General features: G+C 44.2%; 1 protein-coding gene across 1 annotated transcript; it reads right to left on the minus strand.

Annotated features, from left to right (window-relative positions):
• Nucleotides 1–10,726: 10,726 nt before the first annotated feature.
• On the minus strand, nucleotides 10,727–31,680 carry TGIF2 (TGFB induced factor homeobox 2). The gene is made up of 3 exons (XM_085619179.1): nucleotides 30,971–31,680; nucleotides 19,048–19,298; nucleotides 10,727–16,755 (listed from the first exon to the last, which is right to left on the minus strand). The coding sequence occupies exons 1-3, from the start codon at nucleotides 31,518–31,520 to the stop codon at nucleotides 16,144–16,146; spliced, it is 1,413 nt and encodes a 470-aa protein (XP_085475305.1). The 5' UTR covers nucleotides 31,521–31,680; the 3' UTR covers nucleotides 10,727–16,143.
• Between the last annotated feature and the right edge of the window lie 40,409 nt (nucleotides 31,681–72,089).

Raw genomic sequence — 72,089 nt, forward strand, 5'->3', positions numbered from 1 at the left:
CAACCGGCCACAAGCACCCAGAGCCACTCCACACCAGCTAATCTAGTGGGTCAGGTGAGTAATCTCCAATCTGCGTGGCTCCCGGAAGCGCTGGTATGCAGGCCTGTCCATGTCCCCTTAAGGCCCTCTTATGATCAAGTTGTCCCCAAACCAGGCTGCTGATCCACTGCAACTCGGATGAAGTCCTCGTGTTCTTTGCCTCTGCGACCGCGTGCACGGCGCTGTGCTCCTTGCTGCTTGTATCCTAAAACACACCAAAAAACAGATAAAGTTTAGCCACCAGGTGAGGCTGGGGAGCTGAGCTGCGTGACTCCGTAGAACCAGGAAGCTGCCCAACACTGCCCTTGTGGCTGCAATAATCGGGAGAAACACTGACCCTGGCCCCTTAAACACGTGGCTCCAATCGCGCTGGGACCCTGCCCAAAAACGCTGCCCCACCGCACATGACTTACCTTGGCCCACAGTCCGTCTCTTAAATGATGCGCAAGACTGTCACACTGCCCCCGATCGCGCAGTTTCTGCTCTGGCACCGTACCACAAGACTGCCTCTTACTCTGTGCCCGGTAAAAATCCTCCCAGCAGGCAGCCCCCAACACACGGCGCTCCCGCAACAACAACCGACCCCCAGCTCTGCATAAAGCGCTTCAACAATGCCCCAGCTTATGGCCCCCAACACGCGGCGCTCCCGCAACAACTGACCCCCAGCTCTGCATCAAGCACTTTAACAATGCCCCAGCTTTTCCCTCAATACCGTATGCACAAAAACAGGCCCGACTGTGTAATACTTTTCCTTCTGGCAACAGCTGTTCACCGTACTTCCTCGGTAGCCTCGATGCGTTCCGGCTGCTCCGGTCGCACTCCTATCCTCGCCGAGTCGCGGGGCTCAAAAGCCACTCACAGCCCCTACGTTGCTCCGGAGAAAGTCTGCAAGACAAAACCAAAACAGGGTGTTGTAAAGCCTCAACGCGAGGCCGCCGGACTCCAACCGCCGCCTCCGTAGATAACACGGCGTCGATCAATCCCCCGAACCAAGCTCCAAAACCTGAAAAAGAAAACAGAAATTAAAATTACAGCCTCCTAGCGAGGCTGGTGTGTCCTGCTGCAAGCTGTGGGAGCGGCAAACAAATAGGCAGACTCTGCCGCTCCCCAGCCTTTTATCACCCCACAGACAACCCAGGCCATGTTGGTTCTAACCGGCCAGACGTTTGTGCGACACGCGCCCCGGAAGCGATTACAATCACTTCCGGGGCGGGGTGGGTCTCTCGGAGGGGCGTGACCAATGTAAATAAGGGCGTGGCTTAAAAACAATTAATCTAAAAATCTGTGCTTAGCATAGTGTGTCGCCCCACTTGTATTTTGCTGTTTGTTTCTGTCATTGCATCCAGATATATGATACAAGAAGTAACATCATACCTACAAATCACAACTATTTGCTTTGTCAATGGCTGTAAGCTGTATAAGATAAATAAGCAGCAACTATGGCTTGTATATAATATTGTAAAAGCTTCCACTTAAAGCCCTGGTGACACCAGGACAATGTTGCTGCTCCTGAGTTTCAAAAAGAAAAGGGAAATCCAGAGAGAAAATGACTCTTTAAAGGATGTCCCTTCCCCTCACCTGGCAGGACGTCATGCCATACCTTCTCCACTTGTGAGAAGTGAGCAGTGTGAGCACGCGCACATCGATGTGCCTGCTGTCAATGCAGTCAGGAAAAAAATGTACCGTCTTAGCCAGGGCACAAAACAGAGCCCGATAGAGACCCGTTTCGAGACCCCCTTTAAACAAGCATTGAAAATGCAAAATGCAATAGGTCTCGCCTGTGATTAAGTTAAAGCCATTTGCTTTGTATAGCAAAGCAAATGGCTTTAACTTAATAAAAGGCGAGACATATTGAATTTTCAATGCTTGTTTTTACACAGCTGTCCTCGGTCTAAACGTGCGATTTATACGTCCAGATATCTGCAGCTCTATACAGGAAATAGAAATGTAGCAGACATGTAACAATGCAGTGACTTAATTTGGGTACCCTGATAAAATAGGGATGCAGGAAGTTCAAATGCTGTGCACATTAATAGTATCATTACTAGAAGCGACTGTAATGTAAATGGAGTTCGCGAATATAAAAAAAGATTAATTTGCAATGCAATCGGTCTAGCCTTTGGCACCTTGTAAGTGTTTAGTATTCCTTTCATTAGAAGGGCACTGGCTCCAAGGAACTGCAGGTACTGAGGAATAGTCTCTTTCGTTCCCTTGCGTCCACTAGGCAGTTGAATAACTCTGCGTCTAAAAGTAAGCAAACTTAGTACTTACAGAAGGTAATCACAAGACACTAGGCTAAACTGGGCATACGTGCCGTGCCATAATTATGCTAGACGGTGCTCATAATGTCAACAAACACGTCTGATGATGCCATGGACGCATTGCCACGTGTCTATACAGTGACTTCACTGCTAGCCTGATAGCCAAGAAGACAAAGCCCAAAGGAGGTATATGGCAGCTGATTCACCATGAAGCATTGCCTCTCTGTGAAAAACCGTGTGTTATGGGCCAAATGTGCTGCGCTAAACAGGGCCATGAAACACGTCCCGTGCCCTTTAGAAAGAAGACTGTCAGGTTATTGCCAATGAGTATTGCAAAACCACTCTGCTGCACTGCCCTCCGAGTCGCTGCCAGCATCTACTGAATTTGTAGGTGGGCATCTGCGCCCTAAGAAGCCCTACCTACAGTTGTTAAGCTAGAAAAACAGCAGCTTAAACAGGAGGCAAGGGAATAGCTAATTAAACAATATTCTGTACCTCACTGGCAATACTAAAAATATCTGCTAGATTGCTTTGTTGTTAGCGCGAAACCACAATTATCTAAATTGAAAAGACGAACACTCAGCAGTCACACTAAATGCGCTATTATCTTCTAATGTAGAAGTCATTAAACTGTTATATCACAAGACACTAGGCTAAACAGGGCATACGTGCAGTGCCATAATTATGCTAGACGGTGCTCATAATGCCAACAAACACGTCTGATGATGCCAAGGACGCATTGCCACGTGTCTGCACAGTGACTTCACTGCTAGCCTGATAGCCAAGAAGACAAGGCCCAAAGGAGGTATATGGCAGCTGATTCACCATGAAGCATTGCCGCTCTGTGAAAAACCACGTGTTATGGGCCAAATGTGCTGCGCTAAACAGGGCCATGGAACACGTCCTGTGCCCTTTAGAATGAAGACTGTCAGTTTAGTGCCAATGAGCATTGCAAACACTCTGCTGCACCGCCCTCCGAGTCGCTGCCAGTATCTACTGAATTTGTAGGTGGGCATCTGCGCTGTAAGAAGCCCTACCTACAGTTGTTAAGCTAGCAAAAAACGGCAGCTTAAACAGGAGGCAAGGGAATAACTAAACAATATTCTGTATCTCACTGGCAATACTAAAAATATCTGCTAGATTGCTTTGTCGTTCGCGCGAAACCACAATTATCTAAATTGAAAAGACGAACACTCAGCAGTGACACTAAATGCGCTATTATCTTCTAATGTAGAAGTCGTTAAACTGTTATTGAATTGAAATGGTCTGTGTGCAGTTTGCGCAGAGGGAAAAGGCAGCTTACCAGCCTAAAAGCACGAGCGGCTTTTTCTTCCTGAATGTTCCCTGCCGTCCATTAGCCTCAATGTGCCCCATCCGGACTTCCTATCTGAGAGAGAGAGCGTAAGCACGGAGAGCGAATGAAATATGGGTGTAAGTGAAACAAGCAGCATGCTCTGCCCACCCCTCGCGCACACCGGCTCCTTGTGCATGCGCCGCTGCCATGTTTAGGTCAGGCAGCGATGCACAAGACAAACAAAAAGTCCAAACAGTGCGGACTAAAACTGTTGTTGGTGGCCACTGCTTCCGGACTACACGGAAGTCAGTTGAGCCACTGAAAACAAAGTAAGAAACACTAAGCAAATGGCAAGCAGCAGGAGAAACTACTGGCTGCTTGCCAACATATAGAGATTACTTTAGGGCTCGCTGAGACGGCGCATGCAGCGCATGCGCTGCCAAGGCGAGACCTAAAAACTGCCGGTGCTCAGACCCAGTGAGACCCGGCACACACAATAATGTCCACAAACCCAGTTTCAATATTCTTTCTTTATTCTTGGTTAAAGATAAAACAAAAACAGCCAACGCATTTGGTTTCTTCTGACTGTGGAACTTTTTCAGGGTGTGAGAACGTTTTTATTCATCACATTGAACTGCTGATGCACTAATTCCTTGTCATTATGTGTTTTTACAAGCAGTCACATGGCAATCAAGCCACATGTGCTCCACACATTCGGCGAGGTTGTCACGAACATCTAATACCGGTTTTCATGGACAATTTGGTTGCAATGGGCACCTCTGAAATGGCACCACTGCACCTGCTGCCCCAGCGATAGTTACGTCCCTTTTCCTCTCACAAAGACAGACAGTACCTGAGCTCTCTTGTGAAAACCCTTTTCTGCACAGTATATACACAGTGACGCTGCTCTCAGACCCCTAAACCGAACATTGGGACCTCCCTCGAGCACTTACAACCACTGTACTCTGCACACAGACAACTATGCACAATTCTTGCAGTCAGAGAGACAGTAGTTCGGATGCACTCTTCTGCTGTCTCTGTGCTCATACCCGAGAGTCTCTCACTCCCACCGTTTTTTCACGACACACAACTTAATCATATTTTATTAAATAGCATGGAAGCCCATGGGTGGGTGGCCCATTGTGTGGCCATTCACCAGTGCATGTGAAATAACAGTAGATGTAGCACCCAGGATAATGTGCTGTGTGGCTAAATACTTTCAAGATCCACATGACGCGACCTATTGGCTATGCCATAGCTTGCTTTTCGTAAACATTGACCATTTGGGTTTAAATCCCTCCTTATGTGACATCAGATGTATGCCCCAGAAATCCCTCAAAGCAGTCACCATCTTGAGATTCTTTTTTCTTTCCTTTTTTGTGCTAGTCAGTGTTCTTTTTAATTGAGTTTGAAAATTAACCTTTATTGGTGGAGGTGGGTAGGTCGTATGTGAAGCCACAAAATTCAAGTCCAAAACTATTCCTACCAGTAAGTAACCATTTTGTTTTGCAGTGTGAATCTTGCACATGCGGTGCATTGATTACAAAGCATTTTTCTTCTCTTGTGGTTAGGCTGGGACCTTTAATGTGTGTGTTTACAAACAAATATTTCTGCCTCCCTGTTAATCTGAATGTCCACTCAGCAACGTTTACTGAAGGTATATACCTATGATCATGTAGCAGCTGTGCAAATGTCTTCTAATGCTACTCTGCCTAGGAAAGCAAGGGTGGCACCTTTTTTTGTTGAATGCACTTTTGTTATTTCTGAAAGGGTTACTCCCCAGTCTTGTGGCAATATTGTATTGTCTGCACTATCCATTTCACAAGGATTCCTTTGGTGACCCGGAGCCTTCTTGCGTGTGCGAAAAGCACAAATGTTTTTTCTTTCCGGATGAATTTTGTCCTCTCCAGGTAGTACATAATTGCCCTTTGAACATCTAGGGTGTGCATTGCTCCCTTTGCTTGTGTTTTGGGCTGTTGAAGGAAACATTTATGGTGTGTGGATAGCTTGGCTAACGTGGCACTTCAACACCTGCTTTAGTATGAACCTTGGGTTTGTCCTCATTACTACTTGGTCTGTGTATCCGTAGATAAGGCTCCTTAGCGATGAGAGCTTCTATTCACTGACCCTCCTTAGAGAGATGGCAGCAATGAGGAATGTGGTTTTGAAGGTTAGGTACCCAAGTTGTGCATTCTGCACTAGTTCAAAGGGTGATGCCATTTGTAACGCGAGTCCTACATTCAGGTTCCATGTAGGCATTGACACACTTTTTGGGGGTGCTACATTCTTCGCTCCTTCTAGGAAGAGCTTCACTGCTGGTGTGGTAAGGACTTCTCCCTAGTATGCTACAATGGCTGCTAGGTGGACTTTGATAGAGGCACAAGAGAGATGCTTGTCCAGTAGATGCGTCACTGTGGCATACGGTGTCCAGTCTGTTTCCCAGGCATTCAAACCATGGTTGAAACTTCTTCCACTTCCTGCCGTAGCATTTCTTTGTTGTTTGTCGCAGTGCTTCCGTCATCACTCTCCTTGGCAACCTGAGGTGGCCAAACTGTGTCCTCAGGAGTCATGCTGCCAGACTGTTTGGTTCCTGATGCCATACCGGTCTCTCCTCTTTTTTTAACAGTTCTAGGTGTTTGGGAGTGCGATGCATTGTCCTTGGGATATCTACATGAAGTCTGAGCACCAGGTCTGTCGAGCCCATTGTGAGGCTTTCACGATTAGGTTGACTTGTTCCTACCTTCACTTTTGGATCAGTGGAAATGAGTAAGCAAATCTCTCTGGCAGATTTATCACTAGGGCTTTCCCTAGTGACTCTGGATGGTAGAACCTAGATGTAAGCTTTGGCGTTTCGCATTCTTGTGTGTTGAGAATAGGTCTACATGTGGTGTCCCCTAGACCTGGAAGATCTGCTTTAGTATTTCTTATTTTAGCTCCCATTCATATGTAGTGCTCACTTTTCTGCATAGCTTGTTCACTACTGCTTTCTTTTCCTGGTAGGTGTATTGCCACTACTTATACCCTTTTCTTTACTGCCCATCTCCAAATCTCCTGGACTAAGCTTGATAGCACTGCACTTCCACTTACATGTTTCTGGAAGGCCTTCAGCACCAGAAACAGTCTTCAGCTCCCGTACATATATGTATTGCACTGCTTTCTTGGAGCTCCAGAGGCCTCTGATAAATAGCTTGTCCATGTGAGCCCCCATTCTGTGTGGGATGCATCAGTCATGATGGTCAATGAGGGAGTTGGTGCTTAAATGGTTTCCCCACTGTTAGGTTTTGGAGGTTCCACCATTGCATTTCTCTCTGAACCTTAACCACTAGATCATCCCAACTCCCGGCTGATTGGGACCTTTGTGGTTGGACCCATTCCCATATTGGTCTTGTTTGTAGCATCAGAGGTCTTCACACTGGGGGGCACTGGCTGCATTTCCAGGGGGACACGAATGAGTCTTCAACTATTTGTAAATGAAAATGGCCTTCAATCACAATTTTGTTTAATTGACGCATTTACAGGCTGTCTTCCTTTATATTAAGTGTGTGAACTGCAATCCTGAGTGCCATGGGCCAGTGTCAATGAGTGGGCAACAGGGTCAAAGAAGTGGCTTAAAAGGCCAACAAATTCTGTATTATTTTTTTCCACTTTTCCTTGTAGCACATGTAAAACAGGCACATGTCAAATGAAAAATAAATGCAAGTTTGACTATTGTGTAGAAATGTACTATTTTAGGCTGTGAGCTCTCAATTGGATAATGTGCTCTCTACAGAGTACCTGTGTGTGAAGAGGCAGTCACAAAAGTAATTCTAGTTGTACTGCAGGAAGCAGTGGCTGTCTTTATAGTTCTACGAAATTCCAGACTTACATAAAGCATTGTGAATGTTAGTCATTATATATATATATATATATATATATATATAGTAACACTTTACCTCAGCACATTTTTATAATTGTTCATTTAAAGGACACATTGCAGAACTCATCTGGTAACATTACCTCTCAAGAATAAATATTTTTCTCTGTGGAGTTCCAAGTAACTCCATCAGTTAAAGTCTATACTGGTTCCCAAGCGCATTCTTTATATTTGGTGATTAACTAATTGCACACATTCACCTTTCAGGTAGCAGAGATGGGATTTTTAGGTTTTATACAAATGGGCAGCAAGCCTGCTTTGTCTCTCGGGCTTATGAGTGATGGCCCAGTGGAGTGGGCAGAGCAGGCAGGCTGCTTTGCAGTTGTAGGTATTGTTGGTGTGGCTGATGCTTGATGCTGTGGCACCAGGGGCTAGCTAAACCCCATGTCTGTTTTACTCTTCTTACTAATTTGCATTAGGGCCCAGTAGCCACTTGTTTTGGCAGGGTTGCTTTGGGCCTCTGAGTAATGATCCAGGGGTGGGGGAAATTGTAGCAGAGGAGACACCTTACTGTGGGCATCAGAGAGATGACGGTGACTGGGATGGGAGCTCATGTTTTTAACAAAGGGCAGGGAAGACATCCCACTTGGCGAGGCAGTACCTATCATTGATGAAGTAGGTGCAGCAGGACTGGGGTCCAGAGGTCTAAGGGGCCCACTGTATTACAATTATGTTTTTTAAAGAAAGAAAAAAAAATGGTTATGTGGGCCCATTTTCCTCGCTAGCAAAAAAGGGGGGTAACACATGGGAGCACATGTTTTTCTGAAAGGGTAAAAAAATGTGGCTTTATTGTGAGATGTTGAATTTGGAACAGGGAAACTAGGTTCCAATCTCAGCATTTGCTTAACAGCCTGTGATTCTTGGCTAATCACTTAATTTTTCTGAGCTTTACAAAAATCTCACTTTTGGATATTTCTTGTTACTTAGGGCCACAGTTATCATTGCAACAGCAGGTGCATTGGGGCAGTGGAGTGTGGGGAGAGGAGTTTTTTGGTTAATTGATGTTTTTGTTTGATGAATTTGCTTTTTTTTTTTAAGTCTCACATTTATTATGAAAAATACAGCGTAGAAAACATCTCCCAGAAATAATCTCATAAAGCCACCATCTGTGCTCAGCCCTGCACCTCCCGCAATCCTTGCCATAAAGGTTTGGAGGGAGCCCTGGATTGAAAATATTTTATTTGGGGGCTTAGAACAAATACGTTTGAAGACCTCTGCTCTATGGAGAGTTTTGATGAAAAACTGCTTTTCCTTTTGCAATTTCTTCTTCTTCCTCGACTCCGGAACCCTCATTTAGGCTTCCAGACACTATAGCGGAAAAAAAGTATCTGGACTTGGAGACTGCGTTGAGGGATTACTGAGGCATATGTCTGACATTCCATAAGAAGGGGCTTAAATCCAAATGGTCGGTGATGCCCATGAGACAAAAAAAAAAAAAAAAAACAGACTTCAAGGCAACGATTCCTGGACCCGACCACTAGATGGCAGAATAAAGCACAGAATGTGAATCCAGAAAAGATTCACGCTGCAAATCTATATTCAACAAGCTCATCCTACACTCGGAATCCGCTGCCAAGATAATGATGAACTGATACTTAACCCCACAAAAATTAGACAAGATGGAAAGCAGGTGGGACAACCCCGCTATATTTGGTCCCTATCCACAGATGGGGGATTTGTCTTTTCCCTTCTACCGATTAGAAGGAAGTACTGGTGGCAATAAAACTAAATGTTTGGTTTTCTGATAATGAATGACCCTGCAGTGCTCATCTTGGGGCTCAAACATGAAGGATGAGAAAGAGGGAGGATAAAAGGTCTCTAATTATTCAGGGGTCAGTGGCAGCTAATATAATTGAGATTATGTAAATAGAAAATTCTCCACAACGTGAATCCCGATACAAGAAAGTATGCAACACCATGGCAGTGGAGAGACTCAATAGGCACCATGATCAAGGACAGGGATGAAATCCTGTCCGCAAGACCACCATTACTAGATTATATGGAGACGTCATTTTGAGAAGTCATACACCTTCCAAGATGGAGCACAACAGCTCTTCGAGGGAGCTTGAACTGCCACCTGCAGCTGAAAACCAAAAGAATGGGTGGTTTCTGGATAACCTGTCACTCCATAAGAAGTCACTCTGGGTCTGGTGAAGGGAAACTTAACGGGAAGAATTTACACCTGAAGTTTAAAACGGTTGACATGCAAGGAGAAAGGCCCACCATTGTTCCGTGAAATAATACAGTTTCTACTGCCATAACAACTTAGTAGTGGACAGCATTGGTTGAACTTGAGGCACTGATCTGTTCCACTGATACGATTCAGTAAATGGATTTCACCGACTTTTGCAATGCTACTAGAAGCTAAAACTAGGTTATTAGTTTACTAAACAATGACAAAAAAAATTATTGAACACAACACCCATAGATTTGCCATTATTATATTAATTTTGACCTGATTTTATGAATGAACTAATTGGCCCCATTCTTGAGCAGATGGATATGTAAAGCGAAAACTTGCCAGTTAAAGTCTTCACAAAAATCCAGAAGGAATGTTTCCATTTCAAATTATATAACCCTCTAGCGGTGAAAAGATGACGTGAGGAAAAAAAAAGTAATTAAACTGTGTTTAAAATACGTGGCTCGTACCCTTCGGGATCTCCCTCCAAGGAACTCACTCAAGTTGACGACATCACTGCAGATTTATCTGCCCAAACAGAAGAGACATGCAACGCCTCTCTTTTTCGCTTTTTTTAATATGATGTAATGGGGGAATTCGCAGATGCCACCACCAAGGAAGTTGATTATTGCTTTAAAACCCTTTTGTGAATTTCAGGATGTATTTTCCAGAATTTTTTTGACTGTAGTTTGACAAAGCTAAATGATTTCACCACCCCACAAATCCTAACAAGGAAGCAGTTTGTATGAGACAATATCATCAGCCTTTGGCATCACTGGAGACCTTGGCTGAAAACATTAAAATCTAGATGAAACGGACACACATCACATCAATAGAAATTTAAACAATCCCAAATTGGCAATATCACAGATTTTGGGGGAGACCGCCAAATGCAGCGCATCCTCGGTCTACTCCTTCCTGGAAAAGACATCAAAGTAGGACACGCCGTTCAAGCAGTTCCATGGGGTGGTAGACGTCTTTGAAATTGCTGCATCATGCAAGGATAATAGCATACGAAAGAAAACGTGACGCCAGGGGGGTATCTTATAAAAGGCTTTATTTAACAAAAGCAGGTTTCAGAGTTATTTACAGTAGTTTTTTTGCTTAATAAAGTTACAGACGAAGGGCAACCTTCGTTTTCTAAACTGTTCGCTGCATTACATCTCCAAGCAAAGGAGATGGAATGTGCCAGCATAATGCCCCAGTCATGACACGCCAGGCGGCATCTGCACCCATCACACGACCCATGAGACACACCCAGTGTGCCCGCATCCCAAAGTTGTGTGCGCCTGGAAAAGGAAGGGAGCAACCCTGTCCCAAAGCATGATGGGAAATGTCAGTCTAGAACTACAGTTGTAATACTTGCATGCTTTGCAGATGCCAGCCACTCGTGGTGCCGAGTCGGTTAGTCTGTCCCGTGTAACACACAACCTAATACAAGTGCACTAAGGAGTTCAGTCGACAGGTGGAGGGGCAAGGGCGGGTTTGTTTGATCTTGGGCACATTAAAAATCTATGGTGCGCTTTTTCACTGATAAATACGTCCTAGAGCAGGTATTTTGCTGACTTGTAAAATGGAGGAGCCTCTCATTGCGCTTAAATATTTCTGCTTAAAAAAAAAAAAAAAATCAAATTTGCAAGATACTGTAGGCAATGAATACTGTTTTTGATTAAAAGTTGGTCTTTGTCAAACCGCACCATCATTTCTTTGATGGGCTTCCTTGAGAATCCATGCATTAAAAACACACGAAGCATCCCAAACAGCTCTCTACGACGAAGCTGACCAGCCACACCTCACATCTACTGGGGACCTCGGGGATTCCCCTCGCTGTTCTGGAAGGTTCTAAGCAACCAAGCAGTTGTCAAACTCTGTTATAAAGTGGTGGGTGAAGACCACCTCATGGGATGCAGACGTCAAAGGAGGCTCCCTGCCCACAAATGGATTGGGGGTATAAAAGTCTAATAAAAACAAAAATCTAATATCTGCACCAAATGTAGGGGAGAAATCCTAGCATTTGGGTAAGGCGCTGCATCACTCTGTTTAGCAGATGTGATGAGCCCATAAACAGTACAGAAGTGGTCCTATCTTGAAGGAATATGAAAATATGACATCCCTTTCTCGTGCAACTGGCAGAGAAAGGACGACATGGTGTCACAGTCTCAAAACAAATACCTTGTGTTTTACACAATCGCACTAGTTTGCATGGGGAGGTGACTCACCGCCCTCCAACAGAATGAAAGCCTATGGGTCCATTAGAAAGGATTCCACAGTACCAGATCATCAGACCACCCCCCACCCTAACATGGAACTAGCGGGCTGCTTTAACTATTTATTTTTAACCAATTGATGCCACAATCACCCTGGCGTTTTTCTAGCAAAGCTTTCCAAGGTCATTTATAAAAGTCGAAGTGTGAAGGAAGGACACTGAAGTCACTCCCACAAGCCCCATCGGAATTTGCGGTCAAAAACCACAGCTGGATTCACCACCTACTGGCCCCTCCTCCTTATTTTTGAGCACTTGCAGAGAATAAAGTGATTTTATGCAACGGTAAGTAAAATTATTAAATCTAACACAAATAATTCTGTACAACAAAAAACAAACGAAAAAAGGCCTCTAGAGTATCTGAAACTATCAGCACAACACCAGGTGGGTTCAAAAGGGTGCAATGTGATAGTCTGTGCACGCTTCACAATACAGGAATAGCTGCACTAAACAAAGTTTAACGAAAGGGGTGGAGTCTTGAAGTACGAGTCTTTAAAATCTGTTGGATAGACTTTCACTTTGTATAGATTGTTAGGTTTGCGGTTTTCTGGTCAGCCGCTGTGCAACAGAATGCCCAACCAAAATGTGTCAATCACTCCCCACCGAGACATCTCTGGAGAGGAGCCTGTTCCTACAGGAGAACTAAACACATAGGCCAGGGTCTTGTGAAAATTCACATTTATTTTAACAATGAGCACCAGAATCCTTTCCTGGTTGCCATTTCCACTCTTTCTAGAACGGAACAGAAGTCAGTTAACCTAAATGACAACTTTAGACGCAGACAACTAGTCGCCAACCTCTTGGCACTCCGTTTGTGCCCAAACACGCAAAAATGGAAACGTCTGGAGAATTACCAGCTAGATGAGGTCTTTAAAAGGTGAAAAGGCTGCCTCGTGTGGGAGTGGCCGGGTGGACCCTTCATCCCTTCTGGTTCTTCAGAGACACCAGCTTAGCACATTTCACAAATCCACACACTGCACTGTTTCCTAGTGCGCAAGCTGTAGGCTCCTGCCTGAAATATCCAAGCAGTGGACCCGTAGAGTATCAAATGGAAGAATAACATAAGAGTAGTTTTCCTTCTTTTCAGATTACCAATGGATGCAAGTCAATAGGGACTGCACTGGGCGAAGTGGAAAACTTAACAACCCTGTCCTCCAATCATGGCAAGTTCGTGACTGCCAAGGGCACCCTATCCATGGTAGACCATCGATGGAAATGTAAACGCTAATGCCGTAGACCACGGACGACAGGAAAGTGCATCCCAGGTAATTCAAACCTCAAATCGTTATCTTTAACCAGGTTGAGTTATACAAGATGGACTCATCCCTTACAACAGCCAAGTACTAGCCACGGTTTGTACACCCTACACCAGTCTTTCTTTGGCAATCCTTATCTTGTAATCAATCATATCTTTAGCTTCCATCAGAACGCAAAACTAGTTAATGGTCTGAAGTCAGCATATGGGCTGTAAACAAAATGGCGCTGTAAAACAGGAGTATGCAACTGACAAAAACACAGGTATATTCAGAGATTGGGGATCGGGAGCAGTTGTAATAAACTCACACTTGTACCTTCCAAATTTCCTGTTCACACACGGGCAATCTAACCTTTCGGACCACACCTGAACTAGGCAAACCTAGTGGGGAAAAAATACCACCCTTACTACAACACTTTCATGACATTAAGCGGTCAGCGAGCCGATGCCATCAGCTGCTGTTTTCGTTGCTCCGGCTGTACCCATGCACAGTGACCAATAAAGTGAAGAAACACCAATTCCACAGGGACCTGCAACACTGCACACAAGCAAGCACTAGGTGCGCCCCATCTCTTCAGCATCTGCCAGACTAAAGACGGAAGGAACACCAGGTAGAACTCGGAACTGCTAACTTCTCGGGTATTTCAGTACCAGAGACTTGAAGGAGAAGTTTCCCCAAGAAGGGTTCAGAGAGGACATAAGCTACTGCTCACTGAAAATTCTGGACAAGGGGAAATCAGAAACTGGAAGGAAGGAAACTGATACATGCAGCAGTTAAGAGGCATTTCCAATAGAAGCACACTGCACAATGCCCTGCAGAATTTATCATGGGAATGACATCGAAGATAGAGACAGAGGCTGTGGGCGTGAGATGCGCACTCACACTAGGAAACCCCAATACGCCTGCCTCGTGTCCTCCATTTTGAGAGAAGCTTTTCATAGAGCAGCAGCAGGGTCAACATGTGATCTATCTTCGGAAACAAGATTTTGTAAACCCTCTCAGTCAGGGGAAAAAGGAAGCTTCTAAAAGTCTCAGGTAGCACTGGAGTGTCGAAAATAGCGTAGTTAGTGTATTCTTGGTAACGTAGGAGGGTCGTACACCCTTTGGACCACCAATCTGAGCCTTGCAGAATGGTGGTTAAATGTAATATTTATAACAGTCATGCAGTTCAAACAGCGCTCTATTCAAAGTACCAAAAACACAAATTGTTTTTATCCGAAATAAGCTCCCACGAACTGGTCTCATCAAACCCCAAGCACAGCTACAACTCTCTCAAACAGTTAGTGTGCGCCCCAATGTTTCCGTTTATTTACTTTTGAGAATTTTTATTGTAAGAGGTTTTCCCAAATGTCCCTTCTTTGGAATACAAAAAAATTCTAAGAAATTTATATCAATAAAAAAAAAAAAAAAGTAATTATAAAAAGCCCAACTGGGAACAGTAAAGGAACTTCCCTCTAGCCCTTGGATCCAGAGAGCTAGAGATGCTGCCTGCAGCCACCTCAAAGCACATGCTGGAGTGGGGCGTTTCAATTCTTCCTACTTTTTGGTTAAGGGAATTGCGACCGGAACACAATGCGGGTCGACATCTCACTTGATGATCAGTTAAGTAACAGTAGATGTTTGCCAAAGTAAACACCGAAGTGTCAGTTATCAGAGATTCCCACCTAGTCATCATGGTGGTGCTAGAATAGATGCCCATGGCTACCTTGTTACAGGGCAGTATAACTTATCTATATTTGGAGGGGCACTCGAGAAACAAACTAGTTATAGTAAAGGTATTGACGGTTAGTCCATAGCTCATCCTATCTAGATGTATACACAAGTCTTCATCTAGGGTGCCTACATAAAAAGAATACCCTCAAAACAAATTTTTCTGTACAAATGTCCCACGGCGAGTGTACGACTTTCAAAGAAATGTGTGTGCCAAGTTAAAATGGCTCCATCTTCTGGGCGCAAGGTAGCAGACCAGCATACCCGTTTGTAACAGACTGACCATTTACGTGTAGTGCACTGTGCAAGTTTTACAATGAAATACTAATGAGGTAATCAGAGTGGAGTATCAAGAATATATTGACCACAGCACGAACACCCCATTTCTTACACCCTGCCTCACACCCGGTTTATCTGATGTGATTACAAGCAGTCATCCTAAAATCCACCTACTAGAGGGAGGCTATGCCAATCTAGACAGGATGGATGAGGAGGCAACAACCTGGGCTGGGAGTATCAGTGAATTCTGGGCGTGTCAAAAACGGTGATACAATAGAGATGTGTAAGACAGAACTGAGAGTATTCTGTAAATCAAAGTGTGTGCAGGGTGGTAAAGGTCTCATGCGAAAGCCTGGGCTCCCGCAACCACATCAAGTCCAACTATTCGATTAGGACAGCTGCAGACCGATTCCGGCTTGTTTATGTTCCTTTTGGGTCATCACCAAGGCACAGACCAGCACCCCCCTCCGTTGCCGGCATCTGTGCCCTAAAACCCACCAGTACACATGAGGTCAGGTAGGGAAGCTGTGTACACCCTACCCAACAAGTCCTGATAAGGTAAGTCTACTACAGCAACCGTGTTCGGAGTATCCCTTATGATGGGAGACAGGAGGTAGAGGAGTGACGACATCTTACACATTAGGGTCCACTTGAAACTTGTATAAAAAGAGGAAATACAAAAAAAAAAAAAAGTGAACTCTTGGTCCAAAATTGCCAGTTTACCCCGACTGACAAATGAAGGCACAGGGTGGTTTGTTGTCCGTCATGAGTCTGCACCCCTCACCCCCATTCATCAGCAACATGTTGTGCTGCCTCCACAGCACAACCTGGAAGCAGTAAACATAATGCCACATGGAAACTGACTGGACTAGCACCCACTCCCAAATGTCAAGTTAAAGGAGTAGAGGTGAAAGTGAGATCCAACAACTTCCCCAAACGGTGCAAGATGTTAATTGGAGTTGCCAGCACTCAGCGGCATTTCTCGGTGTAACGATGGCGGAATCTGTGCGCTCTGCCGCTGGGACTCCATCTCTGCTGCCTTTTGTAGAGCCACTTCCACCAGAAGCTGAAAGCCACTGAAGTCCTCTCCAAAAAGCTCCGGAGGTGTGGGAGGCGGTGTGTTGAAGAGTCCGTTCGTGGGGCTGGATGCCTCCGTCCGCGTCAACAGCGTCATTGTGGTGCCGGAGCCAAAGTGCAGTTTGCTGGATTCTGGCTCCGTCTTGCGGAATGTTGGTGCTGGAGGTGGCAGGAGTAGCTTTTCTCCCCGATCGATACTGTGGTCACCTAGTACTGGGTGCTGACTGGGTGTAGACCGAGGGCTTGGTTGGCAGAGAACCTGTGGGCAGATAGACATAGCCAGGAGACTCGAGGTGGGGACAGGAGGCGTGGTCACTGGAGCCCCTACTATGATGCCCGAGGCAGGAGAGGTACTGCGAGGTAAAACAGAGTCGGACGTCTTTGCTCCTCGGCGAGAGATCGTAAATTGGTTAGGATCCTTCCCATCTTTGCGCAGCATATCTGGCAGTAGTCGGCGTCTTGCATTGATAAACCAATTGCAGATCTGAAAACAAAAAGACACAATCATCAGTTACCAACATTGGGCAGACCGAATACATGGCTGCAGACAAAAAGATTATACCAGGGGCAAATCCCATACTGGTCTGTGTAACGGCTCCCAATCAACTGGGCAGACTGGAAACCATCCGATGAGGAAACCAATATGCCCACACCTGCACATATAGTGCACTGTATTACTTATGGGGATGACCTAGAGTAGGAAGACAGCTGCAGATCCTGCAATCCAGGTTTACAAAAAGCCACAGTAGTAGTGTGGCATCCCTAGATTCTATGGAGATATGATGTAGAAATTTCTACCGGCACTCTTGGTGTCATATTAAACAGATTTCACCTTTGTCCACCCTTCCCACAAAGTTAAGTAGTAAAAAGCAAAAAGTTGTGCCTGGTCTAGAAACCCAGGATGTACCGAACCCGAACCATGGTAATGGTATGCCTCGATTACTACTCCAATGAAGCTTACTGACTGCCTTTGAAAAGACCAAGACTCATTTTTGCAGCACCTTTGGCTTTACTCTGAGGAAAAAGACTGCTTCAAAAGCACTCCTTTGGCTCTCTGTGGCCGAGCAGAAAATGTAATTCAGGACTTTGTTTACCAGTCACAAAGCCTTTTGGGGAAAAGACCCGGGGCACCAACAAAACCTCCCCCCCGCGCAATCTCAAAGCAGCGAACACCAACCTGATCCGAAAAAGTGGAGTCAGCCCATTAAGAATGGATTTTCTATGGAAGTATTTGGACCCAAACTATGCCTTATGGTTAACGCAACAGGAGGTTTGAGGATGAAGGGAGCTCATTGGGGGCGCATAGAAGGGTTTTATTCCCATAATATTCTGGAAAGACCCTGGTGATGATCTGACCTTTTTATGTCAATCATTCCTCGTGTATGACCTTAATTTTGCTTTGGTAGAGATCAAATAATTTAGAAATTATTCCAATAAAACAATTTATTCAAGTGGCATGGTTACAATAAAACGTAAGGAAATGTGAAAATCATTGATCAACATTGTTTTACTATCAACTGTGATTGGCAACTGGGCAGAGGAATGCTTATGGATCTGCTTCATTGCCCGAAAAACATTTTCGTGGGATAAGAAGGTTCAGGGGAAGACTCCCATGCATGGGTTTGGGCGAGCTTTTGGCACACTTTCCCTGAACGCAATGAGAGTAAATTACAAAAATTGGGAAGATAATGCGTATAATAGTAAGCTTGCAGATACGAGTGAAACAGACAGATATGCACATGTTTGGGATGGAGTGTACATGGTACACTATTCAATGTAAAAACTAAAAAAGTGGACCACTGAGCTCTTAGGGAAGGATGCTTTTTTTTTTCTTTAAAGCTGTAGTTTTAGAAATGGGTCTATTGCACAAAAATGTGGTTACTGGCTACACATCCTCTTTTGGTCACTAATTGCTCCTCAGTAGTCAGTGAGAAAACAGTGATGTGCAGTGCTCAAAGAAGTGTGCTGAAAACTCAGTACTGTGGCTTGCCCAACACCAGGTCGCAGAATTGTGGATAGGTAATATAGTCCAATATTAAGAAGCAATGGGAAGCCAAAAGGTCTGCCAGTAACGTTCTAATGTATGCAAACAAAGCATGCATGAATGCTGTTTAGTGGCCAGACCTACAGGCTGTACTAATCCTTAGGGGAAAGGTTAGCAGAAAAGAAAAGCTTTTCTGTACAGAATGTACACGAGATAAAAATTGAATGCTAGTATGTGGAGCACTTTACAGATATCAAATAGCTTTCCATGCATCCCTACGAAATGAGTTCCTAAAAAGAAGAAGGCTACATCATATAGCCAATCCCATGAGGTGAAAGAGTTGGAGATTCCTCTTGGTGGAGCACTATGTAAATGTGAAAAAAATGAGAGTAGGTTGTGCTATCAATCTAGATCTAAAGATGCATCTTTCAGAAGAATGGTTAGTTGCTGAATAGGGTAAATATTTCACCCAAGCACAATAATTAATATTTCTAACTAATACACTGGGAGCTAGGAGTTACTTCGGATTCCCTAATTTTCTTGCCTGGCTAGTATTACAATAGTTAGACTTCCCTTGGAAACCTTCATGGGGTGGAACCACCAAAAATGTAAATCTATGGTTACCTTGAATAAGGTGGGTATTTGAAAAGCACCGAAGGTAATATAACTTTAGGTCATATACAATGTGGGATGATTCTATATTGAGGATGTCACAACTACACAGGTTTCAGTAAGAGGCACATTCAGCCCTTGCTATAGTGTCTACTGGATAGCTGGTGTTCCGCAACTCACCTGCAACACCGACAAGCTGGTCTGTCCGGAAAGGCTGAGCTTCTCTTGCTCGGAGGGGTAGGCGTTGAAACGATGCTCAAAGAGCCAGTCCCGCAGAATCTTTACTGAGTCCTTAGGCAGGTTCCCTCTGCGCTTCCTCTTGTTGGGGTTACCATGGTCAATGGAAAGGTCCATGGTGAAGCTGCCTTCCTCGTCAGCGAGGTCACTGTCCGACATGGCAGAAAAATCCATGGGCTTGTCTGGACCAAACACTGAATGGGAGAAAACAAAATACAGTGTTCACGTGAAATCTGGACAAGTAGCACTAAAGCTAACATTATTTGTAAACAGAGTTAAATGGACATTCAAATCCTTCATTTGTACTAGTACAACAAAACCGATTTGTAAGCCTTGCCCTATAAGACATTAAGAATTCTCCTGTATACTCGGAAAACGTCTAAATGCAGGTTGTGGAAAAATTCCCACGAGTCACTAAACGTAAGCAACTTGGATAGGTAGAAGATTTCTGGAGTCCAAGGAACAGACTAACTTTGTCTCCACAAAAGAGAGGGGGCCCCACTACTCCAAGAGGCAGAGTTCCATATACAATTTGATTGTCAGCAACAAATAATCCCTTGGAGAAATCACTTCATTCTATTCAAACATTCCACTTTTCATCGTATTCAAAATCATGTATACATCTACACCCGTCCTAAAAAGGGACCAAAAGGCAACCTTTCTCCAATACATTTTTAATGTAACAGTCCAAGTAAATAAGTTTATGCAATTTATAAAAATGCATATTTTTTATTTATAAAAACAATTAAAAACCTAATAGTAGAAAATATTGCATAATGTATCATAAAACGTTACAGCAGGTGAGACAACACTTAAGACACAAACAATTGTCATTTCAGAAATGTTATTTGAATAGAATCAAGAAATCAAATTCCGAGCCTTTTTTTTCCTGTGTAGCTCATCGTTCCTCAAATCTTACAGAAAACAAATAGACGACGCGTTTCGGTGGGTTGGTAAAATGGAACCACCTTCTTCTGGACAACAATAAATATTTTTTCCCTATATATGAATATGCAGTAACACCAACTGTTTCCTTAGCTGAAATACACTGTGGACCAAATCTAGTCTCAGTCAATTGGGCTCTGATGGTTAATACCCAGCTATATTATTATAGTATATAGCTCCCATATATTTGGTGGTGCATATAATTGAAGAAGCAGCTGTTGACGAACTCTGCAATGTTATTAAATAGAAGCTTTCCTCTTTGAAGCAGTCATAGAGAATTCTTTTTCGTTGAATCAAAGAATGGCAGTGATTGCTGGACTAACTTTGGACACAGAATGATGCGCTTGCTGGTGAACTCGTATTCAAACAAGAATCCAGGACTCAGGTCGCAAAATGTTCAAAGGACTCGCCTAAAATAGCCACAATGCTGAAGCCACCCTTTTAACACATACAATGTTTCCTCTTTTTTTCCCCTTTTAATCACATCCCACACAAAGCTTTGCAAAAGCTCTAAAAAAAAATTACGGGAGTATAGATCTATACCAAACACACCGGGCAAGTCTAAAACAGGTGTTTCAAGAACCACGGCCAAATTGGCAATAAGTGAGAGATGGATCAATAGAACATGTTGGCATCACACTGTTGAAGGAACAAACAAAAAACACAAGAGGACATACAAGTGGAAAGGGGCTTAAGGATCGGTGTTTCTGACCTCAGTATAGCACTGGCCAGGATCACAGATACCCACCTGATTTCTCCCAGCACCCCCTGAGGTAAAGTGATGGGCAACAGCGTGTCCTCCACCTGGCAGCCATTTTGCTAGAGGATCCATGCCACACCTCAGACTGTGGTGAACAGGAGAGTGTAAAGGCCAGAAAATGAATACGAATTTTCGCCCCGAGTATCCAATGATGATTTCGGCCCTCGTGTCCAGTGCAACGTGTATAAAAAAAAGTTCCATTGCGATCTTAAAGCAGTATACATCTCACGTTTGTCAAGGAGTCAAAGGATGGAGCCCAAGAAAACATTCTAAGCATTACCGCTTTGGCATTACTGCTGAAGACTAGAGATAGGTTTAATGTATATGGTAACCTGGCTACTGCACATTTAATTAAAAGAAGGCACATACAATATATACACGTTTTAATCTGGAAGGGGTCCCAGCGAGGATAAAAAGGTAAGCTGCCACGCAGAGAAGAGCAGGGACTCTACTTAGATTAGCCATATAATGCTGGGTCTCCCTCGAGGTACCAGCAGCCACGGCCTGGCTGTATCTTCCTGTACAGCAGTGTAAAAAGCATTTAGTAGTCTAGACACCGACGCGCGGGGGAGTCGCGTGCAACTGGCCATGTTCTCCACTCGCATCCCAGCAGCAGGAAGTGCCCCCACGTGCGGATGTGCCGCGCTGCACAGTGGGCGTTTCTCACTTCGACGGCTACAGGAGTAGATGGGGGTCACAGTGAATGTGACATGATTAGGGAACACAAAAGGAGCAGAGGGGGCAAAAGTGAAAAAACCCCTGCTGCCTGCCCCCCCCCCCGTGTGTGTGGGGGGGGGGGCACCACTCACTTAACGCAGGTGCATGGGGAAATTGTTTCAAATGGCATCAAGTCTCAACAACAAGCCGCAAAATGTTCAAAACTTGACCCCATTAAATGTATGTATAGCTCCACTCCGTGGGCAAATGCATCCACGGCAGAGTGGTGTGTTCCCAAGAGGCCAAAAGCTGGGATACCTGAAAGCGCATTTGGCATTTTTTCCCCACACCCCAGGGCCCGTGCGGCGGGCGAAGGCCTGCTGTGTAAGCGCCGAAGTGAGGACCGAGATTCCAAAGACTGCAAACCTATTGCCACAGGCTGACCCATAATGTTGCCAGACATTTTCGGGGAAAAAAGGGGAGGGGAGATATCCACGCCATAAAACTATTTCCTAAAATGTATTCCAATGGGGAACATAGATCTACTTGTCAAAATTATGAGCAAAACGATCTATTTATTTAAAGCCACCGAAAAGCATTATAGCATCACCGGAAATGACATCCCAGGAGTTTTCAACCAATGATGACATCACAGGAAGCCACATGCCTTTGGATCTAGGTTAGAGGGAGTGACTGTGGCTTTTTAGACGAAGAAGCCATCAAGAGAAATAAAGCAAGACATACATGAGTAATCGGACCTTTGTGCCATGCCAAACCACACCCTCGCACCTGAATGTGGTACAGAGAGGTCAGTCAGTATTTCCAACGGCTGCTTCGGGGCATGCTTTTCAGAGCACTATGCAGGTGAAGGGCATGCTGGCGGCTCTTAGTGAGCACGGAGCTGGGTTTTACCACTTTCAATCCGCAGCATCGCCAAGAGCTGTAGGCTCCATTACTGCTACAGGCGTGTGGAAAATGGTAGCCCGCCTCTTAAATCGGGATACAAGGCAAATATGTATTGGCTAGGTTAACTAACGAAACCCAGCCATATCACGCAGGAAATTTACTGCGAGTAGCAGTACCTCCAGTCCCCCGAGCCGGGAGGGGGAGCGGGGTTTGGCAGAAGATATCGGTGTGCGACAGTGAATCAAGGAAGGGCCGGCGTGTCTCCACAGGAAACTCCGAGGAGAGGGGAACCCGCACAGCTGTACAAGAGAACACGTCTCTGCAGCCACGGAACACTGCTCAAGTGAAGACACAGCAACAGAATGGCACAGTCAACGCCAAGTCAGAGTCTGGCCTTCACATGGGCAGCGCAGTACTCACATGCAAGTACTCACAAATCAAGGCCCGGTAAAACATGCCAAAGGAGCAGTAGCTGTCGTTCCCAGGAAGTACAGAGCTACAGAGGACCGGTAACTGAATGCTAAACCCCTAGTAACATAAGTTGCACATTGGTGCTGCGGGTCGACAAGTAAACACCCCTGTAGCACGAGGATATGGTTTGAGCAGCCCGTCAAATAGGCATTCATTTGAAATTGCAGAACCTGAGAGGGGTCATTTATGACGAGACAGAAAAGGCCTCATTTCAACTGCAAAAACCAAATAGGGTTCTGGCTCGATTGGCAGCAAGGCCAAACCAAATATTATCAAAAAACAGAACAAAAGCCAATGCTGCATTTAACTCACCTGCACTTTAGATGGTGAACTGAATGAAACAGTAACACTAAACCACTTTTTCCGTTGGATTTAATCCAGAAAATGTTTTGCATTTTACATTAACTGCATTTTCAGTTATTAAAACATGTTCATTACAAAAACAGACAAAATAAACAACATTACCACAACAATATTGACATTTTGACTAAATTTTATGCAATTTGACACCAATACAAATAGACTACACTCAACCATATAAACGTCTCAGTCATACTAATCATCCATCCTCACTAGACAATATACACGTTAGAACAATAATACACAATCAATAAACAAAAAGGGCATCAGTAGACAAAACTTGGCATAGTTATAAATCACTACACTGTATTATTTAGAAAAGATTGGCCAAAGGCGGAAAGGTCTACGCGTTTCGAATCCCTTTATGTACGGGGATTCTCATAAGGACCAACATTTTGCTTGTACTAAAGTAAGCCGAAGTTTTCAAAGTTGTTACTACTTCAATCCGTAACTTGTAAGGCTGTGGTATGCAATAGAGCAGAACCCAAGAAAGTCTTCTCTCCTCATTTGTGTTTCATACAGCGGCAAGCGCTTAGTAAGTAACCGGTCTTGTTTCCATTGAAAACAAATCTCGACGTTCACGTATTCTCAACAAGTGTAAAGATATCCTTTCTTCGCTGTGCTTAACAAAACAACGGTTGCTCCAAAGGGGCGACCAAATTGGACTCTGGCTGACGTAGAGAGTAAATATCGGCGTACATTCAATCTGAAGGAGCGTGAATGCTCAAGTCTCTCTGCTTAGGTGGCTAGCCTCCATGTTGGTCCTGATGAGAATCCCCGTACATAAAGGGATTCAAAACGTGTAGACCTTTCCGCCTTTGGCCAATCTTTTCTAAATAATACAGTGTAGTGATTTATAACTATGCCAAGTTTTGTCTACTGATGGCCTTTTTGTTTATTGTGTATTATTGTTCTAACGTGTATATTGTCTAGTGAGGATGGATGATTAGTATGACTGAGACGTTTATATGGTTGAGTGTAGTCTATTTGTATTGGTGTCAAATTGCATAAAATTTAGTCAAAATGTCGATATTGTTGTGGTAATGTTGTTTATTTTGTCTGTTTTTGTAATGAACATGTTTTAATAACTGAAAATGCAGTTAATGTAAAATGCAAAATATTTTCTGGATTAAATCCAACGGAAAAAGTGGTTGTTAGCGTTACTGTTTCATTCAGTTCACCATCTAAAGTGCAGGTGAGTTAAATGCAGCATTGGCTTTTGTTCTGTTTTTTGATCATTTCAACTGCAGCGTGTCAGAAAAAAAAAACCTAACACCATGCATGCACCCACTCCACCTATTGCCCATCTGCTGCGCTTCTTTTGTTGAAATCGTGACTAGCATCAGACTGAAGCCTCATTATTATGTGAATTAATGCACAGACAAGAGTATGGCAGTACTGGGTAAATTATGTAAAGGATGAGAAATCTGAACAATCTCTTGCCCTGAAGTAGTTTCGTATTGACAAAAAAAGACCGAAACGTGTTAGCTTAGCAGTTATGTCTTGATGAAGATTTAAGAGAATTTTTAATTGCAATTTGGAATCTTAGTCAATCTAATACATTTTGCAGTGTTCCCGTTCCCAATTGGATGCAAGAACTACTGTGCAAGCACTGGTCCTCTCATCTGAAGAGAGACACACCACTGCTTACATGTCTAAACATAATCAGACTCCCCGTATTCCTACCTCACAATACACTTTCCATGCTGCGAGAAATCGGCCTCCACAAGTTTCAAAATGGCATGAATTACCCATAAAACATACACCTTAAGCTACCAACCTACTTGAAAATTAAACTCCACATCACAGGAGGTAAACAAAAATACCAGAAACAAACCCTTACTTCTGGCAATCTTGACAGGGAGGCAAAAAAAGTGCCACTTGAAACACAACTTTTCACGTCATGTCATGGCTGTGGAACCCAAAGGAAGGATTACAGGCTCTACCCCAACCTGCCACCCCACTCCCAGAAAAACTTGAACTCTTCTCTGTAGATTACGCCTAGTCCCGCCCTTCACGAACAGTCTACTTTAACACTTTCTTTACCACTGTACATCTTGTAGTTAACTTGCTACATTCTTGGTTGGTGTACTTTCTGGTGAAAACTAGCCCTAGCCATGTGACTATGTTTTCACTACATAAATACCAGTGTCTAATGGTCATCAGTTCGAAAGTCGATGGCCTACTGATCCATGTATTTCCTATTTAAGCAGTTAATTTAAGAAATGGACTAGTTTTGTTTTGCCCATTAGTGATGGTTATGTTAGGCATTATGCTATGCGAGGTGATTTTGGAGAGTGCATGGTTACTCTATTCGGAGTGTACCCTCGCTAGGCTTCCACAACTTATTTCAGTGCTACTACAATTGCCTAAAAAACAGTAACAGAAAAAAAGTCTCAGCTTAGGAGGGAGAGAGTTCCACAACTTTGGGGTCAAGTAGCCGAAGGCACGGCCATCCAAACGTGCTCGTTTTATCTCGGGGATCACAGTCCAAGCTGTCCCTGGGAACCTGAGGCATCTGCTTGGATGGTGCCCTTTAATCAGGAGGTAAAGGACCTTTCAGATTCAAGATTTTAGGACCGATACAGAGTGCCTTGAAGGAGACTCTTTCCCTCATTGTGTGATGGTTCTGGTGTGTGTTAGAAAAGGTTATACATATTCCAAATGCATTATAGAATACAGAGCTTGAAAAAGATGCCCAAATTAATGAGCATGGTGACTGACAGGGCAGGATTCAGCGCGACACCAAAGCTTCTGTCGATGCAATTGGACATTACTAACTGAGCAGAGCCCAGAGAGCCAACATGAGGAATGTTTACTCCTACCTGATGCTGATTTTGCATTATTGTCCTTCCATCCTTCCTAATGTAAAGCGCTCTGATATTCTTCGGGATCTTGTTCGCGCTATATAAAACTCTATAAAATAAATAAGGCCCTACCAATTAGGGGCATAATGTGTCTTACACCCGTTCGTGGATGTCACGACTGAGCATGTTCCTTGGGAGGAACCCCATGCCAGAGTATAACCTGGTGCTGTTAGCTTAAAAAGACCACTAAGGAGTTATTGCATCTATACATAAGCTGAAGACATGGGGGGGGGGGGGGGGGGACTACACAGGATTTTTAAGGACTGGAGTGGCAGGAAAGAAAAGGCCCAAGGCAAACTTGGGTCGCAATTGAGAGGAAGGACTGGAATCAGTGCATCAAAAGACTGCAAACCAGTGCACGCAGTTTATGGCCAGATGCATGGATCTAGTGTCTGGGTGGTCGGCAATGCATGCGCAGTGGATTATGGGAATGAAGGGTGATGATGTCCATCATGGCAGATCCAGTCTGTGGAGGTTTCCAGCTCGAGTTCGTGGAATGACTCTAGAAACAAACCAACAAAGGAAACTCGGATCCTGTGACTCAGGAAAGGCAGGACTCCCACCTCAAAGTAATCCAGGTTTGGGGAAACCTTGTGCGCGAGTATCCAGAGGGCAAGGAGACAAACTGGCCCAGAGGAAGTTCTAAAAGCTGATGTGCCAGAAAGCTTGTTTTTCTGGATTTTGTTTGAATAAAGCTCTAGATTTTCATAAAATCACTTGAGAGGTATGTAGAGAGAGACTGGAGGATGAGCCCCCTCGCCCCCACTCAAGAGAACAGAATACATGTTTTTGTTGCTTGTTACTCAGTTGGAGACTGTACAAGTTCTTGTTTTCAGGTGACCTTATAGGAAGTTTAATTTGCTTCTCTTCCTTTCTTCTAATCAGTTCATATTTTAAAGTAACCTACTCTGAGGTAGAATCATATTCAAACGTTGCAGGTGTTATGAGCAGTGTGCGGGTAATCCAGCCGAGGGCATTGAGAACTGGGTCTGGTAGCTCAGTGGACTAATGCATGCACTGCGGGGACCTGTGTTCAACCTCATGGTCACAGGTTCAAAGTCGATAAAATGAGTACCATGGAGTTGGGTAACAAACATCTGTTATTCAGCGCCAAGAGACCTTTGGGTGAGAGTGCGCTTTACAAATGTTATGTTAACTGGGGTGTGGGGGGTTAAAGACGGACTGACTTCTGGGTTAAAGAGGGTGGTTTTGGAGGGGACCTGTGGTATAGGTGACAGGTACGCATCACCGAGAAGGGTCAAGAAATATGTGGTCCGACAGTGTGAGTGCATGAGAAAAGGCGAAGCCCAGGAATTATAAACAAAAGCTGGGGCTCCAAGGGATGAAGTAGACAAGAATGCGGAGACCCATGGGGAGCGTGGCTCTAGCTGGTCTCCCCCTGGGTGTCTTTGGGCAACTGGAACAGGCCATAAGGCAGGTTGTAGAGTATTTTTTATTGTTGTAGTCAGGTGCTTTTGGGGGGGTGGACAGTCTGGTGTGGGATTATCCCTCCTGGAGTGGAGGTTGAGGACAGAACGCAGGGAAGCTGAAGAGCAAACAATGTGGTTTTGAACAATACTGGAGCAGATCGCTTGGGATAGTTGATGGGGGGGGGGGGGGGGGGAGGGGTGGTCTTGAGATTGGGGTATGCAAGGAAAAGGCGGTAAATGAAGGAAGCATGAGAAAAAGGTGAAGAGCATGGTGTTTTTATTGGGGAACGTTTAGACTTATGAATTAGTGATGTTGATTTTTTTTTTTTACCATGTTTTGCATTTATGGAAAGTTATGTTACACACCTGTCGTAATAAAAGTGACCATTTCTGCCTACAAAGTAATAGTGGTATGAGATTTATTGTGCAAAATAATATTGCTGCCTCATGAACATTAAATGTTAAACACGAGAAAAAAGGGTACTTGCTAGCAGATAAACTTAGCTCAGTTGCTCCAGTGTGGTGGCAGTACACTACAAAAATAAGTATTGGGTAAATACAAAGTATTTAAAAATGGGTTTACATGGTAAGTACTAACATAAAACGTTTGGGCCTTGTCCATAAAAACAACCAACAGTTACACAGTAACCGTTCCATGATGCAAGACGGACGAGTAATCGGATCAAATTCAAGTTGCAATTCATGCAGCAGGGCAGTGTCAAAAGGTCGGCAAAGGTGATGAAATCACTTGTAGGCGCCACGTAGTCACGGGTGGTGACATCATCAGAGCTACCTTTAAACACAATCGGGATGAAGTGATGGTCAACCTACAGTTTAAGAAAATAAGTATAGCGTTGGGAGACCGACACAAGTACTTTCCCCTGTTAGAGAAGTAAATCGAGTTAGCTAAAGTAAAAGAAACGAACTAAATGGCCCCACCCCGAGTATTTAACTTTCAGTGAAAGCACCCCCCTTTCCCCACCCAAAAAATATTGTATGTAACAATGTTACCCGGGAGGTAATAAATGAAATAACCAAGCAATTGAGTATATCAAAATAAGGGGAAAATGTATGGAACAAAAATATGTAATGATGTGCTGAAAGTAGTGGGTCGCGGTAGGAGGAGCCCCAGCCTCTGCTCAGCCTCCGGCACGAGGCCCGACTGTCATGGAAACCTGTTGTCAAAAATCTCGTTTCTAACCGACTTCCTTTCGCTCCTTTCACCCCACCAATCCCAAACTTTGTCTATCAAATGCCCTCGACCCCGCGTCTTAGGAACAAGTACACGTAACTGCTCCATGATAAAGTGTAACAAAGTTTGAGAAGAAGTCGCTAAACAAAGAAATGTTTACGCGCAGAAATCTTTGTTGAGATCTGAAACCCAACACCATGTGCAGATTTTGAATGGCGCACGACAGCGCCCCCATACCAATAAAAGGGATCGTTGGGATGTAAGAACTGTCACACACACACACAATTACAACCGCCTCACGACCCAAGCACAAAAAAGAGACATTAACTACATAACTTTTAAATTTTGAAAGATGCACTCTTGACTGCGGGGGGGGGGGGGGGGGGGGGGGGGGGAGCACACCTACTGTTCTCCCTTTAAAATGGATCTGTGCGATCCCATTGAAATGTAAACCTGGAAAACGGGGCGAAAATGGAAGGTCCTTCTGACTAATCAAAAAGCAAATGGCTTTGCTCAAAGGGGGAGGGGTCTTTGGAGCCGGAGTACGTGATAACTTCAGACCTGATGGGAGAGAGGCAGCCCCTGCTGTGTGCAAATGGCAGCTGGGCGCAGGCCCTCCCTCGCAGTCAGCAGAGCGCCACCCTGACAAAACAAAAGCCCACAACAAAAACACGCCACAGCGAGTGGCGTTTCGCACAATGATGCCCCCTCAGAATGGGGGCCCCCGAGTCTCCCATATCACGTCGATGTTTATTGGACTTTTTATGAATGGGGCTCCCCTGCACGATTTGGGGGCCATGAGTGATTGAGTCTCCCCCCAACACCGCAGGGGTCTGTGTGACGCTCCTGGCCACAGCGCGCAAACTACGTGCGATGACAAACGGACGGACAAGTACTCGAACTTATTTGCACGTTGTCTCCTCCTGAACGTGCAATGTAAACAACCGATGACGTCAGGAAGGCATCACACTGATGACAGCCGAAGAGGGGCAAAATTTGAAAATCAACTGTCTGTTTGCGTCCCCTCAAACGCGACACTCAGTTAACAGTAACAAAAGAGACACAGGACAAAGACGCAAACAAGTGAAATGATAAACGTCAAGGTGCTTATATACGACATATAATGGGGTAATGTCCTAAAAAAAAAAAAGAAATCTATAAAGTGTCAGTGTATATAGGATGCTGACACCGTAAGAACAGTTGTTCAGAAAATTAAGACAGCAGCCTATAAAAACACAGGTCATATGGTCCCATACGTGCAAATGAAAATCTCACGTGTCAGAAGATTGTGCAGGCACCCAGGCCATGTTTTGGGAGGGGGTGGCGGGGGAAACAGACCACTATTTACAAACGGGGAGCAATGCGCGCGCTCAAACATCCCTCCCACCCTCAACCGACCAAGGGTGCAGGTTCCCTGTCAACTTGGGAGGGGGCGTCTTTAAATCTCCTGCAGCCTCCATGTTGTCCGTTTCCAACTCACTGCTATTTTTCCCGAGTCAGAGAGAGAGGGGGCTTCATGAGGGCGGTTGAAGAAATCGCATACTAACAGGTAGCCCCCCCCCCACCCCCTTTAGGGTATCCATTGGGGACGTCCCTCACGCTCCCGTCCTGGACCGGGTTCCCATCACTCTTTGACAGATGCCAGCACAGAGTTTTCTTTGTTTCCAAAAAAGAAACAGGAACTTGCGCGGGCTCTTCCCCTCCTCCCGTTTGCACCCCCTCCATTACCTTTTTGATATCCCCACCCGTCACTTCACCCCCTCCCTCTACCGTCCCGAGTGATCTTTTTCCCGGGGAGGGCTCCCCCTTTACGCGATACTAGTTGGTGAGTGGGGGCGGGGAGAACCGTTGGCAGAGTTGCTTTTGTTAAAATTCCACCCCATGCGTTTTTAAGATACAAAAGTTGGGCAGATGCAAAACCCGATGTGGGCGATCCCACGTTGGCCCCCGCTTTCAGGGCACATTGGCACGAATTCGAGAGCACGCTCGTCCCGGCCGTTTGTTTTGCCTTCCATTGTCAGTGGAGGTTTGCAGCCTCCATGTGGACAGGCAGCGCCTCTTGTGCGTGCACAATGCGACAGCCCATCAACCCCCTCCCTCCAAACATGGAGCTCCCAGAGACAGCATGCACGCTTTCTAGCATCCAGCACCTCGATACCACACACCAGCGTTAAATCAAGTAACGCACGAGAGCCTCGGGGCCACACAGAACGTGCAGGGGGCCTCGCGCACCCGCTGCAGCCATGCACCAAAAGTTTTATGCAAGTTGCAAACTTACTTTTCTCTGGCGGCTTCGTGTCAGTCGGAGGTCCGGGGTCCTCCTGCTTCACGGCCCCCGCCTGCCTTGCTCCAGCGTCCCCCTGCCTCGGGGTTGTACGTGTGCCGGCTAGAGACATCGGGGGGCCAGCCTCCTCCTTGATGCTTCCAGGGGTGCTGGTCAGGGGCCTTGTGAAAGCAGACACCGCTTGATTCACGGCCGGGGTGTGTTCCACGGGCACCTCTTCGTGTCTTTGGGTGCTGTCGACTGACATCTGTTTTTCTGGGGTGAAGCCCCCCAGCTTCACAGGGTCTGCCTGCTTGGGAGGGGGGATAAATATTCCGGGTTTTATATACCCGGGGTACCTGACTTCTCCGGCGGTAGCGGGGCAGCTCCCAGGCTTCATGTATCCGTGGTCCCCCTGCCTGGGGGGATGCACGCCAACGGCTCTGCCCGCCTCCTCCGGCATGGGACCCAGGGGCCAGGTACGGGGGCAAGCAGCCTGCAGCACCTGGAAGGTCCCGGGAACACGCGGCGCATGGGAGTTTGAAAAGCCCAAGGTGAGATCCATAGCTGGGGGGGCTGTCCTCCAATGTGACTTTTAATACCTGCCACCGTCTGACAGCTCGGCCTCCTACCCACCTCCCCGGGGCTGACGTCAGCTCTGTTCCCCCACACTTCGGCGCAGACAGGAGGGCCCGGGAGCCCCTACTCCCCCAGAACTATCCCCGCCCTCCGCCGGGCCGAACTGGAAAGGGGGAGGAACAGGGGCGTGGCCTCCCATGTGTTTGCGGCCCGAACCTTTCAAACTTTGGGGGACGATCTGTTAAGTCAGGCCCCGCTGTCTGCACTGACATTGCCAGCGAGCGGTGCCCATTTTACCAACGATAGCGAGACTTAAATTCGTGCATGCCCACCGTAGATTAAATATGAAAAAAAAACTTTTTGAAGTAAAGTTAAAACAAATCATACATGTTGTGGGCGGTGCCCTTCAAAGCCCCGCCTCCTTGCGTTAATTTCACGTTTCTTCCCTGTGAGATCTCTCCTGTTAGCACAGGTAGTACCTGGCTGCTTCTAAAGTTCACTCTAAACGAAGCTAACACAAATTAGTCTAAAATTCTATTTTATTATATTGCATTATTCTATTCTATTATTTAAAAAATGAACCACGATTAAAAAATACCATCATAAAATAACGTATATTACTTTCACGTTTCTACCATGTTTGTATGCCACGAAAGTATGCAGTGGGTGCTTCTGAATTACGTTTTGAACGTCTCCAATAATTATAAATCTTTTACCAAAAACCTTAGGGTGTATTGCCTCACAAAGTGCGAGTTTTGCAACAATGTGAACAAAGAATGTTATTGGCACATCAGGAGAGATACATTCCCTCAAAAAAAAAAAAGACTCCATGCATAATCGCAGATTATTGCCACAAACTGAAAGCAAATGATGTGACAAGCAAAAGTGAACATCTCTAAGAGATATTAAAAAATCAATGAACATTTAATCCCCTCCTTGACATTCATCAATGTGACGTGGTTGCTTGATTCTGAGGGTAAAAATGTGCAAAAGGCCATGCATCACCCATTTGATCTCCCGAATTTGACATTTTCTCCCATGCCGACCGGCAATACAGAGCCCCTCAATTTTTGACAGAAAAAACGCAGAATTGCTGTACTTGGCTAATTACCTGAGCAGGTGACTTCTGATTATGTGTACTTTGTCTTCGTGGTAAATAACGGTATTGGAAGTGGTATAAGTTTCAGCAAAGGTGTGAAGCCATTATTATACCTCATCAGGTTGCGTGCCTGCTGCTGCCTTTAGTCCACTTAGTGAAATCCAAAATTCAGCCTTTTATCGTTATGGGACAGAATACATTTATACACACGAGTTGGATACTTTTGCACCAGCTACTATGTCAATTTGTAGCTTAACATTTAAAAACAATTGTCGTGTAAAAACTATCAAGTCGCAAGTATCCCCATTGTCATTACGCATGGGAAAATATACACCCTCCACAATTTATATTACAATTCACGGAGGATTTCTGTGACCATGTAGAGCAACAACTTCCAGTATAAGATCACAGAACTCTTGCAGGTTGTATTATTCTTTATAATACTCTATCTTGCTCCCACAATCTGCGTGTGAATTATTGTTGCAGCTCCTTCTAAACAAAAACAAATGTTCTTGGTGTTAATGCTATATGTGACATCAGTACTGTAAATATAAACAAGCCAAAATAAAGGTTGTAATTTATCAAAAATACACATGATACGTAGTTTAATGTAAGGCACTTTCAAAATGCGTGTTACCATGCAGATAAAGTCCTGCTTCCTGTAATAAACTTGAATTTATAAAGTAATTGAAAGCCCCTATGTATTATAGGACCCTATTATATTGAAATAGGTTTTCGGTCCACAATATATAATGCTGCATTACATTATGTTCTAATAGTCAGGAAAATACAATAAGCATATTATATAAGGTTTTTTCCTCATCCAGACACGTTCTGCCAACAGAGCATACCTGCAATTAGAAAATTACGTAACTACTCACTTTATACTACTCACTAATATTTTATTACAAGTGAGAAGTGATCCCACTGTCATTTAATAGTGAACATAGAAGACAGCCGCCCTGTGTGCAAATCCTGACTTCTCTCCTCTGCGTTGGGGTTCCTAGCACATAGGTGGAAAGACTTTGTTCAGTACACCATAACTGAGTGAAAAAGTCCAGTTTACCTGCAGCAACCCACTGAGCATTCCTGAGAGGGTGGTGTTTGTGTTTTCTGGGTTACTAACGGTCCCATAAAGAGTTATGGGACACAATGGTAATTCAAAACCAATTTTGTTCTTAGAATAGCGTTCTCAAGCTTAGCACTAAGAAAGGCACTGTATATTCTGAAGTGTTAATTTCGACAATCGTATTCTGTTACTTAGTACATGAATAATAGCCACACAGAGTATAAAGACAGGGGTCTAGCATTCAGAGGTGTGTTTGGGGTGTGAAACCTCAGAATAAATGTATTTTCTGATGAATAGTTGGGTACAGATGCTTTCATTGGCTATGGTGAGGTGTCTGTCGGATTTCACCGTGGATTTTTGAATACACACAGACAAAAGTGCACATACACTCTCTCCCTCTCTCTGTTTTGAAAGTCCTCAAAAGTGTTGTTTAGTTGACAAATAATTGTGTTTCTCGCAGTACTCCTACCAATCCGCATTTCTCTTCTTTCCACTGTACCGTAAGCCCCTACCATGCCCCCTGCTTGTCACATAATGTATTTTAACATTATATGCCTGCATGATTGTTGGAAAATCTGAAGGTCACACCCTCCAATTTTACTGACCAAGCTATGTCCCTGTATCAAGATTATATTCCAACCTGAAATGGAACTCAGCATTTTTTATGAAACTGAACTAATTCTTTTTTTATACAGTAAATTGTCTTTTTTCTTGAATAAATATCATTTATTTTCTGGCAATGCTGTGTTTTCTGCTGGCAATTTGCTGCTACATCTCAAATCGTGTGTGAAACATTCAACCAAATCTGACACTTTAGCCAACATGTTTATTTTAGGATTTAGGTACAGTTTTTGCACAATAATATATAGTAATCAAATACAGCTAGTTTCATATGAATTTGTTGATTCCTAGAACATTTGAAAGAAAATAGACATTTATCCAATGTACATTTTTTTTAAAGGTCACTTATCTGCCAGCCTGCAGGCCGGCCGGCCGCCTCTGCTCCGCTCTCCTTCTGGCTTCTTCTCTTGAAACAGGAAGCACCCAGGCTCCCCATAGCTAATCACAACGCTGCAATGCAGCATTGTGATTGGTCTGAGCACCGGGGTTCGGTGCTCGGCCAGGAAATGGGAGCCTGAGCATGTTCTCCACCCAGGCTGTAATGCAGCCTGGGTGGAAAACATGCAAAGTGCGTATGAATGTTTGGCCAGCCCGAGAGCGCCAGCCAAACACTCATGCACACTTACATAGTTCCCACCACTACTCGCCCCGCTCTGAGAGCAGAGCAGATCCGGCCGCCCGCCAAGACGCCGCAGCAGGAACAAAGAGAATGATAATGACATTGAGTTATTAGCATTTTATTTTTCCTTTTTTTTCACTGCGAAAAACAGTGGGGCGACGCTCCTCCGCCTTACCGGAGGAGCTGCCACTGGTCAAGGCGATATTTACTAAATATTACCTCAATGTGGCAATAGTAGACTATTTCAATCTCAAGAGCACTTTCCTACAGACCCACTTTAGCCAATATGTTCCATTTTAGGTCCTGTATTTTATTTTTTCATAAATGTTTGATGAAAAATGTATCATAAAGATGATTTTGGCTAAAAATCTATGGCTGGATAAATATGTCAAATATGACTTAAATGCTACTTGGCCATTATCATAGAACTGGAGGAAAAGAAAAGAAAGTGGGGCAGTTAACAGAAACAGAATCCCTCCACCAAGCCCGAAGAGGATACAGCAAGGTGTCCCAGAGTCCTAGAACCTTATAAATGGCATGCAGCATTGCCGAGCAGAGGGTGCCTTCACTTTTTGGAAACATTCATACAAAAGAGCCAAGTATTATAATGGAAAGGCAATGCACGTGGCTCAACAGAAACAAGACAAGTACGCAGGGCCGGACTGGCCGTAGCGGGCACCGGGCAATCCCCCGGTGCGCCGCACAGGTGGGGGACGGTTTTAGGCCCCTGGGGGGCGTTTTTGTTACAGGACCGTTTTTGCAAAATCGGCCCTGTAACAAAATCAGCTGAAAACTGGCCCTGGTAAAGAGCTCGGAGGCACCCCCTCGGAGGCGAGCACTTTGACAGGGCCGGTTGTGGTTCCCAGTCTGGCCCTGCACGTACGTATGTGTCACACAGCATTGAAGTTTGAATTGGAAGATTAGGAAGATCATCAATTAAAATCAGCACTTACGGAACACTATTGATGATGATAAGATGCTGAATAAAACATTGTTTGCCTTTGATTCGAATACACATGTGAAGGATAAGTTAGTCCATACTCAATTACCTGAAAAAAATACGTGGTTACAGATATCCATATGTAGCTGAGAAAATCCAATCAAAGGCAACTATAAGTGGGGCACATTTTACGTATTTAATGCTGCAATAGTCTGCTTCAACACCCTCCGCATGCTTTGCAAGATCTACAGATGGATCCCCACCGGAACCAGAAGAACGGTCATCCAGGCCCTTGTCACCAGCAAGCTGGACTACGGCAACGCCCTCTACGCGGGAACCACCGCCAAACTCCAGAAGAAATTCCAACGCATACAGAACGCCTCCGCACGCTTCATCCTCGACAAACCGCGCCACAGCCACATCAACGCCCACCTGAGGGACCTGCACAGGTTACCCGTCAACAAGTGGATCACCTTCAAGCTCCCCACCCACGCTCACAAGGCATTCCACAACACCAGACCAGCATACCTCAACAACCGACTCGACTTCTACACCCCGAACCGCCAACTCCGCTCCGCCAACCTCGCCCTTGCCACTGTTCCACGCATCCACAGAGCAACTACTGGCGGCAGATCATTCTCCCACCTCGCCGCCAAGACATAGAACACACTCCCCACCCACCTACGACAGACCCAGGACCTGCTGACCTTCAGGAGACTCCTCAAGACCTGGCTGTTCGATCAGTAGCTGCCCCCCCCCCCCCCCCCCCTCAGCGCCTTGAGACCCTCACAGGTGTGTAGCGCGCTTTACAAGTGTTTGATTGATTGATTGATAGCCACAGAGAAACTAGCTTGTAATGAATATAATATTATTCTTAAAAACACAACAAACTGCAGATGAGTAATGCAGTATGTCTCACTCTATGCCCAGGTAATATGGCATATGTAGTAGAAACAGGAACTGAATTCTGAGAATAGTTTGGCACACACAGATTGGCAATTAGGACACATAAAGTGAAAATGCCTTTGCTACCACCTTGTATACATAAGAAAACCAAACAGCTAGACCTGGAGTGAGTTATATTAGAAAAATCAAAAGCAATATTAGAAATAAAAAATTTGGTTCGAAATCGTAAAAAGAGAGAAGTGTACTGGATATTCTCCCTTAATACATATAAATTAGGGCTGAATGGAAAAATAACTTGTGATACCATTGGTAGATGAGACCATAAAAAATGAGTAGGCATCACAGGTAGGATGGTGAGTTTTTTCTCCTTGAGTCCTATGAAGTACAGATAACCAGAAGGATTTATGACTGACTCCCTTAATTCAAACTGCTGTGTATGAAGAGGTCCTTGCTGTTTAAACCCAACAGTGTATTCCTTCCAGATAGAAAGGCGCGGTACACGTAACAAAAGAACGGCTGACGCTTGTTTCACCCGTACGACAGGCATGCCAAGTGCTTTATCAAGGCAAAGTGTCTTGTTAGTGGTCATGTAAGACTGCACAGCAGAGACTGCTCATGTATACTTGAACAGACAGAAACCATGACAATTACATGACCACTAACAAGACGCCTTGCCTTAATAAAGCCCTTTGCCTGCCGGCTGTGTGGACGAAATACGTTGGCTGTTCTTTTGTTACCATGTTTCTGGTGTGAAATAAATACAGAATATAATGCTTTAAAAAGCACATTGGACTTGAGGATTTTTTACCCCAGCCACTACAAATATATGGATGTATCAGGCACAAACCTCTCTCAAGCGCAAAACAATTTCTTTCAATTTGGTGGCTCTTGGGTGCAGCCACTTGACAGGTACATGCTAACCACGGAATTGGGTCCTGTCCCATTTAGCGTGAACCCCGGCATCAGTCACCCACCACCAGCCGCGGTCCGTGCAGGTAACATCGGTAGGGCCTGGTAATGGGGTATTTTTTGGGGACGATGCTGAGGGAAAATTATTATTTATTTAATTTTCCCTCGGCATCGTCCCTCGAAATCCCCCCTTAAGTGGCCCCACCGCCCCACCACTGTTACCTACGCAGACCGCGGCTGCCCACCACCCCGATAATAAATCTGTATAAAGGATGGCAAGTTGATGACAATTTGCTGGTCTGCTGTTGGTGCTTGGCTCTTCAGAATGTATTTTCAATATGTTTTTCTGGCTTAGACTAAACTAGGCCTCAGTTAGGCCTCAACTCCTCTTTAAAAATAGGTCTCCAGTATCGCAACGTTCACCATGTGCTTATATATTTCACATTACGCTACACTCAGCAAAATGTGCAGTGTTCGTTTTTGTCAATGATTTGTCGTTCTCAAAGAAGTCTGGAGGAAGCCATTGCTACAGTCAAGGCTCTTCCTGCAAGCACGCTGTATTGTAAGCATTCTTTTACTTTTGGTTTAACTAGTTTGTTCTGACACCTCCAGCTGTACCTTAAAAATGTACAGACTCCCATCAGAGTAATGACCTCCATATGACTCTCAGTAGGGAAACAGCATTTACAACGCATGCTTTAGATCGCATGCCATTACAACACGGTTGTTTGTTACAACGCAAATCATTACATCGCAAGTCGTTATAACGACTTGCTGTAGGGGGCAGAAGGTGTTTGATTTACAATCCAACACATGCCCTGCTGTTGCACAAACTGGAGTAGTAATAGTAAATTATACTATTCCTAAATCCAGCGCGCCCCCTACAGCTCATTGTAACGACCGCGTTGTAATGGCATGCGTTGTAACAACATATATTTCTCTCAGTAATCTCCCTATAGCCCTCAGAGACCGCCATGTCACTGTCTATTAGACACAGCCAGCAGTTCCTTCAGCATCCCTTGGAGCGTAGGATCAGAAACCCTTGGTATCTACTTTGGCACTACCAGCAAACCTTTACAGATCCATCAGACATTTGTGTTTGTCTTTTGCAAAGCACACTTTCAATGTCACTAGAGTATCATTGAAATAGGTCTAGAAATTCAGTAACATGCACTAACATACCGAAGCTGCCTGGAAGCTGATAAAGTTAAAGAAATAACCAGGCCTTTAATAACTTTCAGAATTTATGTAAATCAGGTACTGAGCGAAGATACAGGAGAAGCACGTACCACCTGGCCTGGAAGAAAAATCTCAGTGGCCCATAGTTTTTAGGCAACATTTTGGTATCACAAGAAGACAGAGGTTTCCTAATCTTACTGTATTTGAGGGAAAGTACCATTTAAAACAGGGACGAAGAAGTGTTCTGTGAGAAGTTGACCTGGCATATGCTGGTCACTAGTTATAGTGGCCACCTTGCACCAGTCCAATTCGACTCTTAAGGTGATAGGTTAAAGACAACCTTTAAAGAAAGCTATCCTAGTGGTAGCTGTGGAGAGCAGCCTTCAGGCTAAGTCTTGAAGGAGTGTTAAGCTTATTGTTTTACCATAGATAACCTCTTGAATAACCAAATGAAAGAGTAGTCCACACAGGTGTATATATATAAAATATATGTATTTATTCTAGGAATAACCCCACTAGTCTCTTTATGAGGCTAGAGGTGAAGATACAATTCAAACAAGCATTGATAGTTACAATAAATAGCACTGGAATCACAAGGCCCCAGGGGGGGACCAAACCATATATCAAAAAAGTGGTATAAGAACCACGACAATTCTACAGACAATGCCTTGGGCATTTAGGGTCGCTGGCCCCTTGTGAAACCACCCAAGGTAGTGAGGAAGGGGACCCCCGGGGATACGCGTGCAGTGACTGAAGTTACTGTCGGGATCTCTATTATAGCCTATGGAGAATGTCGCGGTTTGATTTTACAAGATTAAAAACACTTCTAGCAGGAGTTCAAGTTCAACACTTTAGAGTTAAGCTTTTGAAGGGCCCACACCCACGAGAGTAATGAGGTACCACTGTTACCTGCCCCAGGGAAGCCGGGTGCATAGGTCGTTTTCGATGTCGGGTCGTGGGCTGATTTTCAATGGCAAAACGTGAAGAACTGCTGCTAGCCCCAAGCGTCGTCGTTGTCGTGAAGAATGAAAATGTAGATCTTGTAGAGAGGAACCTGAAAGCAGAGGGGACAGAGTCTCGGTCACGGCACAGTGACCAGGGGGCTCAAGAGAAGGAGCCCTTCAATGTCGGGTGCTTCGAAGAGGTGTAGCTTAGATCGTCAGCCACGGGGTCCAGGAGGCTTCAAGGAAGGCCAGCTTCTGGAGGGCGACTGTCCTATGAAGGATGAGGGTCGCTGCGGTGTTAGTGTGCGGATTGGATCCACTAAGCCTTGGCAACCGCAACCCACGCAAGAAACACAAAGCAGCTACTGGTGCAGACCCACGAGGTCTGAGCAAGGTCTCCAGTGAGGAGACTGAAGAGCAGGCCTGGAGCAACCAGAGGAACTCTTGGAATTGAAGATTGTCCTCCTCTAGGGCCCACAAGTCGAGAGACAAGGGACTGCGGAAGGCAGCAATTTGGAGTGCGTAAAGGTGCGCCCACGGGTAGCCGGAGCGGGCTAGGGCATCGATCTTTGGCACAGTAGCTGCAGAGAGGTTGGCTCAATAATAGGCCAAAGCACAACTTCTCAATTCGTCGGGGTCGGGTGCTATGCAAGAGGTGGCCGGTGTCCTGGGGTATTAGAGATCTCGACACCCACGGGGTCCACGGTGCAGAGCTTTGCTGTGCACACTCACTGGCCTCTGGCATGCTTGGAAACCCACCTCAAGGTGGGAAAGGGTCGTCGATGTCTGAAGGAGCAGCGAGGTTCCAACCGGGTCACTTGCAGTGTTTCAGGTGCCTGCCAAGCAGGGGGGTAACTCCTTTACCCCAAGGGAGATTTCTTCAGGTAGCTGTGTGGCAGCAAGTCGAAGGTCAAGACTGTGAAGTTCAAGAATAATCCGAGGCTCTGGGGACCCAGTATTCACCTTTATCCAAAGATTAGGGGAGTGTCCAGATCAGGGTCCACCAATGAGAGGTCAGGCGGGAAAGGGTGGCGACACCCTCTCCCCTTTGTGTGTTTCCCGCCAGGGCAGGGGACAGGATGCCTCTAAACCAGTTCCAGGCGGTGTATGCAGAATGTAGGCACTGGAGAAGCCTACGTGCAACTCTGAAAGGTATCCTATGGTGCACCCACCCAGTTCCAATCCACATAGTCTGTCTGGGGAGGTGGGAACACCTCCCTGCAACAGGATCCCTATTGTCCAGCTGCTATGGCTGGAGTTCTGCCCAGCAACAGGCAGCCAGAGTCGTGTGGGTGGCGGGTAGCAACCATTTTGTACTTCGTGTGCACTTTTAAATTGGTGTCTAAATTCTGCCGCTTTTCCCATATCGCCCCTCTAGCAGGGGGGAATCATGCCCTCAGTCCCATGGCTGGATTGGGGGTATGATTCCTACATGTTTGTCACCAAACACGATATGGTTCTGTGTAGCCATTCTCAAGTTATCACGCTATCGCGATATACTTATAATGCGATTAAGAGTATATGGTATGGCTACACTACAAACAACCCAGGAATGATTTTACGAAGGTTGCAGAGGGGCCCTACTCAGGTAGGGGTCCCCCCTCACACATATCTCAGCACCCTGCCTAGGGGTGACCTATGAGGATATATGTGTTGTATTAAGTGGGATACAGGCTACCTATATCCCTGTAAGGGGTGCAAGCACCACCTTACCCAGACTACAGTAGTGGTCTGGTGGTGTCATTTGGTATGGCTGTCCCAGGGGTGGCACAATAAGTGCTGCAGCCCCTGGTAGGCCTCTGAGGGACCCATGCCCTGGGTACCTAGGGTACCATCTACAAGGGGCTGGTAGGGTGTCCTCAGTATCCAATTGGAATGTACCTAGGGTACTCACATCAGTTGTAGGGAGGAAGCAGATAGGTTGGGGTCCTGGATGGCAGGATCCCAGCCTGACTAGTCAAAAACCATCCAAATACCAGGCAAAAAGTTGCGGGCAACCATATAGTCAGATTCCACCTTCCTACATGTTCTATCTGGAGAATTGATCACTATATGAACTGGACAGAGTGATCTAAAAAGGATATGCTCCTTCACTGGAAACCAGTCTAAATAGGAGAAATGGGACTCCTACAATACACACCACTTATTATTCTGGCTGCACAATTCTGGATCAGCTGTAATTTACAAATCAAAGAGGAAGGCAAACCCAGATAGATGGCTTTACGATACTCTAAGCATGAGGAAACAAAAGTATTCAAGATTTGAATCTTTTTAACAGGACTGAAAAGGTAAAGTATAGTCCGCAAACTACATAGGTGGAAAATACTAGATTTAGCCACCGCTGAAACATGATACGGAGGAGGGGCTAAGCCCAATGAAGGGGGGCAATAGGGAAACCATAGGTATGTAGGGGTTTAGGAGAGCACACAATCTCTGTCTTGATCTAGGATATAATGAGCTCGGAGAGGATATCCATGTCCATGGAGCACAACGAGAAAGGCTTAAAACAACGCTGGGGTCTGTGCCTCACACTTTTAGTCACTGAACTCAGAGAAATCACCTACCCCAGGTGCCGCAGGGTGTTGAGAATACTACACTGAAGGAGGAGTAGATATAAGCAAGGGTTAATACTCCAGAGATAAAGATTATTAGGTTGACCCACCATCCTGGAACTTTAGGTGAATGTGTGCAAATTCTTTAGATGATTGACTCTATAGATTGGGCCCAGGGTGCAAGTGGTGCGAGAGGGGGAAACTAAGGGAGAGGGTTTTGTTGGTATCTATTATATGGTTTTTCTTTACCCGGGCGGCTGACATAGGAGGTGTATATTTTGGCTGACATAGGAGGTGTATCATTTTATTTCGGTCAACTAGAACATTAAAAAAACGATCCATGCAGTTTTCATTAGAAACGACAGCCATGCAGTTTAGCTGCAGCAGTTGTGGAGTCACCGTCATGTTTAACAATGATTTGTGCACTATCCGTGTGAATCGAAAAAAACTGTAACCAAACAACTTGAATAAAAAGTCCAAAGATATAATATTGCAATTAAAAGCAGTGGGATGGAGCACAGGGGCACACCTAGGGGCAGAGTCTTTTTGAAGATTTGAAAGATGCCCGAGCCACCCAAAAGTATCTCTGAGGTAGAAAGATTGCAAACCAGAGTAAAGCCGAGTTCAGACAGCTGGGTTAATAGAACATTGAGACTGACCATATACAAAGCTGCTGTAAAATACTGAAGTATGAATGTTGTAGGAATACAGGCATTGGCAGCAAGAAGAACATCGTCAAAAAAGAGACAACTGTGGGTTCTGTTCTGAAACCTGCGTGGCATCTCATCTGGAAGGAGGGTAGAAGTTCATTGTTGGTCGCAAAGCTAGAAAGTTGTAGGTAATTCGCTTTCTCCAATTGCTGACTGAGGAACGGCAGTTGAGAAATGAGTCTTTAGTTAGACTATTCCTTTGGGTTTAAAGTAGTTTTCTTTAATAGGGGCATTAGAGATGCTCTTTTGAGGAAATTTGGAACTCAGCTTCATAGAGGGATCAATTAATGATAGCTATGGACCTGCTCATATCTAACACAAGGTAATTCTTATGCACAAAAGCTGGAACGAGTTACAGAGGAGAGCCAGGTTGGTTAATATGGGCCAAATCTATTGCCATCTAACAGGGATAATTCAGATAGGGTGGCAGTATTATAAAATGGAATGTAATATTTATTGATGGCTGAAGAGAGGGATCCAGAGAAAACCAAATCTTTTCAATTTTCTTTACAAAAAATCTGCAATCAAGTTACATTATGTGTAAGAGTTAATAACCACCTTGCGAGAAAATGACCCATGGAAATTATTTATAATAGAGATGATTGCTTTGGAAGAAATTGCACAGTTTACAATGGTTTTCAAATAGAAGCTTTTTTTCAGCTTTCTGAATAGTATATTTGTAAATAGGGTTCAAATTACTCCTCTCAGCTTTGGTGCTGGGTTTGTAGCCCCAACGCCAGCAGCGTTCCATAACAAGAATGGACAACTTTAGGGCTTTTCCGTGTGTTCCTACCACTGGCTGGAACCTTTTTCCTTGAAGCTGAAAGGAATCTGCTGAGGATTGCAGTAGGGCATGATAGTGATCTACCAGGTCCGAAGCTTTGTCAGTATTTGCAGGTGTGAATGACGGCATTCAATTCTGCAGCTCCTCTGCAGATACCCTTTTCCAATCCATGCATTCAGCAGTGGAAGGGGCTGATTTAGTGATCCTTTGCCTTCTAGGGAAATGGCAGGTAAAAGGTATTTCCAGGTGGTCGGTCCATGAGAAGGGGTAAGTAGAGCAAATCTGTCATCTGGAAGTAGTGGAACAATGATGTCAAGCAAGTGACTATTATATTAAGAAGTAAAGAAAGAGTTAGGATTAAATAAAAAAAGAGTAAATACATCTAAAAATGTCATCATCAAAGTGGAGGAGGGCTGGTCCCAGTGTATATTCAGGTCTCACGTGAGGACTAGGGCAGGTTGCTTGTGCTAAAGCTAGTGTGAATGAATCAAGGGCATCTGCAGGAGTTAAATGTGGGTGGTAAGCTAAAACACAGGACCAAAAGCTATCACAGGTATCTCTAAGTTTCTCTGGAAAAAAATATACACTACTTAAAGAATTTTTGATTATAAAAGGAAGACCTCAGCTTCTCTGAGCAGTGATCTTCACATAGAGAATAACCCTCAGATGTAATGGCTTTACTATCGTCACATATATAACTGGTAAATCAAGTTTTAGCGATAGCTAAGATATCCAAGTTAAAATCAATAATTAGTTCAAGAGAGGTAGCATTTCGAGCAGCCTATCGAGAATTAATTAAACTCTAGAGCATAAAGTTATGGCTAGAAGTGGAGGGGGAAAGATAGAAAAGGGAAAGGAGATGGAAGTTCATCACAAAGTTGTAAACCATTTAGGCCTGACATAACTCCTTTGTTAGGGCCATAGTAAGTGGAGTGGAGATTAAGCATGGGCGCAGACAGGCATTCCTTTGGCGTACCATCGGCAAGGAGCCAGTATGCCTGCTAAGTATGGACACACTGCGGGTTCAGTTAAATACCTGCCTCCCAAGAAAAAAATGTTGACCCATGCAAGTCAGATTGCCTCCAGATATAGTGTATCAGCCCCAATGTACCCCAAGTTTCACAATGTACAATGTGTTCGCTTCCATTTACAGTGCTCCACCAGGAAAGCAGTCTGTATTTGCAGCAATTCAACAGTGACAGTGCAAAGTGGAATTAAACATTACTAAAAGCCTGCAGACACAGTGGGGATTCCATTAAATAACCACCTTACAAGAAAAGATTAACAGCCATGCAAAATGGTGTCCGGGTAATGTCACGATCAGAAGGTAAAATTGGCAGAATCCACTGACGCAGGGCCACAGACTCTGCCCCAGCCAAAGACAGAAATAAAATCAAAGAAGCTCAAAACCAGTCACAACCAGTAAAAACCATACACATAATATGATGCAGTTCAGATAAGCTTGAGTGCGTCAGGGCTTGCTGTGTCATCCCCAATTTTACCAAATTTTCACAAATTACAATATGTTAGCCTTTACTTGCAGTTCCCCACCCAAAACCAGTTTAAAATAGCAGCAGTTAAAGAGTGAAAGTGTAATTAAAAATCGCTAAAAGAGCCATGCCCAAGAACCCCTTCTTCTGACTTCAGATCCATTAGCCAACCACTCCAACACCCCTTGCCACCCATGACTATCTGGACCAGCTCTTGATGCTTCTCCTTATGACCTCATAGGCCATTATGCTCTGCCAGATTTCCATATCTCATTTGGCCGTTGCATATTTAAGGCCAATCCTCGGTGATCATTAACAACCTGAATCTAGTTATTAGAGACCGGCAATGTCTTTCTGAAACTCTCAGCATACCTCCTGACGCTTCCAACAGACCCTCAGAAACCCTCAGTCGACATTCTGACAACACAGGCAATCAATAAATAATTCCACCCTGCCATTGCCACCTTCAACTAGTCACAGATTGCCTTTAGTGGAAACCAGGAACCCTCAGCCTCCATACAGGTTCCCACAACTGGTGTTTAAATACCACACAGACTGTTGGTCTGCCTTTAGACACCTACAGTCAGCCCTCAGATACCTTCAGCACATCATTATAAACCCTCATGTTGTCCTCAGTTACTCACAGTGATTATTCAAACTCCATGGTCCTGCCCTCAGAAGTTCTTGGTGTGCTCTCTGAAACCTCCAGCATGCCCCCGGACAACAGTAGTATGTGCTCAGAGACTCTCAGACTGCCCCCAGTCATTCACGCTTGATCTGAATGTCTCAGAGACCTTCAGATGGTCTTCAGACAGCCTCTGCTACCTAACTGCAATCCCATCGCCCACCTTCATACACAGTTATCAGGCCATCAGTCAACCACAGTGGATGCATAAACAAGTTCACTCAACCTGCAAAATGTTTCTGAGACTGGCATGCTCTCAGATACTACCAGCAGGCCCTCAGAGACCATAAGCCAGCCTAGAAAAACATTTGACCTGCTATGACAGGGGTACTCATAAACTTTCTCTCGGGGGCCAAATTTACAGTGTGGTTTGTGGCAGAGGGCCGCACCGGTGGGGGCGGGGGCAGTGGGGGAGGGGGGGGGGGGGCTAGAGCAAAAAAAAAACTGTGACCATGAGGTTGAACACAGGCCCCTGCAGCAGACGCCTTCGTCCACTGAGCCACCAGACCCGGCATTCACACATCTCTATCTATCTATCTATCTATCTATCTATCTATCTATCTATCTATCTATCTATCTATCTATCTATCTATCTATCTATCTATCTATCTATCTATCTATCTATCTATCTATCTATCTATCTATCTATCTATCTATCTATCTATCTATCTATCTATCTATCTCTGTCTCCCTCCCTCCCTCCCTCTATCACTCTCCCTCTATTACTCTCCCTCTCTCTGTCTCCCTCTCTCTCTATCTATTTCTCTCTCTCTCCCTCTGTCTCCCTTTCTCTCTCCCTCCCTCAGTCTCTGTCTCCCTCTGTCGTAATCACTCTGTCTCCCTCCCTCTCTCTGTCTCAGTCCCTCCCTCCCTCTCCCTCCCTCTTGTCTCCCTCCCTCTCTGTCTCCCTCCCTCTCTGTCTCCCTCTTGTCTCCTTCCCTCTTGTCTGTCTGTCTCCCTCCCTCTTGTCTGTCTGTCTCCCTCCCTCTTGTCTGTCTGTCTCCCTCCCTCTTGTCTCCTTCCCTCTCTCTGTCTCCCTCCCTCTCTATCTCCCTCCCTCCCTCTCTGTCTCCCTCCCTCCCTCCCTGTCTCACTCACTTTGTTTGTCTCCCTCTCTCTCTGTCTCCCTCCCTCTGTCTCCCTCTCTCCGTCTGTCTCCCTCTCTCTCCCTCCCTCTCCTGGTCTCCCTCCCTCTCCTTGTCTCCCTCCCTCTCCCTCTCTCTCTTCCTCTATCTCTCTCTCTCCCCCTCTGCCTCACTCACTGCATTTGTCTCCCTCCCTCTCTGTCTCCCTCCCTGTCTCCCTCCCTCCCCCTGTTCCTCCTTCCCTCTCTCTCTCTCCCTCCCTCTCTCTCTCCCTCCCTCTCTCTCCCTCCCTCCCTCTCTCTCCTTCCCTCTCTCTCTCCCTGTCTCCCTCCCTCTCTCTATCTCTCTCCCTCTCTCTCAATCAGTTCCTCATTCCTATCTGTGGCGCTCCCCTGTGCTCTGCAGCTCACTCATTCTCTGCAGCTCACTCATTCTCTGCAGCTCACTCCTCCTTCCTTCCACAGCCCCAGAGCAGGCCGTTGGAGGGAGCTGTCGGCGGCCCCGCGGTGAATGCCGGGAGCGGCTGGTACCTGCTGCCGGCTCGGCTCCCGCAGTCCTCCGGCTAGCTCGGGGGCGGTGGTGTCTCGGTCTCCTAGCTACGGCACACTGGCCGTCAAGCACAGACGCGAGGAAGCCAATTAGCCGGCAGTCGAGTGCCATGGCTTCCTGCTTAGCCCCAGACTCGTTAGAAGGCTCCATCGCTGTTAAATAGACGCCCTGCTCTGCCGTGAGATGCGGGCGTGTGGGGCCAGCGGAAGTGTCTCTTGTACCCGCCGACCTGTTGTGTTACTGCGTGTTATTTCACACTAGGTGTGTATATTACGTTTGAAGTCAGGAAGGGTCTGTTCTTCGGATTTGCCCCTTAACAAAGTTTGAATTCAGTTGTTGAGAAGAGGCATAAAACAACCCGCGTGTACAGCACGTTTCACAAGCCGTGCCCACGAATATGAACAGTGTTGTTGTCACCTAGGAAAGCTGGTGTGCAGTTATAAGTTGCAGGAAGGCTGCACCAGTTTGCTTTCGCTTTCCCTGGGGTTCCCTATCTAAGCAATCTAGGAGAAGTACCATATGAGGTTGGTCCTGGATGTGTGTTCTAAGAGCTGGAAAGTTCTCTTGCCACTGTGTGCCCTTTCAGTTGTACACCTGCACCCCCCTCCCCCCTGTCCGTCACCTCACCCCGCGCTGAGTCAGCTTCCCTGGAACGCACACAGCCGCCGCACCCAAGTACTTCACAGGTCTTTTAAAGACCAGTCACTTGTTAATGAGGCTTTGTTGTATTTCATCTCTTCTTAGCGCCCCTGCATCTCCACTCATTCAGAGGGGAGATGCAGGGGCGCTAAGAAGAGGTGAAATACAACAAAGCCTTATTAACAAGTGAATGGCTTTTAACCCCTTCGGTGCTCATGACGGAATGGTTCCGTCATGACCCACGGTTGAGCTGTGCTCATGACGGAACCATTCCGTCATGACCACACCCGCGCAAGATTCCGTCAGCACAGCGGCGGAATCTGCGCAGCATCGAAGGGGTTAAAAGAATCGCCCGGCCCCCATAGCTCCGCGCTGCTGCAACCGGCGGTGCTTGTACAGGTACGATGTCTGCAAGGTCCGCGGGCCGCCAAGGAAGGCTTGCCGGGCCGCTGGCGGCCCGCGGGCCGTACTATGAGTACCCCTGTGCTATGAGATGCCTCAGACCCTTTCAGATAATTCTGGCCTACCCTAACATTTCATGCCACCCATCAGTGAACCTTGGAATACCCTCGGGCACCCTTACACTCATCCAAACGTTTTGGCCATTAGTTACAACAGCTGGCCATTGACCAATATCAGACACTCTCTATCTGGTTATTAGTTCTCCCCAGATGTTCCTCAGAGACTTTTAGTCTGTCTTCATATGTCTCAGGAGGCACCAAGAGAACCAGAGCCAGGCTCTAGACACCCTTATTTTCACTTAATGCACCTCCAGATCACTCTCAAAATACTCAAGATAGCCATCAGACACTCCAGTCGGATGGTAGCCTGCTCCTTAGACACCTTAATGTGGCCCTTAGACCCGAATGGATGTGTCCATGTCTATCTTGAGATACCACCAGCTGATATTTAATCATCCTAAGCATGCTCTCAGAGACCATTGGTATGCCCACAGTCACCTTCAGCATGCCCGTAGAATATACGCGCATGCCCTCCGAGACCCTCTGACTGCTTCTAAGATACCTTCAGTATGCCATCAAGGGATCCTGAATCTGTCTTCAGTCTCTGATGCTGGTTTTAACATCCCCCCAGTAGCCTTTAGATATCATGAGTGTGCTCTCAGGTACTTCAAGGAGGCCATCAAGAGACTCTTGTTTCACCCTCAGAGACCCCCAGTCAGACCTCATGTTTCAACTCCACATGCAAACATCAGCCCCTCCCAGAGCACCATCCATCCTTGGGCTCCCTCATTTGGTCCCTATACCTTAGCAGTTCAACTGGCCCTCATATGCCTTCAGCAAACTGATCCTCACCTGGCCAAAAATCCCTTTGTCTTCAGTGACTGGGGGTCAGGTTCTCTCCATAGCTCCCCTGTTCCTTCCTGCGAGACAACCACTTGTTTGCTCTTTGTGTTTGGTCTTCCCTCCGGTATGGGACCACATCCAGACTCAAGCTCCTCCCAAAAGGGGCCCCTCCTACCTTATCAGACAGGAGGTTCAATGCACCATGGATCTATCTGCCTTTCTAGCAAGTCACATGCGAGCTCCCTGCTCTCTGCCAGTGGATCTAAGTTCTCACTTTGGCAGATTAATACACACACTAAACCACTCCGTGGAAAGAGCACAACCAATCATCTCTTCACAGTGCAATTATGAGCACTTGGCAAGGCTTAGAAACTTGCCTTATGCTTCCTTCTACAGAGGTATGGACGAGGGAAGTTGGAAATGTCTCTATACTGCACATGAACATCCCCCAGGACTCACTTATATCGGCTGGTCAGAGGTCCACAGAAACAGAGTACACGCTGTGTACATGGGAGTGGCAGAGCCATTCGTTAGCGATAGGTATCATACATTTCAAATGTAAGACTCACAACCTACAGGGGACAATATTGTGCTGTCAGTGAGTCTTTAGCAAAAAATGAAAGTATGACGTAATTAATTCAAATACAGGAAATAAGGGTAGGCTGTATCTGGAATAAAAAGATTGACGATTTTCAATAGTTTGTGATTGGTCTGAGACATAAAAAGAAACAAGGGAAACAACTGCAACTGTTTGTATAAATGTTATTAAATTAAGTGAGTGGCACTGACGAGGTGAGGTTTTTTTTGGAGTGAGGGTTGGAGGAAAAGGGGCAGAGGATGTTAGAAGGATATGTCAGGCAAATGTTCTTCATTTATACACCTTAGTTGAAACGTGTGAGCTGTTTGTGGCTAGTGGGTGCGGCTCGCAAAGTTGCAATGCCTAATAAAGCAGATCCGAGTGCACTAAAAAGTTTATAGGTGTGTCTTTGTATCTTTCTGTCCTTTGACATACTGCGATATTCACTTGATAGATGTAATGTCCAGAGTTATGAAAATGTTCTTCCAGTTATTGCCACTCCAGATATGATTAATATAGGTGATAGTTCCTACTACCAGTCATTAAGTAGATGGAGGACATGAATGTCAGAATTGTCATAAATGTCAAGCAAGCCAAATCCAAAGCACGGAGGAATAAGACACACACCCAGGGGCTGCTCCACTGTAATGGCGGAGGAGCGTCACCCCTCTCGTCAGAGTCAAAGAAAAATAAAATGATAATGAAACAATATTATTTTATTTTTCTTTGACTGGATTTGAAATGCGTGAAGGGCTATGCAGGTGGTGGCACTTAGAAGTGTGCATGTATGTTTGGCCGGCCGTTTTAGGCCGGCCAAACATACATGTGCACTTCTATTTCTCCAACCCTGCTGTGAATGCGGCTGTGTTAACAGCCGGGTTCGAGAAATGGGTCAGGCTCACATGCAGTGCCTGAGTAGCAGAGCCGGCTGTTCAGACCAATTGAGACTCTGCTTTCCCAGCAGGGCAGCGTCTGGATTGGCTGAGCAGCCTCTGCCTTCCCAGAGACTGCTGGGAGAGCTCCGAGGCGGGAGGCGGCCGTCAGTGGCGTCGGAGGCTGCAGGGGAAAAGGTACGTTTATTTAAATTATTATTTTACCTCCCACCCCCGCCAGCCCATCCTCCCCCCCACCTCCGTGTTGTGGAGGCCGCGACTGAACACACCACCTTTGGAAGCCTAGGAACCGGTATTGTCACAGGAAAAGTCAAAGAAACATTTCTAAATAAAAATGATAAATGATAGAATTTGCAGTCTAATGAATTCCAAAAACTATCATCACAAATTTTCCTCTCTAAAATGATGAGACGTTTAGAATCTCTAATAGATAAGTATGCAAAGATTATGGTGCTACATTTTTATTGTGAAACCTTTAACAGCCATATAGCAGAAATCACAATTTATTTTTACAAAATGGACAAAACAAAGTCCAGCTGTACAACGTAACAGACACATTGTAATGTTTCCTGAAAAGTGAAGGCCAAACAATGGGGTATGCACTTCCTAAGGAAGTGGATGGGTGGGTCAAAGGGAAATGGAAGACCAGGTAAGAGAAGGAACAGGAAGAGGGGAGAGCTCCAATAAGCAGCAAGGGCCCTCATACACCCGAGAGGTGTCATGCTTCATCATAGTGCAGCTCCTCGTTGGGCCGGTGCTGCAATGCCCAGCGGCCCCCGCAGGGGGGCTCTTTGCCAGAGATCTTGTGTGTGGTAAGCTGGCAGGCCCTATGTCTTGAGGTAGTGGGGCAGATGTGTAGTGAGTAGAGTGGGTACAGTGAGTGCGTTACAAATAGCTATGAGTGTCCATGAGAACCTTTAATAGCTGGATACTGATGTTATGGCTAAAAACAGACTACAAGAGTCGTGGCTGGCAAGGAGAATTAAACCTGCTGCAGCTCGATGTGTGTGATGAGAGGTGAAGGTAGTTAAAAGGTCGACATGTTTCAAGCCTATAGTCTCCTAATGAAGGAGTGGCTTTTCATCAGGACCGGGCAAAAATAAATAAAAGGAAACCTAATCTACTCTGAAATTGAGGAGACGGTCAAAAGGGTATCCTAAGGTGTACCATCCAGGTATCATGGATTCAAAGATAATCCGGGAGGGGGAAAAAAAGAAAGTGCAAGAGAGTTTGTCCTTCTAGTGAACCTTTACGAGGGTGACATAGGGCATCGGCCTGGACGTCCAAACCTACCGCGACAATGGCGGAAGGGTGTTACCATCAACTCGGTGCTCCAATGTGTGGGACCTACCCACGTCCGGATGCCAGGGAAAAGTGAAGTCATACATAGTCCTCCTATTGCTTAGCAGGCATTCATTCTCAACTCCTGGATTGATAACAGTCTCTGGCAATACCTGAGGCTCAATAATGACAAGTTTAAAGCATGCCCATCCCATTCTCTGACAGATGAGCCACCATTCTGTAATAGAAAGTTCTAACAGTAGATTCATAAAACCAATCTGATGACTTCATATCCTCCAACTTGACAGTAGACTATAAGGCTTTTTGTGTCATAGCCCACCTGACCCCATGAATGACAAAAATAAGATCTATCAGTGTTCCTGCCATTAACTAACTTGATTGTCTTGCCAAGGTGTGCGACAAACAGGAGAAAGGTTCTTCTGGAGTGAAATCAAAATCTTGGTAGCTGGAAGAGGTCTGAAAGCAGCAGAACGAGCTTCATAACACCGTAGTTATTTTACCACAGATATATTGGTTATATTAGCAAAGCTTGAGTGCTTAAAAGCTTTGCTGACCTAATGACAAGGACAAAACTCAATGAGGGCAGAAAACTCTGTTTTCTACCTTGAAAATCTTCGCTTCTTAGACACAGCTTTATGAGATCAGGCACAAAAGCATGACCAACTAGGAGGACAATTTCTTCAATATAAATATTGATTAGAAGTCCATTGTTTCTAAATCAAAATACAAAATACTCTAATATCTTATGACACAAACTATCTGGGCCTTGGAACCTTAACACAAATGGATCACAAATTTCTTCTTACTAGAAAATGTGGTCCCATTGGTTCAATTCTAACTAAAATATAACAGCAAATATAGTAGACCTGACATGGCCATGAAGAGCAAGCTTTTGAGGACAGCTCACTGGAACTAGTAATATATGTAGACAAGTTGGAATTAATATGGCAAAACCCATTTGAACCTCCAGAAGTGGAGTGTACCATTCTTGAGTTGGCTGAAATGAAGTTACCAGCATCAACACTTCTCTGTCTCTCTGACATAGACTTGAAATCGGAGAATCATGGAAAAAGGAAAAACACATAATCCTAAAGGTCTTCCTGAGGTTGAAGAAAACCATCTAGAGCTTACGCTTCTGGATTGGGGTGCCAATGGAAGATCCCATGATTTTTTAATTGGAAAGTGATGCAAAGGTATCCGCCACTGGTAGACTCCAGAGATTGCTTATGCACCTGAAAACACCAAAATCACTCAACTCATGTATAAATGTTGACCGCTAACCTGCTACCTAATTAGATAACCCAGACTATATCCTATCTGAAGCATGACACTTCTTTCTTCTAGACAGAAGTGACAGATACTCTCGACTAAATTACTCCTTGAATCGAATACCCCTAATTTGTTTATATACCATACTGCTGCAAATCCCTTTTTTTTAAAAGCCTTGATCTTGTCTGGAAGGGAACTTGAGCCACGTTTTTGAGGTACACAATAAACCCCAACTGCTGAAAAACTATTATCACCATTACATTTGACACCATAGAAACAAACTCCATTGCGACATGAAGAGCTTGTCATCCTAATACATTAGTATTTGAATTCCCCTTAATCTCAAAAATGGTTTGAGGCATTTCAGGGAACATAAAATCCTAGGATAAACCAAACGGAAGGGACTTACATTGGCATTTACTTGATCCCAAACCAACTAAAGAAAGTACTGATTCATAAGCCAATTTGGAAGGAAGGTTCAGCTTCACCATCCAATCTATTTCTAACAATAAATTCCTCGTGCAATGAAACCTTTTCATCCTGAGGAGTGTAAGTAAAACATAACCTAAGATTTATGACTTTTCAGAATCCGTCATATTCCTTCAATACAAAAAGAGATCACAGAGAAACCCAGGGGTACACTGGGGACCTATGCTACCATCAACCACCTTTTGTAACAATAGAGAACTTTCTTTCTGCACCAGGGCATCCTCTTGAGAAAACACAGGGGTCTTTGAGGAATCAACTGCACCAGATGAGAATCAAGTTATGTTTCCTACCTCTGACCAATCTAGGGTACTCCTGGGCTGTAAGTTAAATCTCTCACTGATTGAGAAAGAGGGCAAGTTCGTCCTGCCACACAATCTTCTTGAAGAGCTAACATTTAACGGAGAATGACTTACCATTGGCGGTACTAGACTATCCTAAACCCTGCTGGAACCTGCCTGTCCACTGGCTTCCATGCTTGGGTTAAAAGGGCATTACGTCCATCTCTGACTGCAATCGGAGGAATGTGCTACCAGAATGGATGCTGGACTTTAAGACCCTGTGGCTTTGTACAGTTTAAGGGCTTTGTCTATACCTTTCATAGGGGCCTTAATTCTTAGTCTTAAAGACAAAGATGGATGGATCTATGTTCAGCACATCTACCACCCAATTTGTTCCTGTCCGCTTTGTCCAACAGAGATTCAAATGAACGGCTGACAAAATGTTAAATGACAAATGGTGGCTCAGTGGACTAATGCATCCACTACAGGGTCCTGTGTATAACCTCCTGGTCACAGGTTCAAATCTCAGTGGGTCCACTAGGCCTTTCATCCATCTGAGGTCGATAAAATGAATACCACTGAGTTGGGTAACAATAAACATCTGTTATTCAGCACCAAGATTCCCTGTTTGTGATGAACGTGCGCTTTACAAATACACATGTTATGTTATGTTATGTTATGTTATGTTATGTTATGTTATGTTAGATTGTATACTCCATTCCACCGATTTAGGATGCCAAATAGACTTTGGGACAAATAGGGGAAACCTACAACATCCAGGATACTCTTCGCTTTGGGACCTATCTGGAACCACAGGGTGAGGAAAAGGGCAATAAACTTGTCAAAAGTTGTCACAATGAAACTTCCAAATACAGAGTTAATTGACTTAATTGCTGCATTAATAGCCGACTGCACTAGAGTATGCACTGCACTGGAGCTTAAAAATAAAAAAGAATCAGAATTGCGCTCCTGCAACACATTATCCATATGTATGTATGTATATATATATATATATCTTGGAAAATAGGAGACCTACAATAATCCGAAACTATGTCGAAATATCTCAAGGGACTAGCAGCGCCCACAGCCAGCAAGTGTATCCAAATATAAATTGTAAATGTGCAATCAGTTCTTTTCCTCCTTTTTGAGAATTCACTAATAATATGTTTTTTGGGCAACAGACTCTCAAACCTACTGTGTGTAAATGGCTTCACTGCTACAACAAAGTATCCCTCAGTCTGTCAACAACAGGGACGCTCTAAAAGCAAGAAGGGTGCAGACCGTGGGACACTGACACAAAGAATCAATCAGTTGGGCAACAAAAGGGAAAACTGATGACAGAAGAGAGCAGCACCTTGGGAGGCTGCAATGTGTGATATCAACACACCTATAGGCCAAATGTAGCTCCTTCCCGCTCACTTCTAAAAATGGAAGAATTCAGACCAGGAAAATGATCAAGGCTATTAGAATCCACCTGATACACTCCTGCCCTCACTCGCCGCTGGAGCGGTGATTTGCAGCAGCTCTGGCATTTATAGCGCGGGGTTCTTGTGAAACCTACTTCTACACCCTACATAAATCCTTACAATTAAGACCAAACTTCTGGAAACCCTCACATCTTGACTGCTGAACACAATAACATTGCTACAGGAAGACATAACTCAATTGCCTGTAGTGCAGGAGACATATTGCGGCAAGGGCTTAGGGGCTTCCTCTTGAAAGTGAATCACAGACCAGGCCATTCTGTTTTTTAGTATCTCTTGTTGCCCCAGATCACACAGTTCAGTGCATCTGAATCACCCCTGCAATGTGCCCCATGCTCTAATGTGAGCCTGCTGTATTCATCGCACATGGAGATGATGCTTACTGCTTGGAATAGGCCCACTTTTGTATTTATTTCTGCACTTTATTAATGCATGGAAGGGGCCTTTAAGGGGTTCCAAGTGCAGAACGGGGAAAGAAACAAAGAAAAATATTTTATTTATGAAAAAGCACATTTACTGGAAAAACTACAAATCAGAGAGCATAAGTAAATACGATAAAAGACAGTAAAGGTGACTGCGTAAGATGTGAAAAACAAATTGTGTGTCCTCATGTAACGTAACTGGTGCTATGTAAAGCGCTCTGATACCTGATTGGATTCGGGTCAAGTTCGCGCTATATAAACACTGCAAAAAAAAAAATATATATATAGGTTTTTTATGGTAGGAACGCAGGCTCTTAGTACACTGTCTTATTGTACAGTAATAATGTAAAAAAAGAGCCGTAGATAAAATACGCAACATTTAAGAGAAAGCTTTGGGTTGGGATTGAAATATCAAAATTTGAGGAGAACTGTAACCGCTCAGAACTTTCCTTCTGTAACGTCCTCTTATGTTGCTGCTTGCAGACTGCAAGGATTATTTCGTTTTCAGTGACAATTTTGAGCATATTTCTTTGCTTACTGTTTTGCATTTATAAGGCTTCATTTACATGTCCTCACCTATGGAAAGGTCTTAGTTTCTTTGGGCTAGGGTTATTTTTCCTCCTTTCTTGGAGTTTCAGGGCTCTCCAGGGCTGGAGTTCGTATCTGTGCATCTTCAGCGTCCTCTTTAAGACTTTTTGAGGCTCCAGACAGGATATATTTGTGGGCGCCATATTCGGAACAACTTTAAATATTATTACCTATTTAGGGGCGGCTCCTCCATTATGGCGGAGGTGCGTCGGCCTGTGTGCTGCGAGTGCAGCAGGCACACACATTAATAAAATGGTATTGAATACCATTTTATTAATGTGTCCAATGCTCAGCGCGGTGGCGTCAGGGGTGAGGGGGGGGGGGGCGCTGATCAGTTAGGCTGATCGTTAGCTGATCACCATTCGTGCCAGCAGCCTGAAGCCGGAAGCCACAGGTTACTCATCAACCTGGGCCCCCCTTTTTGCCCTTTTTTGAGTCTTTGGATCATCTCTAAGAAGTCTGAGAGCCTACGAGCCCAGCCTTTCTCAAATACAGCCCGAAACAACAGAGCTGTCTCTACTGGTAAATCTCCATGACGTTTTTCTTATATATTTCCTTATTTGTACGCACCACCGAATAACCTTATGCTATTGTCCATAGGTGCCCACCTCCCTACCCTCACCACTGTCCTGATGAAGACCCTGCCCACAATGCGTGAAATTGGCTGTTCTGTTTAGGGGTCGAAACGTCGACACTTCTGTATACTTTTGTCAGACACATACGACAGAGAATTTTTATCTGTAATTGTGTTATGACATGACTTTCAATGATTGGACAGTAATACTGTTGGGATAGTTTGCAATTATTTGCTTGATGCATATATGCTCGCACCACTGTCCTTTTTCACAATCCTTCCCATACACCTGTCACTTCACTCCTCTGTGCACCTGTTTCTTAAAGAATATATTAATTGAGAATTTGTTTTATATTTTATGAATTGATTAATTCAAATACTATGATGCAATTAAAGCATATTCATTGTTGGAAAGAATGTATGGTGGTGTCTGACTTTGATTAGATACCCTTGATTAACACACTCTATTGATTTATCTGTTCTAATTGATCTCCACTGGGACATTACCTTATTGTACCAGGATATATTTGTGGCCCCATATTCGGAACAACTTTAAATATTATTACCTATTTAGGGGCGGCTCCTCCATTATGGCGGAGGTGCGTCAACCCCGCGTGCTGCGAGTGCAGCAGGCACAAACATTAATAAATTGGTATTGAATACCATTTTAGTAATGTGTCCAAGGCTCAGCGCGATGGCAGCAGGGGTGGGGGGACTGATCAGTGCGATTGCAGTAGTAATGCAACCCCCTGCCAGTTACCAGGTCAGATTGGCCGGCTGCCTACAGCCGACCAATCTCACATGCGTACTTCAAAGCCTGCAATCCCAAGGCTGAGAAACAGCCGAGGGATTGCAGTCCCAGGCGCCCAGCCTCCAAATGAACGCTGGGTTAGCCTGCTCCAGCCAATGCAGCTCCAGGATTGGCTGGTTTCACGTAATAGGGAGGAAGTCCTTCCCTTTCCGCCTGAGCCGAGGAGAGTGCCGGGAGGAAGTAGACATCATCCAGAGGCTGCGGCAGCGAGGACACTGAAAAGAGCATCTTTGTATTTTTTTTTTTAATGTCAATTTTCTGTCCACCCCCTCCCCGTCGTCTCACCCGCCCGCTACGCCGCCCCTCACCAGCCGCTACAGTACCTATTTTCTAATCATTCAAGCCTGCATGATACCAAACAATATTATGATTAAACTTTCACACAAACCAGCTGAAATGTATTATGCTCAGGCCTAAAAATCCTTTTGATGACACTGGGGTGAGAGTGGCACTCAAAGGTAGAGGCAGGAACGGAGAGGGAGAGAGGCTCTGATGGGGAAATCATTAAAAGAGAGACAATGTGAGAGAAATGGAGAAAGATCACTTTATCTGGGTGCCACTTATGAGGTGGGGACACCATGCATTTTCCCATACCTTAAAACGTCTCTTCATGCCACTGTCCGTTGTTCATTTGGATGAAGGCCAGCAGGAAGTGGTTTTGCTTCTGATGGCTTGCTCTCTGCTACAGCTGGACCTCACTTGGGAAAATCCCCTTTGCTTGTGTACCTTTCTCATGCACTGCGGCTCAGGATTGGCCTACGGAAAACATGTGACTTGGTGGTTGAGGTGGTGCATGTGCTGCAGTGTGTTATTTGTTCTTTTTGTGGGCCAAACTCTCCATAGAGTTCTCTAAGTAGACCACTAGCTCCAGTGTTTTATCAGCAGGTTGGCAACCTTATCTTTTTGCAGCACTCTAGTGACGAAGAGTCAGACCACGGCGAAAGTTACCTTTAACCTGCAGGGTGATCTTGCAGAGACGACATGAGCCAACTCGACCGTCCCTTTCCTCCCACTTGCATATATATGTATCAACTGGACAAGGCAGAAGGTAGCACAGGAGAGGATGTCCTAAAGTTTTCGTACGCAGTTCTTCTTTGTGGATGTACCTTAATATAAAAGGAAAGGTCAGAATTTATAGGAATGTTATAATAATCTTGTGTACCCTCACCCACCCCTAATCTCTGAGATCTACCTGAGGAAGAGGATTTAGTGTATGATGAATATTGGGTACAAGTGGAAATAAAGTAGGCAATATGTTCTTTAGAACTACCCAGGATGAAGGATCCTATAATGACAAATTAGTATTAGGGTATGATAATATGCGTATATACTACACACTCACATACCCACAGTAGAAGAAAAAAATAAGCACATTAACCATGGCATGATCTAATATCTCATAGGTCAGGATATCATCTAGCAAATGCTCAGTTGTGCTTCATTGAGTGCTTCCCTCTTTACGTCGCACACTTAGTGGGCGTTTGAGAATCAAAAAAGGAACATGTCTTAAGTTGTGGTGGTTAAAGGATGAACTAGTGCATCCATTGCTATTATATAAGAAGAAATGAGATATATGTGCACTCTATGGGCGTATAAACAATACCCTTAAGAAGCACTCCTAGCGTGAGGATCAATCAGTGATTATAAGCGCTCCAAGCATGTGTTTGCAATTGCCAAGTGAAGCGCTCCATGCGCATGTAATCAATATCAAAATGAAGCACTCCAAGAGCGTGTTTGCAAACAACCAGGATAAGCGCTCCAAGCGCATCTGCAAAGATCAAAGTTAAGCGCTCCAAGAGCGTGTTTGCCAAGAATAAGGTTAAGCGCTCCAAGAGCGTGTCTGCAAAGATCAAGGTTAAGCACTCCAAGCGCATGTTGGCAAATAATAAGGTTAAGCGCTGCAAGCGTGTGTCTGCAAGGATCAAGGTTAAGAGCTCCAAGCATGAGATTTGCAATCTCAACATTAAGCGCTCCAAGCGCTACTACTCACTGTGGGTAGATATGAGAAGAAGCCTTGATGATTCGTGGGACAGCACTTTGTGTCGATAGCATGGAGGCAACTGTATACGGGTTTGCAAGCCACCAAAGAAATGTTTCCAACACTTTTTCGGGTGCTCAGGACAAGGATGAGTAATCCACCGCTTCCTAGAAACAAGATAAGATACGACCAGCGTAGGGCCAATGGATGCGGGGTTAAATGCAGTACAACCCAAAAGTTCAACCCGTGCTGCTGTGACCTCAAAAGAATGCGAAAAGCAGGACCTGCATCGCTGACCTCACAGCGGTTTTACCAGTGTACAATCTACACGCGCTCATGGAACGGGTCGTTTAGGCAAATTAGGAATGGACTGAAAAGGAAGCAAAATATAAAGTATAAAGTCATCATTAATTTACACGTTATTCATACTGTCTTTCTTACGAGGGAGGGATTAGACAGGATAGGGGATGGGTTCTGCGCCCAGAACCATGACACAGAGTTCAAAATAAGGCCTATTTTTTTCAATATCACATATTTCTGAATGTGGTGGGGAATGGGGTTTCCACCTTTCATGAAGAAATATATTACACAGTTGAGAGTGTTTTGAGGTTCAGGAATGGCCAGGAGCCGATCCGTAACCACCAATGTTTATTAATTACTGCATATACCTTTTTAACTGGTCAAATTCTGCTATATTTCCATTAAAATTACTTATGTATAGTCCATACAGCTAGAAAATACTTTTGACATGTTTTCATCTTGTATTTGTTGCTTTAGAGTTATATGTCAAAGATGTAAAAATACAGGATTTTCATGATTTTTATAAATACTTTATGCATGGCATTAAAATTCAAATCAGGCTGGTAAAATACTGGTTAGGTGGCACCCATGTTTGGGAAAATAGATTTATAGTAACGTGTTATCAGGACAGTAGAGTAGACTGCACAAAGGGGTCTTGAGTCTTCACTCCTTTGTTGATGCTGTGATGTTTACGTCCCGTCTGATTCTGTCTGCAAAATGTTTGGTCGTCTAATTTGGAACGTAGAGGTTCCAGAAGCAACTAACTCTTACTGGTCAACCTATAGGCTCTAGAATGATGGTGATTTCAGAAGATTACAAAGAATGTCTCATTACAGTAAATAGAGAAAAGGACATTTTTGGAGGTTCATGCAGGTTGCAAAGAAGGAGACCCTACTGAAGCCTAGTCTAGGGAACCATGTTATTTTATTAAGAGAGAAAATAAAATTGAAAAAGGGTGTCACCTTCCAAATGAGGTCGTGCTGACATATACAATAAACCTAAGAATCTTTATGAAAACAGAAAACATTAGCAAGATAAAATATTGTTCAGATTCATTTCTGTCTTTTGATGGATTTTCTATCAGTTGGATTGGTAACAAACATTGGGTCATTGCTTCATGACACAAGCTTGCAACTCCATAATTGCCCATTAACCATGAGTTAGAACAAAATCCTACAAAACGACGGGTGGTGCTGTTGGATCAGTCTGACACTCATGATGCGCATTTTACTCATGTTGATACTGACACCACTGATTAGTTTACTTTACATTTAGTTGGAGCACATAAAAAGAAAAGACAAGACATGATTCTTGTTTTGAAAAAAAGAAAGACTGATAAAAGCTCCATTTCAGTTTAAGTTGTAGATAAAAATGTGGTAACAGTTTTTTGGCCTGCCTTTCTTACAACATTCAAATTCCTCTTAATGAACACTTCTAAATTCAGCGTGCATGTGTTAAGGAATTTTAGGGGCCACTGTGATGATGCTGAAAGAGAGATGGAAGGAAAATTCAAGATTACTTTCAACTTCCATACAAAAAATCTAATTGCTGTTAATTTCAAAGAATAACATTAACTTAGAGACTTTAAGAACAATAAACATCTTGCCATTCAACAAGTTACAGTGAATACAACAGGTGGAGATTTTGAGTATGAACTCTGAAAGAGGTAATGCCATTGGTTTCCCATATTAGGCACAGTTGAACACGAATTGAACTCAGATGCAGAATTTCATACAAGTAAGTAATATGAAATCTAGATATTTTATATATTTCTCACACCAGCTAGAAATAGTCAATATGCGTAGAAAGATACATATATTAAAAAATACACTAACATTACCCATATATGAAAGTGATATAAAGCATGATATAAAATGTTAGAATGTAAGAGGTGGAAATGCTCATTAGAATATCAGTTTAATGGCATGATCATGTCATGGGCCTTATTTCAATGTCGGGCGGCATTCCATCCGCCCGACACCGACTTGGTCCTGGGAACGACCGACACCCAGTCAGCGGTCCCGACCACTTCATTAGGATGCGACCAAACGCTTTTTAGTCGCATTCCTATATTTCACTAAGGGAGCCGGTCATAATGCATGCTCCCATAGTGAAATGGGAGTCGCGGTTCATCCCCGCACCCTGTGGCAGGCACCTCAACGTGCCTGCCACAAGGTGCAGGGATCACCAGAGAGGCACCATAGGTGCCCCTCAGCCTCCAACCAGAGGCCGTGCACCAAAAGGGTCCCTGCTGGGGGCCCCAAACACGCTTTCCAACATGGTTTCCATGTCAGACAGGCCGGCATGAAAGCCATGTCGGAAACCATGCATTGTAATCTTAAGGGATGTAAGACCAGCCCTTAAGATTACTAGCAGGCTTCTGACTGGCGGACTGACTCTCCGAGCCCGTGGGAAGCCAGCCGAATGACTAGCCTGTTTCTTTCCAACCGCCTCCATCATAATGAGGCAGTCAAAAAGGAAACCGAGCGGCCCATTACGTTGCGGCCATGAAGGCTCCAACCAGCGGTAAGAGCCTTTACGGGCCGCATTGTAATCGACCCCTAAATGTATGTCGATTTTTTCATTGTACACCTGAGAGCTGCACTTCTTTAGTTGGTATGTAAAGATGAGCAGGGGCATACTGCATTAAGCAGGAAGTGTAAAATCAATCAGGCTGTAAAAGTTTCAGTCCAGGTGTGGTAAATTATACCAGTCTTTATTTTTAAATTTGTTCTTTGTTTATTTCTATTTTTTCTACTTCAATATTCTGTTTTTTGCTCTATAAATAGGGAGGATTCATATTGTATTAAAAATGGGGTTGTGAACAAAACACAAAAACGTTATTTAAGATTCTAACAATTAATTCAATTCAAGTATGGTTCACTCATTGTTTATTTATTAGAAACAGGGATAGAGGTATGGAGTACTGAAGTATTCAAATGAAGGGTGACAAATTTGGGTTTAGACAGACTTGTCTTGTATTGCGACAGTTCCCCTTGTGCAAAGGTGGGGAATAATTGCACACATAAAATTGGCAGCACCAACGTCTATCGGGGAATATGCTGACCAATTTATGTGAGGTAACTATACTTATAGGCCCTCATTACGAATAAGACATAATTTGGTGTGGGTATACCGGAGGACCAAAATATTTGCACTCTGGCCAGTATATCTGCACCAAATTGTTGCAATTACAAGTTTCCTCCCTGCAGTTTTCCATGATTTCAGGGGAAAAAAACTTCTGCCATTTTCTTCCTGCTCACATTTAACGTCATCATTTTTAGATACCGCATACAGGCATATTTTAGCTGCCTGTTGTTGAAGGTCTGTTGTTGACAATACCAGAAGTAACTGTGAGTTCGGGTCTGCTCGTTGCTTAGCATTGGGTGGCTTTTGTGTCATTTTCATTTTCTTGCTTCTTAGCTAGTGGCTTACCTCCAGCTTCTTTTGTTTGCCATCTCCCGGAGCACAGGTTGTATTTGGCCCCTGCTCACACTCAGAGAACTGTTTTTTTCTCTTTTTTTAGCAGATCATGTGAATGCATGTTTTTCTTGCTCTGTCCCTCGTGTGCTGCTTCCACCCACAATTACCCGTGTTCACCCTGAACTGGCGGCAATTTCCTCTGGGCATCTCCTTTCTTAAAAGGCACTTTTGTGCCCATTTTATTATTTATTTGTGATTTACCCTACCATGGTGGATGCCCGCCATCTCTGAACAATAAAAAAAACAATTGTCCACGACCTCTTGCCGTATGCAGGTGCATGCATGGTGACACCTGTATGCATACTCATCATCGTGCGGGGCTTCCTGGCATTATGAGACACGCATGTGCATGCAAAGCAAATCATGCATGCGTACACATCATTTAAAAAAACATTGCCAGTGCTGTTGAGCATTGGCAAACAAGCTTTCTTTGTTCTTTTTGAGAATGTGGAACAGCATCATCAAAAAAGCTTTGGAAAAGCCAAACTGTCTGCATTGGAAGAGACAAAAGACAAGAAACATTTGCTTTGCCAGTGCTTGGTAATAGGTGTATTACTTTTTTTAATAGGACAGCTTCATTGTCTCCAGAACATGTAAAATATCACAACATTAGAATACTATATTTTGGTGAATGTTATGTAGGCTTTGGACACCTATTTTAGGTATTAAGGAAAGTGATTAAGGTTAGAATACAACACAACTATCAAAGAGGCATTTGCCTTGAATCATTCATACAATTTAAGTCAATACTTTACTCCTTAAACTCTCTTTATGTTATCCTTTTTTATATATCAACTAAGCCCAAACCCTGAGATTTTATGTTGGCATTTGACAACTAAACTCTTATAACTAGCTATGAAGGATGTTTTTATGTGAGAGATACATTACGTAATATCATTTAGGAATATCAATGAAGCTCTGATTCATTTATTAATTATTTGAGTAATCATGAATGAAAGTTATTGCGATGGTAGAAACCCCATGCGGGCTACTTAAACCCATTGAATAAAGAATACTGTGGTGGCAGAAACACCATTTGGCCTTCTCATGCACCTTGAGTTAATTAAAATTTGGTGGTAGAAGATCCTTCTGGCATGCACATTCTTTAGGAAAAATGTTAATAATACAGTCAAAAAGAAAATTAAATTGTAATAATATTTATGTGGAGTTGGAAATATTGATGATAACCCAATTAAATAGGATGAGTAAACATCTGAGAGAATTAAGTCTAAATAATAATTAGGCGACAGAGAATCCGAATATTATTAAGCTTTGGTGAAAATAGATTGTGATATATGGTAAGAAATACCAAACTATGTTTCTTTGATATGGCTTTGTTAATGAGGTATGCATAATTATTGGATTTATATTTTTACAACCTTGAAAACACTGCTATGAGCTGACAACAGATATTGACAGTATATAGATTAAAAAGCTTGCATGGTATGTGGAAATTTCCGACCTAAAGTTCAACATTTGGAAATGTATCATACTTAATAAATTAGCAAACCATCAAGTAATTAGTGTCCCCAGTTTTTCTTTTCTTTGTGATTAACTAACACCATTAAAGTAATGGTGTAAGTGCGCACGCCTGCAGGACAAGGTCAATTTTCTTTCACATTGTCTAACCATATTGTTCTTTTTACAAGTATGGGACAGGCCCCCATGAAGGTATAGGCAGAGAGTGGCCTGCTTGCAAGATGAAGATTACCGGGCCTCTTACAAAAAAATTAGATTTGTCTGAAGACCCTAGGCCAATGTTTCTCCAATGAGTAGATTACTGCTGGGAAGAGAGAGAGAGAGTGATATGTTTTCTTAGAAATTAAAATATGGCCATTTTCTCAATGAAGCAGACTTGTTTATTGTTTGAATGTAACTCCAATCTGAGGGGACTGGTACAGGAGCACGGGTTGTGCTACTCGAGGCCTAATAAGGCAGAAACCAGTCTCAGGTTGCTTGAGTTTCATACTACAGTGGGTCTCGTTTAGTAGTTATGGATGGACTGTTTCTCTGAGGAGTACAGTCAGTATCATTTTTTTATAATGCAGGCCTCTGAATAAAGCACAAAGTGGGGTGAAAAACCATGGCTTGGAATGCTACCCAGAGCAATTAGACTAGTTGCAAGCATTCCTTCCATCACACTTTGTGTGTCTGGCTATTCGGGGACCAGTGTGTACAGTAGATAGATTCATTGTGTATACTTATCCTTATATAGGTAAGGCTCAGTCTATATTGAGGATAATTTGTAATTGTTTTTTTTATTGGCCCGTCAGACCTTAGGCCGCCTTGCTGGTGCCTTATACTTTAAAAGCCAGTTCCAGCATCCTGCCAGTAGATCCTGCCACCAACAATCCCAGCATCCATTCTTCTTCCACCTGAGAGGCTGAGGAAATTGATATAGCATCGGAAGAGGACATACATGATAAGTGCCCATGGTCTATGACTTCTAAATGGAGGGGGCAAATATACTTCCTATCTCAAGAAATATTTCTATAGACCCTTGGGTCATTTAAACAGTTTGCGGTTTCACATGGAATTGTACTTGGATCATATTCAGTCAGTTCTCCTAAAGTCAATTAATTTTTCTGCTGGAATGAGAGTTTGTGGTAAATTTCAACTTGAGGGTCTTCTGAGCAATTCTTACATGGCAAAAGAGAAAAAACCCAGCTTCTAGTCATAAATCTGAAAACCTCGTGATATGCGTGCAAGCTCCTAAGTGTATTTGATGAAGTTATTATATGTTACAGGTCATGAAAATATATTAATATGATCTATCTTGATCTCACTTCGTGTGTTTCAGTGTATTCACTCAGCATCTGGTTTTCACTTTAACATATTAGTGTGTTTGATATGAGCTCTTGCTTTATTTGTGCAAAATAATATCTTTCTATTTTTATGTGGGCACATATTCCCAATTGTCTTCTGCTTTGCATCACTGATCTTGAAATCTTCACATTTTCCACCGCTCATGTTTAACAGCAGCTAAGATGTAGAATTTTTCTTGCAGAACAACCTAATGAGTTCTGTTGTATGCAAACTATATGGGTGTTAAATGCAACATGCAATAACGTTTTCAATGCTTCAGAATAAATAAGTATCCAAAACCTTCTACTTACTCAATACTGGCCTCCGAGTGAGAGGTTCCTCAACTAACTCCATTCAGGTGCTAAGGATTTTAGGGTACAGAAGCTTCCCTAATTTAGTGAGAGGACATTGAGAGCTGGAGGATGAAGGACGGGATGCCTGAGAGGACATGGAACTAAAGATGATCTGGTCTGCAGCAGGTATGCAGAGGTGTTGGATAGCAAGACAACACAATCATTTATTATCGCAAGGTGCACATCGGGAGTTGATTAGGGATGTGCGATAAACAATGTTTGGGGTATCTATGTATATTCTATTCATTCCAATAACATTCATTATTAATGTCTTATTCATCAATGTGATAATATTTCTAACTCATGTGATAAATATTTGTGATTAGAACATAATAAATTCTATAAATACAAATCTGTGTACTGATTCATAGTACTCCGGAGAATGTGTCCTCATCCATATCCTGCAAAAATACTCTGTCAGGTTTAGAATGTACCTAATGTACTCAACAATCCTCACATTCTAGCCCAAGGGAGGACTTGCCCGCTGTTCTTTTCTCCACAGAGGCCAAAGCTATGCCTTTGGCTCTAGGGCTCAAGATACCTATCCAGGTGTAAACCCCAAAAGAAGGGCTTCTTAACAACTTCTGTGTGCTTCTTCTTTATCATCATTTCAAAACAGAGACAATAATGTATGACAGGGACAGCTTCTCACAAGGGAATTTCAAGGTGAGTTTGGGCTTCAATGGGAAGGTCAAGTTTTTGTTTGAGCTAGCTTTTGTTTGTTCCTTGGTGTTTCGCCATGTTTCTAAAGGGAGCGGCAGTTGTGCTCTGAGCACAGGGAGTTTAAATGTTTGATGCTCATTTGTCTAGAGAATATGCTTTTAAGGCGCTTGGCCATTCTTACCTTCTTCAAGTTCATTTGGCATTGGAAAACATTCAGGGCATGGGTTTTACTGTAAAGTGGGACATTTCTCTATAGATACCTGTGAAAAGTAGGAAATTCTTGGGTTCAGGGTTGAGTGTTTGAAGGAATATTGTATCTATCTGAGTCCATGGTAGAGGCTATCAAGAAGGAACTGCAGCAAATGTTCAAACTATCTTACATTACCATTGGACAATTGGCCAGCATACTTGGACCTCTGGCCCTTTTCTGTACAGCCTTTCCAGGTTCTCTTTATTATCAGGCCCTTTAGAAAAAAGAAATCAGCCATCTTGGATGAGACATTCACGGAATGGATATACGTTCCTTTGAATGCTGCAGTTATGAAGGGATTGGGCGGTGGTTAGACCACCCAGTCTAATGAAATGAGAAAAAAATGTTGTGTCCCTCTCCAGATCTGGTCTTATCAATCAATGCAAGCTCATGGATTTGGGAGTTATGTGTGCAATCCAGAATTTCAGTGGAAGTGGAATACCTGCCATGGATTCACAAATGAGTGGACATCTAGTTCTCCTGACATTTGAGTGATTGACTTCTTCTTCAGAGCGGAACTTTAAAACGCTTTGCATCTGATCTCAATACCCAACTACTTCTGCTTTGAGGTTGGAACCAAGATCAAGCTGTTTTGGCTACAGATGCTTTTTACAGGAATGTTCATAAGCCACCCTCTGTGAATATATTAATGTGTATGGCACAACGTTATAGATTCCAGGCATCACTAGCTTTAATAACTGCCTTGTGAAGAGCACATGTTTGGATTGCTTCTGTCAAAGAACTGTCCATAGATATCCAGTTCTTGCTTCTTAACTTCCAAACCTAGAAGCATGGTTGGTTTGATCAAGAGGTTTCCAAATGATGGCATGGAAGCTTTCCAGTCAGCCTTGTTTATACCTGAGTTTGTGGCAGCAACTTACATTTTCAATGGCGCCCTTAGGTTCCAGAAACCACTAAGACTTACAAATCAGATGGAGGACCTCGGTGTAGTTAATGCCTGGAAAGGCATAATTATTTGATCTTACAACCATTTTCATTTATTGTTCAGATAATGATTCTCTTACTCTTAAAACCTTTCAGTCAAGCTTACAACACTGCTATTTTCTGTTGTCAGTGCTCTTGACATTTCTTCTTCACAGTTTTTACCCACTGGGTATTCTTTTCAATTACCAGAAGAACAAAGACTACTTTAATTAGTATTTGAAATCTTTATTTTTGTAAACATCCAAAGTTAGCAGATGTTTAAAGGACTTTAAACTGAAGAGCGGTGCCTTAAGAAAGTCTCGTCCCATTTAATTGCTTATTTTGTTCAAAAACCTCCAATGCCCAATATCTTCACTGACATTGTCCTCCTGAGTTAAATCATGTATAGCCTTTGCTGGGACTGCACAATTTGAAGCTTATTCTGCTAAAGGTGCGATGGCTTATAGGGCTTTTTATGCCGTAGGAAGCCTTAAGGACAATTTTAGGGTGGCCAATTTGTCTACAGTTTTTACATCAAGGACATTTTATTGTAAGGTAGTCGCACACACATATAAGAGGATTGTAAATGTGTTTTTAACAACCATAATATGACCCTCCAGTCATACCATAAAATGCAGATTTTTCAAACTTTTTTAAAACTCTTTTTTTGTTGCAAAACTTCCCTCTCTGCCCAAAAAATACAACATAAACTTTTTCACTTTCTGCTTCAGCTCTACCTGCTTCCATTGCTAAGATTGAATCTAAAGGTGGGCATTATTGGTGTTGTTTCTTATGGAATTTTTATTTCTCATGGTTCAGTTTCACTTTTTGCACAGTGTCTGATTACATGTTGCAACTCGAATAAGTAGATCGTCACTGTAGTCCCTAAAATAGTCTTTGAAAAGTTCTGCTTCTCCTTGATAATTTTGAGTTTATTCCAAAATCCTTCTAAAAACTGTAGTATTGTTTCACCTGGAGCTACTGTCTAGTTACTAACGCAAGTATAATATTTGCCTATTGATGTTCAAAAGAAGCTTCCCTTTATTTTACTAGGTTTGAAAAAATGCATTAATTGCCAATAGGTACAGAAGCACACCCAAAGATGTGGCATAGTGCTGCCCACTCACATCAGTGGTCATTCCACATGACATAGATACGCTTGCCACCTCGCATTAAAACACCCTACTAGTCACACACCCTGCACAGCATAGCATGTCCCAAGTGGCAAATGACTTACGTGCCCCACATAAGGTTAGTGAGCTCTAGATAAATATTACAACAAATATTACAATACACTACAACACTGACAATGAGTCGACAAGAGAAGCGGTCATCATCCCGCTGCTTAAACCGAGTGAACCAGCATGGGACCGAACGGCATATCGACCACTCTCCATGCTTAATTTGGATTACAAGATCCTGAGCCGAATCCTGGCCACCCGCCTCCTCCCATATATGATGACACTGATACACGGAGACCAGACGGGCTTTATCCTCACCAGAAACATGGCACTGAATGTTAGGCGTCTCCTGCATGTACTGGAGGCTGACTCCTACCGGAAGGAAGAGGCATCCATTTTCGCTTTAGACAGTGAGAAGGCATTTGATAGCCTTGAATGGCCTTATTTATTTCAGGTGATGAGGAAATTCATGCTGGGACCTGAATTTGTGGGGTGGACGGCTCGTCTCTACAAAGATTCCACCGCCAAGGTCAAGACTGGCGGGACTGATATCTGACGCTTGCAGAGTAGACCAGGGTACGAGACAGGGTTGGCCACTGTCACCCCTGTTATTTGCCCTGGCTATGGAGCCGTTGGCGGCTCGCGCTAGAACAGGCCAGCATTTCTGGGGCTGGAGTTGTCTGGGCAGATACATCATATTGCACCGTGTGCAGACAATTTGCTAATGTTCATGGAATACAAGAGAGATTCGCTTTGTGGGGCTAAAGATGGCGGGCCTTAGGGTTAACTGGGCTAAGTCGTGCCTCTTCCCTACTAAGATGGATAGAGTAGGCCCACAAGAGACAGAAGGAGTGAAATGGGAGACCGTTGCTTGACTTATCTGGGCACACAAATATACCATGAACAAGGGGATTTACTGTAAGGCAATATAGAGAGAGCTTTAAGGGGAACCAAAAGTAGTTTTGACTTCTGGGGGACCCTCCCATTGTCGGTGGCTGGCCGGGTCGCCCTCCTAAAAATGGTGACATTACCAAGACTTTTGTATTACTTCGGAACATTGCAAATCTGGATCCGGCGCAACTATTTACCCAACTCAAAACAATGGTGTTGGGGTTCATATGGGGGACTGGCAGACAGAGAGTAGCGCTCAACACCCTTTACAGACCAAGAGCAGAGGAAGGATTGGCCGTGCCCGACTTTTAGTCCTATTACCTTGCAGCGCAGTTGCAGTGGATCACGAAGTGGGTGGCAGAAAGACTTAGGGGGATGGAGAACCAGGGAGATGAGGCCCGAACCTTAGCTTACTATTGCAAGTAATACTGAAGCTTCCTATCCGGGACCACACTATCCCCCCTGAACTAAAAACAGCACGCAAATGCTGGAAACGGAGTCTGGGGTGAGCTCGGATTAAATGCCCCTATGCCCTGGAGATCCCATTAGCTATGTGTGAGGCGCTGCCCCATGGGGGAGACTGGCGTAGACTGGAGGTCTGGGGGGAGATGGGAATATCCACAATGGGAGATTTGTATGAAGAGGGTACTTTGATCCCATTCAACAACCTTCGGGAGAGACGTGGCTTGCCCGGGGTGGGGGGGGGGGGGGATTTCTTATTACACACGGCCATCACAGCAGCCATACGGAAACACTGGCGGGGGACTCATTGATCCATCAAAAATGGGAGGCCGAATGGGAGGCCGACTTGCACGTGGCCATAGACGAGAAAGTGTGGGGTGAACTAGTGGAAAGGGCATGGAAGAGCTACTAGGTTCCAATTGGTACATTTCTATGTATTGCAAAGAGCTTACCTTACTCTTGGCAAGATTAGCAAATACTTTGCCACGTAAACA

Source organism: Triturus cristatus, chromosome 7 (genome assembly GCF_964204655.1).
Source record: "Triturus cristatus chromosome 7, aTriCri1.1, whole genome shotgun sequence".
Taxonomy (NCBI): Eukaryota; Metazoa; Chordata; class Amphibia; order Caudata; family Salamandridae; genus Triturus; species Triturus cristatus.

Bases quoted from the DNA above. Each gene is read 5' to 3' on its own strand.
- TGIF2 (XM_085619179.1), bottom strand. From the start codon at position 31,520: ATGGATCTCACCTTGGGCTTTTCAAACTCCCATGCGCCGCGTGTTCCC. The intron at 19,299-30,970 runs GTAAGTTTGCAA...TCTCCCATTCAG, and splicing joins CACGAAGCCGCCAGAGAAAA to TGTTTGGTCCAGACAAGCCC. The intron at 16,756-19,047 runs GTGAGTTGCGGA...TTTTGTTTTCAG, and splicing joins CCAGCTTGTCGGTGTTGCAG to ATCTGCAATTGGTTTATCAA.